General features: G+C 39.8%; 1 protein-coding gene across 1 annotated transcript; it reads left to right on the plus strand.

The window, feature by feature from the left end:
- Window positions 1-8384: 8384 nt before the first annotated feature.
- LOC142839955 (uncharacterized) lies at window positions 8385-53380 on the plus strand. Its single transcript, XM_075956391.1, is given in 6 exon segments — window positions 8385-8418; window positions 8606-8666; window positions 9987-11404; window positions 14037-14046; window positions 52079-53352; window positions 53355-53380. Coding segments are annotated over 6 exon segments (2823 nt in total).
- The last annotated feature ends 18709 nt before the right edge of the window (window positions 53381-72089 follow it).

Genomic DNA, 72089 nt, shown 5'->3' on the forward strand with positions numbered 1-72089 from the left:
GTGATCTGCAGACATTTCTCAGGATTGCATTGTGTTGGTCAGGTAGATAGAGCATAATTCACATCTTGGACCATAATCCATGTAGGAGAAAATAAATTTTAAATCATATTTCTTTCTTTTCATAAACAAGTTTATTCATGACACAGTTTTTAAAAAAACCCCATCCCCCCCCCTTTTTTTTTGGTTTTTTGAGACAGGGTTTCTCTGGTTTTGGAGCCTGTACTGGAACTAGCTCTTGTACACCAGGCTGGTCTAAACTCACAGAGATCCACCTGCCTCTGCCTCCCAAGTGCTGGGATTAAAGGCGTGTGCCACCACCACCCAGCCTAAACCCCATTCCTTTTTAATGAGTTTAAAAAAATAAACAAAATTCAGCTTCCTCCTCCTTGAACAACAACAACAACAACAAAAATTCACTGCAAAACTTCCCAAAACAAAGTAGTGTATTTCTCCAAGGGAAAGTGTAATTCACACTGAATCCTCTGGAGTGAGTTCTTTCTGCTACAAAAACCTGCAAAGAAAGACACTCAAGACAGAAAAAGAATCAAAAAAGCAAACAATAGTTCACCAGAAAATCTTGAGTAGCAGGAGCCCCTAGGAAAGAAAGGCAGACTTTGACTAGACCTGAAAGGACAGGAGAAGGCAGGCAGGGTCTGCGAAAGGCAGGGAGAAAATGAGGGAAGGAAACAAGCTGAACAGATTGGTGCCCTTCCAGAGCTCTGGTTGAAAAAATGCCCTCCAACCACCCATGCCCACCTACCCTTGAGCAGGCCCAAAGAGAATGAGTTGGATCACGCAAACAGGGAGCAGGTTGCACATTTAAGAAGTGTCTATATTAGAAAAGAGAAAAAAGAGAAAAAAAAATAAAGAAAAAAGATAACAAAAAAATAAAAAAAAATAAGAAAAAAGGAAAATAAAAAAAGGAAAGAAAGAGGAAAAAAAGGAAAAAAGGAAAAGAAAAACAAAACAAAGAAAAAAAAGGAGACAAAAAAAATAAAAAAATAAAAATAAAAGTAAAAACAAAAAGAAAAACAAAAAAGCAAAGAAGAAGTGTCTATATTGAATCTCCAGAGGGAACGTGTCACCACTGCCCCAGTCCCTGGGCCTGGCCTACTACACAGAGTAGGTCCCTCCTCAGTTAGTTATGGGATTCTCCCCCTTCCACAGTATATCTTTTTTAAAAAATATTTTTCCATCTTCTGTCTTTCTTTTCTTTTAACTTTTTTTTTTATCCCAGAATCAAGACTGGGAGCTGCTCTAATTGGCAGTTCATGCACGGTATTGGGCACATTGGAAACCCATCTGTTGTGCTGATGGGAATCACCTTAATCTGTCTCCCTCTAAATGGGGAATCATCTAAAGCTAGGGAATTCCTCGCTGACTCTTTGTCTAAGAATTCTACATAGGCAAACCCTTTGGCAAGACCACTGAATTTGGCACAGACTGTAGTAACATGTTTGGCTGAACCACATCCATGAAAGTGAGCTTCCAGCTCTTCTGCTGTTGCACCATGGTCCACATTGCCAACATAGATGGAACTGGTATCAGCCTCCATCTTCTCCTCAAGAGATGAGATCACTGAGCCAGCATTGCCTGGGGTTGTACTCTTATTTTGGGGTTGTATTCTTATTCATCTTCTTCTCTACCTCATTTTGTAGCTTGTTTAACTTCTCATCCTCTTCCTCTATCTCCCTGACTCCCGGAAGCTTTGATCACATCTACGTCTGGACCCTCAATTATGCTATCCCTGGGGTTCACCTTAAGTAGTACTGGCTCTTCTTCCTGCTTCTGGCTGCCAGGGAGTCCCCAGGTGTGCCCAGAACCTGGAGAGGGGGCACAGGATCAGTGCTCTTTGGGAAGGTTGTTCCCATGGTCCCCTGCACCCCTGGCTCTCTCCCTCTCAGGCTCCCCAAAGTCCCCGGGCCCACTGCTCATGCAAGTATCTCCAACCACCTGCTTCCCCCACTGCCCCTTAAATCATTTTTCTAGGTTGTTTGGGATTGGGCATCAGTGGAGCAGCATTTATCTGAAACCAGAAGAAAACACAAGGGGCTGGGGAGCCATCACAATAGATCTCCTCTGTTTGCAAAGAGAGCAACTATATCATGAGGTTTCTGTCTTTGGAAGACGTATCAATAATTGGAGGTCAGAAACAACAGTTTTGTTGTTTTTTTGGTTTCTTTTTTTTTGTTGGTTTTTCGAGACAGGGTTTCTCTGTGGCTTTGGAGCCTGTTCTGGAACAAGCTCTTTAGACCATGCTGGCCTCAAACTCACAGAGATTCGCCTGTCTCTGCCTCTAGATTGCTGGGATTAAAGGCATGTGCCACCACCGCCCAGCCAGAAACAACAGTTTAAGTGTTACTTTGATATAACTTTTTGAAAGTTGTGCAGTTTGTATTTGTTTAATTTCTTTTTTTTAAAGATTTATTTATTTATTATGCATACAACATTCTGCCTCCATGTATGCCCACATGCCAGAGGAGGGCACCAGATCTCATTATGGATATTTGTGAGCCACCAAGTCGTTGCTGGGAATTGAACTCATGACCTCTGGAAGAGCAGCCAGTGCTCTTAACCTCTGAGCCATCTCTCCAGCCCAGTGTTTATTTAATTTCTGTACACATACAATCAAACGTAGCTGGGTAACATTGTTCAAGATCACACTTTTCCTTGCCTAAGTTTTCTTTGGTCTTTTGATTAAAAGTTGACTATAGATTTCTGCATCTGCTTTTGCCTTTTTATATCCTTCCCCTTAATGCTTTCACAAAAATTGTGCACATTTTTTATTTATGTTTAATTGTGGAAAGTATAGAAGTCATACATGATTTTTTACACTACTTTTTCTGTAATCTGACTATAATCTAAATATATTATTAGTTATCTTTAAAATAATGGACCTTCATCAATTTTATTCAGAAAATTTCTAATTTTATCAGGTCTTTATTGTTTTTTGGAAAGTTTATGTTAAAAGACTGCTTTTATTCATCTTTGATGCCTGCTTCTTTCCATTTCCTGGCATTTCTATGTTTTCCAGTTGTTGATATCTTCATGTTTGAATCTTTGCTACTTAAGTGTTGGTATAATCAATACATAATCCCTTGAGCTTTCTGAGTGTTTCCACTGTGAATATTGGTTTATTATAAGTTGTCCAGTTATAAATTGTTGGGCAAAGCTATTTGTATTCATTTAATGGTAAAAACTTATCATACACAAAATCATAATTTTTATAGATCGTCTTCATAAGAGTCATCTTTTTCTTTTTTATGTTTTGTTTTTCTTGTTTTTATTAATCTGAGAAAGACTTGACTTACTGGATAAAAGCTTTTATGTGTCTGGGCAGGTCGATCCGCACATATTCTTTATGTGGATGACCTGAATTCAAATACCTACATGCTAGTTGATAGGTTAATTGTTGAAGCCCATGTGGGTCCAACACAGATAATTATTTTCCCTAACTGGACTGGAATGGAGTCACGAGGAAAGATCAGACGCAATTTACAGGCTCATCCTTGTAGGGCCAGATCCCTCGAAGATCTCTTTTTGTTTATTATTGAGTGGGAAAACAACATTAGGCTATCTCCTAGGCAACCAGGTGAATGGGCTTTTAGTCAGGTCCTCACCTAAGTGTATGCTAGCTGTCTAGCAGGCCATGAATTAGCATCTCTATAAGACTTCCTCCAAATTACCAAGAAATAGGCACCAAACATTATGACCAGTTTCAGCCAATAACTCTCCTCAGGAAATCTACATTTGTAACAAAAGAAGAGAGGAACTATACATTCTTGCTATTGTTATGCAGAGACAACTTGTCTGCTGAGCTACGTGATCAGCTCTTACCAGGCCTATGGCTTTTATGCTTGGCTGCTACACCATACAGAAATATGGGCCTACAGTTAACAAATCTCTAATATTCCCAATTCAGCAACCTTCCTTTCTGTATGTCACCTGTTTGTGTGTGTATGTATGGATGTGTCTGTGTGTGTGTATGATATTCTCTGTCATGCACAAACACACAAAAATATCAGTAACCTTATTTTCAAAAGTGCTTGGAACTTATAGAGCAGTTGGAGTAAAGCAAGTTGCTTTACATGTACACTGATTCTTTAAAAAGTTGTTCTCTTGAAATTCCATTTAAAAGAATTTCATTTCCTCACTGTGGTGCAGACTTGGATTCAATCACCAATTGTAAGAAACAACATGGTAGTGATCCTAACATACATCATTTTATTATCATAAGAGAATGAGATGCTTTCAGTAATCAAAACTATTTTCTGTAAAGTAAAAACATCAGAAGACATCAAGAGAATATTGTGAATTTTGGTGAAACAGTCAACCCATTTTCTATTATTGGTAAAGGAGAGAACAGGAGCTGGGCATTGGTGGCACACACCTTTAATCCCAGCACTCGGGGCGCAGAGGCAGGCGGATCTCTGCTAGTTGGAGACCAGCCTGGTCTACAACAGTTAGTTCCAGGACAGGCTCCAAACCCCAGAGAAACGCTGGCTAGAAAAACCACAAAAAAAGAAACATATATATGTATATATATATTTGTCTTTGTCATTTGTTTTGACAATAGTGTCATCTATATTGCTGATTTTGTGAACTATATTTTCATCATATCATTCATTGTCTTTGAAAATGATGGACCTTCACCATTTTGTACTCAGAATATTTCTTTCTTTCTTTCTTTCTTTCTTTCTTTCTTTCTTTCTTTCTTTCTTTCTTTATTATGTATACATTATTCTGTATGTGTGCATGTCTGCAGGCCAGAAGAGGGAACCAGACCTCTTTACAGATAGTTGTGAGCCACCATGTGGTTGCCGGGAATTGAACTCAGGACCGTTGGAAGAGCAGGCAGTGCTCTTAACCACTGAGCCATCTCTCCAGCCACTCAGAATATTTCTTATACTCTTTGGTGATAAACAGTTTTACATTTCTCTTCTTGATCTCATATGCTTGCTTCTAATTATTTAATTTTATTTTTTCATTTATATTTTAATAATAAAGCTTGCCTGATGATCATAATGTAAAACAGATGCCATGGCCAGCCTTACACCACAGGCAAGTCTGACACACACCTTTAATCCCAGTAGTCACACTAGTTTGTTGTAGAGTCAAATGCTGGTGTCTCACATCTTTAATCCCATCACTAAGGAGTTGCAGATAGGAAGTGACATGTCTGGACAGAGAGAGGAATATAAGGTGGTACGAGAGAGGAGCTGAGGGTTGAGTCTTTGTAGAAACAGCATTCAGTCTGAGGACTTACAGAGACAGGATACCCCATTTAATCAGTCTAGCAAAATTCACCTAGGGGTTCCCTTGGAGGGGATGCCGAGGCTTAGGAAAAGTTAGATTAAGAGAAATGAAGACAGGATCATAGGTTAGACCTAGAGGAGAAAGGTCAATAGAAAACAGCCTGAGTTTATTTCTCAGCCAGCATATATACTAAATATAGCCAAATGGCAGATCAAAAAGCAGTACACCCAGCTCCCCATCTCCCTGCACTGTGCTTGGAGGCAGCTCAAACCTGTGCATTATCTGATTCAGCTAAGCAGCTTCTAATCACTAACAAGGAGTACCCTTGGCTGGCCTGCACGAGCCCAAATCTTAATAGAAAAAATGCACTCTTTCAGCTGTGCAAAATGCTTTTTCTCTTGGCTAACGCAGATGTTATTCACATCCCTCAAGTTTACTGGAAGAAGTACAGCAGGCATGCTTGAACTCAAAAGGCTTCCTTAAGTCTGAAATGACTCAGAATGATCATTATGATTATTAATATTATGGCAAAAGAGATATTTGTTGTTAATCTCTCCCAAGAAATTACTGCAAGCACTTTGCCAGTGTTTACTTGCTGTCCATTATGATTCAATTTTAACATTAGTAAAACAGTCTATGATTTAACTTTGGTCAATTCTTGCTAGTAGATGAATTTTAAATTTTCTTTTTAATATCAACTCAGATTTTTTCCACATAAATTTATAGCTTTTTGTTGTTTATGTGTGAAAAATATTGATTTTAAAATAATATCTTTCGGGGGCTGGAGAGATGGCTCAGCGGTTAAGAGCACCGACTGCTCTTCCAGAGGTCCCGAGTTCGCTTCCTAGCACCCATATGGTAGCTCACAACTGTCTATAATTCTAGTTCCAGGGGACCCAACACCCATGGCAAATCACCAATGCACATAAATAAATAAATATAAAGAAAAAATAAAATAATATTTTTCCTCTGCAGTAAAATTCCTATAGGGGAATGCATAGAGGTTAAAATGCCTAAAATGAAGATCGTGAGGTGGTGGCTCATGCCTTTAATCCAAGCACTTGGATGGCAGAGGCAGGTGGAGTTTGAGGCCAGCCTGGTCTACAAGAGCTACTTCCAGTACATGTTCCAAGGCTACAGAGAAACACTGTATCAAGAAAAATGTCTTGAATGTAACCAAACTTCAGATCCAAACCATCCATATGTGCATCCTATAATTTTATTTCCACTAATCCAATTTTTTTCCCTGCTTTAGATGATAATTCTCTTTGACTATTTAAATCTTTGTCACCCTTTATAGTTTGGTTCTAATTACTGTTTTGAAATTTTTACCCAAATAGTGGACTATACATGGTAAATGCCTTGCAGCAATTTCAGAAAAGTATTAAGATTCCACAAATAATCTCTCCTAATTTTTAAATTTAGGGCTCAAATTTGTGTAAAAGCATTTTACATGCTAAATAATTAATAGAATCTCCTTTTTGTATATTTTCAGAATATTTTGTAAATTTTTAATCCCCAAGGAGACAAAGTTTGCGTTACTTCAGCAAACATTTTCTCTAAAGTATGTTCAGTTGAATAATCTAATAAAATTCTGTATAATGTTGAAAACAAAGCTAACTTGAGTATAATTCCAATTATATTAAGTAAGAAACTACTAACCTGCAGTACTTTATATCCTAATTTGTTTATGATAAAACTTTTGAGGACTAGAAATTTTCATTGCATGTTTAAGTGAATGGTATTAGGTAAAATATCTTGAGTAAGAATATAACATCATAGACAGTATGTTGTAACAAAAATAATGTCAAGTTTGTATCAAAAGGAAGCATCCATATCTATATCAATGTAAAATGTATAAATAAGTATTTACTTTTAAAATCAGGAAAAATTTTCACTTCTCTTAATATCTATTTTTGTGTCTATTGTACATGTCATGGAATATGTATGTCTGTATATGTCTATATAAGTAATGTTTAAGTTTTCCACGATGAACAATGTATTTTCCTGCAGTAATTTTTAAATTTCCAGGAAGAAGATGGGGCCCCACAACAAGTCAAATTGCTTGATATCATTACATCAGGATGATAAAAGCACTACCATAAGATCAGTTTTGAGTACCAGATGCTCAAGATGGTTCCATCTTAGCTGAAATGATACCGTTTTTACAATGTTCTGGATTGACCTTCTTATAGGAAGCTCAGAAAAACCTTACCAAATACTCAGACTATTTGCAATTATACCAGACAGTAATCTTGGAACTTAACCATCATTTTACTTTCACAGGATCCTAAAGAAAGAACATCGCCCCCATGACAGCTAGAAGTAATTCTAAAAGACTTCCTCTCCTCTCCCAACAAAGTTTGTCCACAGGGTTAGGGACATCATTTAGGGGTTGGTTATAATTGGTATAGGATTTTGGGTTGGAGGGGAAATTTTATTTTTTTGGTTTTTCAAGACAGGGTTTCTCTGTGATTTTGGAGCCTGTCCTGGAACTAGCTCTTGTAGACCAGGCTGGTCTTGAACTCACAGAGATCCGCCTGCCTCTGCATCCTGAGTGCTGGGATTAATCATTCCGGTTTTCAATGGAAACAGGGTCTTAATGGGTATTTCCACCTCTCCTAGATCTGATTGCTTAGACTTGACTGGCATTCAACTCAGAGACAAATATTGCCACGTCTGTTTTCTGAGTGTTGTGGTTAAAGGCACAATACTTCAATACACCCACTTTGTCCATCTTTTCTTCCTTTCTGTAGTCAGTAGTTTTTTTGTACAATATTCTCATGCGTACAATGTACCGTTGATCTTTTCTGTTTTTCTCTCTCTATGAATAGATATTTCTCTTGTAAGGTGGTACAAAGGGTACAGAAATAAAAGAATTGACTCTCCTTTTAAATTTCATTCTAAAGTGACTGTCTATGTCATGGAATAAGAGTGGATAACACCAGCATCATACAACTGTACTTTCAAAGAAGTATGCATTCCGATGTTGCCACTGTCATGCTTACATTGTACACATGTGTGGTATATTTTTGAAGGCAGTGACCTATGATGATGTGCATATCAACTTCAGTAAGGAAGAGTGGGATTTGCTGGGTGCTTCCCAGAAGAATCTCTACAAAGATGTGATGCTCGAGACCTACAGGAACCTCACTACTATCGGTAAAAATAAATTTCTTTCATGTTTCAAAATATGGAGACAACTCTTCCTTGGTTTATGTTGTTGTTCTGTAATTTGATTTAGAAAGGACAATGAGGTGAACAACACAGTCATAGTTCTTAGGATAATAAGCTAATTATTTCACAATGTTAAATAATATAACATACATATTCTGGTACTATATTTTAGGATACATTTGGGAAGACCATAACACTGAAAAACATCATCAATGGTGTAGAAGGCATGTAAGGTAATTTTCTTATACAAGTTTATAACAATGTGCCTCTGATGAGTTTGTAATGTGTTATGACACTTTTAAACAAAACAACAGTGTAAATAAGCACAGCTTTAAATGCATTGATGGTTAATAAATTCTCACAAATCCATATAGCTCAATTTCCTGTATATGAATTGCATTTGCAAGGCATTCATTTAAGAAAAATTCTGGGAAGCAATGACTAAACAGATATTAGCATTAATCATGAGAGCTAGATTATACATCTGCCAGTCCATTTGTTTCTTGTTACTCATGACAGAAAATGTATACACATTTCAGTGATGATGAATATAGCTGCAAACCTTTCTACTAAATCAATAGCCCATGGTAAGTAAGTCTTGTATTACTCATATAGTTTTTGTGACTGTGTTAAGTTTAATGAAAGCAGCTGTTGGAGTCAAGGATCAAGGGGCAGGTGTTGTGGAGAAACCTTAATACCTATACCACAAGCCTCTGAGGAACAGAAAGTCAAACTGTGAGGATTCAATGTGGAAATCTTTTATTGATTATTCTTCCTTTCCTATATATATCATATGTTACTTTTGACACAAAAGTATGAGCATAGGGATATGCAAAGATTTAGCATACCTCTCCTTAAGAACAATTAAGAAGATAAAATGTAGTTCCTATGTAGAGTATACTTGTTGAATTTGATACAAGAATACAAAGTTAATTCATTTTCTACCATCATTGTTAATACTTAAACATACATTATGAAAAAACCACGATGAGTTCTAGGTCTGTGCAAATACTTTTAGGTGTCTTAGTTCACTTAGCAAATGTATAATGATTCACGATATAGTAAAATTTATAAATGTAGTAAAGTTGGTAAAGCACTCAGTGTATGCAGTTCTATTCAAAAATGTAAAAAATTTAATAGAAAAATATAGGTATAGATGAAAAGGTAAACCATGGCACAAAGGAAATTATCATCACAAATATTTTTTGAGATGCAAAATGACCCCTAATGGGTGAACAAAACATGATTTAAAACAAAGATATAAAACCATAATGTTTGATTCCTTTTTACAATTGGAAAAAATATGAAGTTAATTCCTATAGATATGAGGTCTCACAGTCCATTGAATGTGGTGAAACTTTTACATGCGTAAATTATCCTTGCAGGATTGAAAGAAATCAAACTGGAGCGGCGTTTTCCGTATATTCTCACTGTGCTAAAGCCTTGTGTTATAACACTCATCTTCTAAGGAATGAAAAAACACATACCGGTGAAAAATGCTCGAAAATTAAGCAATGTGATAAAACCTTTCTTCCTCACAATCATCTTCAAAGGCATAAAAGAACACATACTGGAGAGAAACCCTATGAATATAATCAGTGTGGTAAAGACTTTACTCAATACAGTGTTCTTCAAACTCATAAAGGAACACATACTGGAGAGAAACCCTATGAATGTAATCAGTGTGCTAAGGCCTTTGCTGAGAACAGTGCTCTTCAAAAACATAAAAGAACACATACTGGAGAGAAACCCTATGAATGTAATCAGTGTGGTAAGGCCTTTGCACATCATAGTCATCTTCAATTGCATAAGAGAAAACATACTGGAGAGAAACCCCATGAATGTAATCAGTGTGGTAAGGCCTTTGCACAGCGTAGTCATCTTCAAGTGCATAAAAGAACACATACTGGAGAGAAAACCCATGAATGTAATCAGTGTGGTAAGGCCTTTGCACATCATAGTCATCTTCAATTGCATAAGAGAACACATACTGGAGAGAAACCCTATGAATGTAATCAGTGTTGCAAGGCCTTTGCACGTCATAGTTGCCTTAAATTGCATAAAAGAACACATACTGGAGAGAAAACCCATGAATGTAATCAGTGCGGTAAGGCATTTACACGTCATAGTTCCCTTCAATTGCATAAAAGAACACATACTGGAGAGAAACCCTATGAATGTAATCAGTGTGGTAAGGCCTTTGCAAGTCATAGTCATCTTCAAGTGCATAAAAGAACACATACTGGGGAGAAACCCTATGAATGTAATCACTGTGCTAAGGCCTTTGCTGAGAACAGTGCTCTTCAAAAACATAAAAGAACACATACTGGAGAGAAACCCTATGAATGTAATCAGTGTGGTAAGGCCTTTGCACGTCATAGTTCCCTTAAATTGCATAAAAGAACACATACTGGAGAGAAACCCTATGAATGTAATCAGTGTGGTAAGGCCTTTGCAAGTCATAGTCATCTTCAATTGCATAAAAGAACACATACTGGAGAGAAACCCTATGAATGTAATCAGTGTGGTAAGGCCTTTGCACAACGTAGTCATCTTCAAGTGCATAAAAGAACACATACTGGAGAGAAACCCTATGAATGTAATCAGTGTGGTAAGGCCTTTGCACAACGTAGTCATCTTCAAGTGCATAAAAGAACACATACTGGAGAGAAACCCTATGAATGTAATCAGTGTTTTAAGGCCTTTACTGACAACAGTGCTTTTCAAAAACATAAAAGAACACATACTGGAGAGAAACCCTATGAATGTAATCAGTGTGGTAAGGCCTTTGCACATTATAGTCATCTTCAATTGCATAAAAGAACACATACTGGAGAGAAACCCTATGAATGTAATCAGTGTGGTAAGGCCTTTGCAAGTCATAGTCATCTTCAAGTGCATAAAAGAACACATACTGGAGAGAAACCCTATGAATGTAATCAGTGTGGTAAGGCCTTTGAATATGAAAACAGTCTTCAGAGTCATAAAAGAATGCATGCTAGAAAGAAACCTTAGGAGTGAAATCAGTGTGGTAAGGCCTTTACAGAACAGAACTCCTGTACTCTTGAAAGGCATAATATAGCACCTACTGTAGAGATATTAATGAATGGAATTTGTGGTAGGTGGAGGAAGGTCATTGGTTAATCAAGAAACTGCCTTGGCCCATTTGATAGGCCAGCCCTTAGGTGGCTGAAGTAGACAGAACAGAATGCCGGGAGGGAGAGGGAAGTGAAGCAGATGTCATTTCCTCTCCTGTCCGGGGGAATATGCGATGCAGCCTGCCACCAGTGCAGACATGCTGAATCTTTCCTGGTAAGCGCACCTCTTGCTGCTACACAGATTAGAAATGGGCTAAATTAATATGTGAGAATTAGCCTAGAAGAGGGTAGATGTAATGGGCCAAGCAGTGTTTTAATTTATCTCTGAGAGTTCAAGGACAGCCTGGTCTACAGAGTTATTCCAGGACAAAGATATACAGAGAATATAAAATAAAAGTAAAAATAAACGAAATAGAGGTTAAAGTAAAACCGCACAAAGATAGAAAATACACAGAGAATCATGATACTGTATGCTATTGTCTTCTCTGAATTGATTTAATGGTGAGGAAAGAGCAACATCTGCTAAAAGATATTTGTTTATAAATGCTCCTGAACTAATCCAAGAAAGATATTTTGAAAATACCTTGACTTCAGAATTTGGATCTAAGGATATAATACTTTGGAAAAGAGATTCTTCTTTTGTTTTCACAGGATAAGACCCTATGGATTGCTTCTATTGTAATATGGTACAATAGACCACGCCCTCCTGAAAGGTTGCTGTGAACACCTTCAGAAAATTACTTATCTGCTAACTGAGACAAATCTAGCACACAGGTTATACCCTCAAAGACCTGATTAACAGCGCCCCTATACAGCAGGAAGCAGTTTGGAGAGAAATAACTACGTCCATCTTCCCAAATATTGTTTATAAATGTTCTTTTACATTTAAAGGGTGATATAATATAGATATAAATAATTTGTTTTTTTATTATTTATTTATTTATTTATTATGTATACAATATTCTGTCTGTGTGTATGCCTGCAGTCCAATCTACCTCCCTCCCTCTCCCTGCTTGAGAGAGTTATTTCCAGGTTCTAGTTATTACAAACAGTGCTGCTATAAACATAGTCGAACAAATGCTTTTGTAGCATGACTGGGCATCTCTTGGATATATTCCCAAGAGTGGTATTGCTGGATCCTGTGGTAGGTTGATTCTGAATTTCCTGAAAAACCACCACACTGATTTCCAAATCGGTTGCACAAGTTTGCATTCCCACCAGCAGTGGATGAGTGAGCGTTCCCCTTACTCCACATCCTTTCAAGCAAAGGCTATCATTGGTGTTTTTTATTTTAGCCATTCTGACAGGTGTAAGATGGTATCTCAACGTTGTTTTGATTTAAATTTCCGTGATCACTAAGGAAGTTGAACATGACCTTAAGTGTCTTTTGGCCATTTGAACTTCTTCTGTTGAGAATTCTCTGTTCAGTTCAGCTCCCCATCCATTTTTAAATTGGGTTAATTAGAATTTTAGTGTCTAGTTTTTTTTTTATTTGTTTGTTTGTTTTGTTTTGTTTTTCGAGACAGGGTTTCTTGTGGCTTTGGAGCCTGTCTTGGAACTAGCTCTGTAGACCAGGCTGGTCTTGAACTCACAGAGATCCGCCTGCCTCTGCCTCCCGAGTGCTGGGATTAAAGGCATATGCCACCATCGCCCGGCTAGTGTCTAGTTTCTTGAGTTCATTATATATTTTGGAGATAAGTCATTGTCTGATGAACATCTTCTCCCATTCAGTAGGATGACTTTTTGTCTTAATGAGAGTATCATCTGCTTTACAGAAGCTTCTCAGTTTCTGGAGGTTCCATTTATTCATTGTTGCTCTCATTGTCTGTGCTACTGGGGGTTCTAATATTTTTATGACCAGATGATATTTTTAGGAATGTATTTTTTATTGATTTTTTTGGCTTCTACATTGCTCTTTACTCCCCTTCCTGTCTTTTCCCTACTCCCTTTAACACTCCCCCATTGTCCCTATGCTGCCAATTTAGTCAGGAGATCCTGTCTTTCTCTACATCCCATGTACATTATATCTATGTAAGTCCCTGCTAATGTCCTCATTGTTGTCTAAGTTCTCTGGGATTGTGGTTTGTAGGCTAGCTTTCTTTGCTTTACGTTTAAAAACCACCGATGAGTGAGGATATGTGTCAGTTTTCTTTCTGTGTCTTGGTTACCTCACTCAAAATAATGTTTTCTAGCTATATCCATTTTCCTGCAGTATTCAACCTGCCATTATTTTTTTTGCTGTGTAGTACTCCATTTTGTAAATGTACCACATTTTCCTTATCCATTCTTCGCTCAAAGAACATTTAGGTTGTTTCCAGGTTCTGGCTATGACAAACAAAGCTGCTATGAAAATAGTTGAGCACATGTCCTTGTGCATTTTTGAGCATCCTTTGTTTATATACCCAAAAGTGGTATTATTGGGTCTTGAGGAAAGTTCTTTCCTAATTTTCTGTGAAATCGCAACACTGATATCCAAAGAGGTTGTACCCCTTGAATTCCCACCAGCAATGCAGAAGTGTTTCCTTTTCCCCACAATCTCTCCAGCATAAGTTGTGATCAGTGTTTCTGATCTTGGCCATTCTTACTGGTGTAAGACAGAATCTCAGAGTTGTTTTGCAATTCTCTGATGTCTAAAGATGTTGAACATTTCCTTAAGTATCTTTCAGCCCTTTTAGATTCCTCTGTTGAGAGTTCTCTATTTGGGTCTGTGCTCCATTTTTTAAAATTAGATTATTTGTTTTTTTGATGACCAATTTCGTGAGTTCTTTGTCTACTTTGGAAATCAGACCTGTGATGTGAGGTTTGTGATGATCTTTATCCATTCTGTAGACTGTTGTTTTGTCCTGTTGACCATCTCCTTTGCTTTACAGAAGATTTTCAGTTTCAGGAGGTCTAATTTATTAATTGTTTCTTTCAGTGTCTGTGATGCTGGGATTATATTTAGGAAGTGGTCTCCTGTGTCCTTGTGTTCATGTGTACTTCCCACTTTCTCTTCTATAAATTTCAGTGAGGCTGGCTCCATGTTGAGGTCTATGATCCATTTAGAGTTGAGTTTTGTGCATGGTGATAGATATGGGTCTATTTTTATTCTTCTACATGTTGATATCCAGTCATTCCAGCATCATTTGTTAAATATGCTTTCTTTTTTCCATTTGATAGTTTTTGCTTTGTCAGAAATCAGGTGTTCAAAGGTGTATGGATTATTATCTGGTTCTTTGATTTGGTTCATTCATCTTCTGTCTGTTCTTTTGCCAATACCAGGCTGTTTTCAGTATTGTAGCTCTGTAGTAAAGTTTGAAGTCAGGAATTGTGATGCCTTCCCAAGTTCTTTTTTTTTTTTTTTAAATTATTTATTATGTTAACACATGTTCTGTCTGCATGTACACCTACAGGCCAGAAGAGGGCACCAGATCTCATTTCAGATGGTTGTGAGCCACCAAGTGGTTGCTGGGAATTGAACTCAGGACCTCTGGAAGAGCAGTCAGTGCTCTTAACCCCTGAGCCATCACTACAGGCCCAAAGTTCTTTTATTGTACAGGATTGTTTTGTCTATCCTGGGATATTTTCTTTTCCATATGAAGTTGAGTACTGTTCTTTCAAGGTCTGTGAAGAATTTTTCTGAGATTTTGATGGGCAGTGCATTGAATCTGTAGAGTGCTTTTGTAGTAAGATTGCCATTTTTACTATGTTTATTCTGCCTAGCAAAAAGTATTGGAGATCTTTCCACTTTCTGTTTTCTTCTTAATTTCTTTCTTCAAAGTTCTTGTTATACAAGCCTTCCACTTGTTTGGTTAGAGTTACTTTGAAATATTTTATGCTACTTTTGGTTATTGTGAAGGGTGTTGTTCCTCTGATTTCTTTTCCAGCCCTTTTATTATCTTTGTATAGGAGGGATATTGTTTTTTTTCCTGATCCAGTATTGTGCTACATTACTGAAAGTGTTTATGAGTTGTAGAAGTTCCTTGGTAGAATTTTGGGATCGCTTATGTAAACTATCATGCCATCAACAAACAGTGAGCATTTGGCTTTTTCTTTTCTGATTTGTAGTCTCTTGATCTCCTTTTGATGTCTTATTGCCCTACCAAGGGCCTCAAGACCTATATTGAATAGATTTGAAGAGAGTGGACAATCTTGTCTTGTTCTTGATTTCAGTGGAATCGCTGGGTGTTTCTCTACAGTTAGTTTGATGTTGGCTGTTGGCTTGCTGAGTATTGCATTTATTATGTTTAGGTATATTCCTTTTATCATGAAGGGATGTTGTATTTTATCTAATGCTTTTTCGTTATCTAATAAAATGATCATGTGGTTTTTATTTTTCAGTTTGTTTATATGGTAGATTATGCTGACTGATTTTTGTATGTTGAACCATTCTTGCATCTCTTGGATGTAGCCAACTTGATCATGGTGGACGAATGATCTGATGTGTTCTTGGAAATGATTTGCCAGTATTTTTTTTTTGTATTTTTGTATTTTGCTCATGAGTTAGATTGGTCTGTAATTTTCTTTATAATGTTTTTCTGTGGTTTGAGTATCAGGGTAATTGTAGCCTCAAAAAAGGGGTTTGCCATTGTTCCTTCTGTTTCTATCATGTGAATAACTCGAGGAGTATTGGTATTAGTTCTTCTTTGAAAGTCTTGTATAATTCTGAGCTGAAACCATCTGGTCCTGGGCTTTTTTTGGTTGGGAGTCTTTCGGTGGCTGTTTCTATTTATTCAGCAGTTATAGGTGTGTTTAATTTGTTTATCTGGTCTTGATTTAATTTTGGTAAGTGATATTTATCCAGAAAGTTGTCTATTTCTTTAAGTTTTCCAATTTTGTGGAGTTTTTGAAATATGACCTGATGATTCTTTGTATTTCCTCCATGTCTGTTGTTATGCCCCCCTTTTCATTTCTGATTTTATTCATTTGCATATTTTCTCTCTGCCTTTTGCTTAATTTGGATAAAGTTTTGTCTATTTTGCTGATTTTCTATAAGAACCTATTCTTTGTTTCAGTGATTCTTTGTATTGTTTTTTTCTGTTTCTATTTTGTTGATTTCAGCGCTTAATTTGATTTTTCCTGGAGTCTTGAATCTGGTGAATTTACTACTTTTTGTTCAAAAGTTTTCAAAGGTTTTAATTCACTAATGTGGGATTTTTCTGTCTTCTATATGTAGGCATTTAGTGCTATGAACTTTTCTCTTAACAATACTTTCATTGTGTCCCATAAATTTGGATATGTTGTGTGGTCATTTTCATTGAATTTTACAGATTCTTTAATTTTTTTTTTTTACTTTACCCATTGATGATTCAGGTTAGCATTGTTTAATTTCCATGTTTGTGGATTTGATAAAATTAGTATTGCTGTTTACTTCTAGTTTTTAACCATGATGATCTGATAAAATACATAGGGGTATTCCGATTTTTTTTTTATATTTGTTGAGGTTTGTTTTGTTACTGAGTATGTGGTTGATTTTTGAGTAAGTTCCATCAGGTATGGAGAAGAATATATATTGTTTTCTGTTCGAAAGGAATATTCTATAAAACTCTTAAGTACATTTGAGTCATAACATCTGTTAGATACCTTATTTCTCTGTTAATTTTTTGTGTGAATGACCTGTCCAGTGGTGAGAGGGGAACATTGAAGTTTACACTATTAGTATGTGGGGTTTTATGTATGTTAAAGTCCAGATAGTCAACCATAGATATCTTGTCTGGCTCAACCGCCCTTGTCCTAAGTTGACCAATGCCCTTATCTCTAAATTGAACTCCCCTGTCCTAGCTTTCAGTTATGTTGCTCAAAAATTCAAGCCATGTAAATTGCGTTATTGCTGCTGCTAACTTAATGCTGCTAGGTGGGGGTCTTTCATCAGTTGGGCACATGTGCTGACTATAGGCATCCTGTTTCCCTAAGCAAACGGGATGTTCTCATGATAGCAGGTCAGCTGCGGGTTCTGGGAGGGGGTACCAGAGGGTCTTTCATTACCCCCTTTTTCTTTTTCATGGATTTAATCATAAATCCATATGTTCAAAAACCTCTACGTCATTCTGCTTTAATATCTGATATTGCTGGGAGAGTACCATGGTTTGGATAACTGAAAGTCTGTCTTTTATAAATTGCACCAGGCGATTTAAAATGGAAGAGTCGATTGTAAAGATAAGAAGTAAAATAAATAGGGGCCCAGCTATGGTTTTTTAACCATGGCGATTTATTAAACCATCCTTTAAACTATCCTTGTTGAGAAGATAGTGGAACATCTCTAGGGTGTGCAGAATATCTCTTAGCAAAGTTATCTGAATGAGGCTTGAAAGTAACTACATGATAGACATTGTGAACCACTGTATACCAGAGAATAGCACCCAACACTCTGGCAATAATAGTCTATTGACTACAAAGAGCTTAACTCAGCCTTAAGAAACACATGGATGCCTTCTCATAAGAGACAAGTTCCAGTATTATGAAGACAAATCTCTTTTACTGTAGACACCGGGAGTGTTGATCCTCAACTCCAGAGAATGTGCCGGAGAGGTCAGTTTCGGTCCAGCTGGCAACACATGGCATTTACGGGTTTCCATTGCATCCTGTAACATCAGCTTTATCCAAATGTACAGGGTTGTGTCCATTGTGAGAACTTTAACAAACAATGAGAGAAAATGCAATACAGGATGACAAATGTTCAAAATAAACAAAAAGCCCTAAAGCCAGAGGACAGCCAATGAGGACATAAATACCCAGGCTTTAGGAAAAAAAAAACCTGTCAAGAGATAAGGAGGCTTTAGGTGTGTTTGCTTCTCTCTGCAGTTATCTGCACAAAATGGTCTGATCTGGAAAAGTCTCAAACTGTACAAAATAATTCCTGTCAATAGGTCCCAGACACACAGAGGAGGAACAGAACAGAATTGCCTTTTGCTTCCGCTGTCTGATATTGTGCTTTAAAAGACATTAAAAAAATGAGCAGAGCCCTGTGGGTTTCTGACTTTAGGAAAGAAGAGCCTTAAAGGTGATGTAAGCCCATCTTATAGCAGATGTGTCTGCCCTGTGCAAGCCTTGAGCTCAGGATGTCATCATCGATGTCAGCCATTGTCAGCAGATACATGAGCGGCAGCTAACTAGCCAGGCAACAGAACTAGTGGCAACGATGCCGGGGTGTTTTGAACCCAGAACAGGACAGGAGGGAGGGAGGTCTGTCCAGTCATTTTTGCTGGTCTCCAGGGCCAATTATGTCAATTTGTTCTTTTAGAATTTTATTTATCCTATCTATCTGACCTGAGCTTTGGGGTTGGTAAGCTTAATTTCCAATTGATCCCCAATATCTTGGCCACACCCTAACTTACCTGGGCAACAAAGGCAGGTCTATTATGGGACACGATCATCTTGGGCATCCCCAATCTTAGGATGATTTTTTTTTATGATCTTCTTAGCCATTATATTGGGTGTCTCAATCTTGGTCAATGTATGATGGCTATCTTCTTTGGCAAATGTGTGGCCTCCTGGAGGCTCAAAATTTCTGCAGATGTATATTGCTTTGTGTATATAGGTGAGGGTAAAAGCATACCTGCTGTTAGTATAGACGTTCCCTCTGCCATCTGTAGAGCTTGTATCAAAGCCACAAGTTCAGCGTTCTGGTCGGGCCGCCATCCCTGAAGGGAGGGTACTGGCCTAGATCATTTCCTTCCTGTCCAACAATGCTGCCCCTGTCTTCTGCTTACCTTCAGTCTTGTGTGTCTGCTCAGCTTGGACCACCAGCCTTGTGCCCCAGGCAAGCTTCACCCTCATTTTCAGCTCTGCCTGGCACAGCTTAGTCTGCCATTTTGCCATTCACCTGTCCTTTATGCAGATGCTGGCAGGATCCATAGTCCATCGACGTCAGCCCAGCACAGGAGCAGTAGTCTGGCACAGGAGAGCATCTGTGGTAGCATTGTTACTGCTGTATCGCGGTCTGACATGTGTGAGGGGAGCAAGACTGTAGAGTGAGCAGTCAGGGCTCATGCAGGCTTTAGAGCAAGCACAGCATCAAGGCAGTTGCTAGGAGGTGAGGATTTCTTCAGCGGTGACGGCAGGGAGAGGTGGTCATCCTGGTGAGGAGGGCATGGTAGAAGCAGAGGCAGACAAGCAGCCTGCGTCTCCTGCAGAACTGAAAACAGCATCGAAAGCAAAAGTCCCTCGTTTGCTCAACAAAAGGCTTTGGTCATACATTCACAAGTGACCAGGGAGGAACAAGTCATTTATTTGTCTTTTTACTCAGTTCCAGTGTCCCTCTTTATTTGTCTTTGATCTTCTGTTGCCCAGGCTCCTTATCTGTCTGAGTCCTGTCTTTCTTTCTCTGTCCCCTGTTTAACATTTTTTCCTCCAAATTTTACTAAGTACAATCTTTTAACCCATCTACTTGCTGTATCTTTTTTTATATCTGATGTTGCCTGTCCTATGTAGGCCATGGCTACTGCTGTCTGCTGACCTTCAGAGGTTGGGTAAAATGCCTGTAAACTTTATTAATCATTTAAGGAACACAGATTTTAACTGGCCCCTGGAGAACCTCTCTTACCTTGGCCGAATTAGTGGGGTGCCTTGCAGCCCCCCCCCCCTGAGATTTGCCATGAGCCCAACATTTTGACTGTCAGTTTCTCCCTTTAAGAATTAATTAGACATTATCATGTAGAAGAATGAAAATAGATCCATATTCATCTCTATGTACAAAACTGAAATCCAAACAAATTAAAGACATTAGCATAAGGGCAACAATATAAATTGAATTTTGAACATAGCCTCAGTAGCGAGCAGGGCAGTTCAGCAGCACAGCCTAGAGAAGTGAAGGAGGGGCAGGCTGTCAGCGTTCCTTTTGGATTTTCACAGAGTTAGGGTCAAAGAGATGGTTACTTACTGCCCATGGTACCAGATTTAGATTTGAGTACAAACAGATGTACAAAACAGAACATATTAAGCACAAAAATACACAGACAATATAGATGCGTGGCGCGGCTTCGGCGTAAAACCAAAAGCAAGTGTTCAGACGGAGACAGCGAGAGTCCGGATCTCTCGTCTCCCAGAAGAATCACATGCCCTTCAGACAGCGGGGGTGCCCCCCCGAACAGTCCTATCTTGGTAGGATTCATAGAATATGGACGGGCCACAAATTTGGCCCCAGACACTTCTGGGACGTCTCCCAGAGTTGCAGTCGGGAGTACGAGCTCCTCAGCTCCTCCGCGAACTTGCCAAATACAGATTCTAGCTAGCTAACTAGTACAGATACGGTCGCAGGCGCAAACACAGAAACACAGAAGCACAGATATTCACAGAGAACGATTGCTGGCCAGCTTACCTCCCGTTGGTGGGTCAATGATCCCTGGGCGGGGGTCTCCTATTCCCGGCCAATGCACCAAGATGAAAGACCCCCAAGGTGGGCTGCCTTTCAGTCTGGGGAGACCCTCCCAAAGAACAGCGAGGCCACTTGTGTGGATGCAAACAGCAAGAGGTTTATTAAGTAAACATAGGTACCTGCGGGCAGCAAGTCTTTCGGAGGACTTGCGCGCCTTCAGGTTGGAGCAGTGGGTTTTTTATAGGGTAGGGAAGCAGAAGCGCGATTACAGAAGCGAGAGGCATAGTTACAGGGTTCTGATTGGGCAATTTGAATAAGGCTTGGGTTCAAACTGAGTACAGTTCTGTGGTTTCCAAGAAATCAGATATGCATGCTGACTTAGCCCATCTAGGGTACAAACTGTTCTTATGGACCCCAAGTCCCCTGCTGGCAGTCCAGATGGTCGACCATAGATATCTTGTCTGGCTCAACGGCCCTTGCCCCTAACTTGACCAACGCCCTTATCTCTAAATTGAACTCCCCTGTCCTAGCTTTCAGTTATGTTGCTCAAAAATTCAAGCCTTGTAAAATAGCGTTATTGCTGCTGCTAACTTAATGCTGCTAGGTGGGGGTCTTTCATCAGTTGGGCACATGTGCTGACTATAGGCATCCTGTTTCCCTAAGCAAACGGGATGTTCTCATGAGAGCAGGCCAGCTGTGGATTCTGGGAGGGGGTGTCCAGTGGGTCTTTCAGTCAAATGGAAGAATCTATCAGATGGCACCTCCATGGTCCAGATCCTGTACTGGTGTGGGGAAGAGGGGCTGTTTGTGTTTTCCCACAGGATGCAGACAATCCAATATGGGTACCTGAGCAGCTGCTGCATGCTGTGGATTTTCCTGTCCAGAAGCCTGAAGACAGGACAGAGCCAAGAGATCAAAGAGATTTTGGCTTGTCAACTGAAGAGTTTCTGGTTTCCCGAGGAGCTGGCTGCGGTGGTCTGAGTGCCAAGGATTGTTCCTCTACTCGTCTACCCATCTACCCATCCCATGGTATCGGCAGCCACAGCTGTTGCTGCCACAGCAGCTAAAGCTGCTGGATTTTTTAGTCAGTCAGTTGCTTCCTGCTAGCACAAAGGATACCTTCTCAGGGCAGGTTGCAAATGCCATAGCCATTCAAATTGAGCTAAATTTACAAATGAATATTGCAGTTAATTTTGCTCTTGGTTGTGGTTAAAGACCACTGCTAGTGGTTACAGTCATAAGCTTATTGCTTTTATTCATGGACCCTGAGGTGTACAATTTACAAATTGGCTCTTAAAAATATTCTAGTTAGCTATACCAGGGTTATTTTCACCAGCGCTGAGATCTTACTTAAAGGGCTCCAATTTGGGCAGAATTATTAAGGATTGAGCAGGCACAGTCTCCTTAAGGGACGCTTACATGTGCTGGAGCATCATCTTCATGGTTGTGATGCCAGAGCCAAAGGCAAGCTCAGGTCAATGTTGCCACGTGACAAGTCCTCTTAGCTATTTCCCCGGAGAATCTTTCAGCACAAATCTGGCTGAACTCGGTGATGGATGACTAATGAGCCAAAGACGGGAAAGGCTTTTGGGGGGCTGCCTCAACCTAAGACAGGAAATGTGTTTTGACCTGGATGCTTTCCCATGACTGGTAAGGGGTATTGCCTGAAGTCCAATGCCACCCAAGACAGGCCTAGCCATAATTTATACAAAAGGGGGACCTGTAATACCCTGGTCTCCCTTATTCCTGTGGTGCATTTGCAGGGACAGTTTATGATCAACTAACTAAGCTTCCTGTGTGTTTCTGTGCTAACCCTGCCCCATCTGGTGGTTAGCTGCAGGGCATTCACTCCATTGTTAATATGGTAATTTCCCACCTGCCTGGGGGGAAATCCTTGTGCTGCAGTTAGGTAGATAAGGACTTCCCAAAGGCTGAATAAAGTGGCATGCAGCTGATCTCCTTTTGAATGACCCTGGTCTCTCTGTGTCTTCTTTTCAACCTCCAGGCCTTTGCCCGACTAGCATTTGGTACAGTGGTGAGGGAACTGTACCAAGGGTGTAATACCAAATCGGGTGTTACACAGGCCAATTACAATACTGCTCTTTTCTGCCTCTAATCTTTACTTATAACCCCCTTTTCTTGAAACTCTCAGGCTGTGACCAGGCTTATAGAATCTCTTCTGGTTATTCATAACCCCACTTGGGATGATTGCCAACAGCTCTTACAGGTGCTCCTAACCACAGAGGAAAAAAAAATATCCCAGGAGCTGACAGCAGGCCAACCCAATCACCGGACAAGATAGAGGATGGGACTTCAATACTCCAGCTGGTAGGGAGCAGCTCCGTCTTATTGCCAGAGTCCAATTGGCAGGTCTAAAGAAAGGGGGGGGGGTTGCAAAGCACCCCACTAATTTGCTAATTTGGCTAAGGTAAGAGCAATAGTACAAAGGTCTGATAGTACTCCTAGAGGATTTTTAGAAAGACTATTGGAGGGGTACAGGGTGTAAACCCCTTTTGATCCCATGGCAACAGATTGCCAAGCCAATGCAGTGATGTCTTTTATAGGCCAGTCAGCATCAAATATTCGTAGCAAGTTGCAGAGAATGGAGGGACTGCAGAGATACTCCCTCCAGGACTTAGTAAAGAAAAAAATTAGACAGATAAGGAGGCAACAGAAGATGACACCTGCAGAGACTGCACACCTCAGACAGAGCAGCCCCTGAGTGGTCGAATGTGGACTTCAGTGAGGAAAAATGGCCCTACAGGACTTTGGGCTCGATACACTTCCCAAAGCAGCTGCTGAGCAGAAGTGGGTCGGAGAACGGCACCGAGTACAGCCGGCTACTGAAGCGATGCTCTGCCCACCTGAGAGGCCTACGCAGTATCCACAGTGACAGTACTGAAATCCCCCCCCCTTGTTTACACTGTACACCCTGGTGTCCAGTTCTGGGGTGTATGGGGGAAAAAGGGGGAGGAGTTCCCCCTCGCTATGTCTAAAGCATTTGACTATGGACAAAAGGATGGCTGATTATTCCTGAGTGTCCCACACTATTATTACAAAAAGACCTGTTGGAGACTTTGACTTCCCCTACTGTTCTCCAGGGCTATAAAGAATAGCAGGCTGCTCTCTGCCTTTGCCATGCCCACCTGAGCATGGCAAAGCTGAGGAAGGCTTTGCAGCCACTGCCAGCTGAATCCTCCTCCCAGCTGCCTTGGTCACAGCCCAAGCCTGGGAACTCTGCTTACAGCCACCGGCCCGGCAGGTAGCAACTGACTGAAATGAGGAGGGGCTGGGAGATGCTGGAGCCCAATTCCAAATGGCCTTCCCAAGCTGCTTGCAAGTTTCACAGAGAACAACTGCTCCCAGCTCCCAGACCTCAGCTGTGGGAAGCTTGGGGTACTGCGATGCCCAAGCAGAGCCGGTTTTGGTGACGTATTCTGGTAGGATTTGCTGAAGAAGACAGGGCAGCAATGGTGAATGAGCTGAGCAGCCTACTTAAAGGGACGTCGGCCGGAAGGCAGAGAAGCTTTTTCTTACCAGGACTAAGAAGATCAAAGAGGTAATCTTCTCGAGGTTTGGCCTGCTCAAGGTAATCGAGGTTGATGGTAAAGCTGCCTTGTTGCTCAGAAAAGTCAGGGCATAGGTAAGACTGGGGAAAATGACACTGTGCATACAGACCCCAGAGTTCAGGACAGGTAAAAAGGATAAGTAAAGACCCTTACCAAATTAGCCTTTGGAATCTGGCACTAGAGACTGGGTACAGCTCCTTCCCCTAGCCCTGTTCTGTGTACGAAACACCCCGTCTCAGCTTGGACTAACCCCCTATGAGATCCAATATTGGGGACCTCCCTCTTAGTTTCCTCAGGCCCCTCATGACCCATTTGCTCACAAACCCCATCCGCAGGCGCGGTTGAAGGCTCTCCAGATCTCCGAGCCCAGGCATAGAGACCCCTGGCCACCCTGACACCTGGAAATCTCGCATTCATTCCAGAATTGACACCTGAAGTATATTTGGAGGGACATGAGGAAAGCTACAGCACCCCACAGCCAGAACAGCAGCTGCCCGCTCATGCCTGCAATCCGTGCCTCCTCAAGCCCTTGCTTTGATACCCCTGCCCTTACCCCTAATTTCTGTCAACTAGTGGCAGAGCTAGCCTCCTGGGCTATCTGAGATTCATATCCCCCACAGCTGCCCCTGGAGGCTGGCAGACTTACCCCTGGAGAAAATATTTGGGCACGGGGGTCCAGAACATAGATACTTCCCCAAAACAATGCTCCATGTGGAGCACAGGGACCTGTGACATCTCCCCCACTTGTCTCCCAGGGGCGAGCAGCAGGACTGTCTCCATGGGTGTGGGGAAGGACTTGGGGCATGAGATAGTATTTAAAACCAAGTACTATCTGACCAGAGCCTGCTGCTGCCGGCCAGACTAGACCCTCCCTAAAGGGGCCCTAGCTATTCCTGCTGCTGTCCGCTGGACTAAGCTATTTTCCCTGCTTCTTTGCTGGCACCTCCCACCACCAGCCCGAGCACCCGGAAATCTCACACCCGTTCGAGGTTGGCGATTCTATGTACGTTCGAAGACACTAGTCTCAGAATCTTGGACTTCGCTGGAAGGGTCCCTACACCTACTGCCCTCAAAGTGGACAGTATTACAGCCTGCCTGCCTCTCACATCAAGCCTGCACCTCCACAGAACGACCCAGGACTACTTAACCTGGACCCTGATTAACTTTGAGACTGGGCCACCCTTAAGGCTAGCCACTGCAGTTCATCCCCTGGATGCCTGGTTCCCCCAGCTAACTTTTGACCTGTGTGTTTTAGCAAATTACTCTTGGGAGGATACTAAGCAAACCCCAGAAACTTTTATCCTGCATACAAATATTCTGAATGATATATTTGTCTGGGGGGGGGGAAGCAAACTCTGCAGTATGTGGGAGGGGGGCTAAAATATTTTATTATGCTGCCTGGGGATGTAAAACCAATGTCAATATCTCCTGGTTGAGGGTTAACAAAAAGGACTTAGTCTCTTTCACCCGTACCACACTAGAAAAAACAATCACTTTCACTGAGAAAAAAAAAGAGCTAACCAGATAATAGGCAATACTTTATAGTTGTATGATTCAGAAAAAAAAGACATAGGGATTCTGTTCACCCTATGAGTTGTTGTAACACCTCCAATGACCATAGTACTAGGGCCCAACCCGGTATTGCCTGACCAGGGCCAGCTAGCCCCTGCCGAAGTAGCCCCCCTTGCCAGGGCCTTAGGCCCCACTCCTAATGCTAAGAACCCTTCTGCAACCCTTGCTCCACTGCTGGCAAGCTCTAATACAGGCCAGTGACTGTATAATCTGATAGTGAGAGCCTTTTCTTTGCTAAATAGTACTGACCCCAGCTTGACACAATCTTGCTGGCTATGCTTGTAAGCAGGACCTCCCTATTATGAGGGAATAGCCTCATCTGGCAGTTTCAACAATATCACCTCTCATACGTCCTATAATTATGAACAAACCTAACTCTCCCAAGTCCTAGGACAAGAGACCTGGTGCCTTCTATTGATCTATGATGGGCCTACAACACTGGTTTGTTAATCTCTGTGTATAGATCCAATTGGTCCTCCAAATTTACTAATATCTCAAGATTGAGATATTTGACCAAATAAGAGGAGGGAATGGAAGACTTTAAGACAATCCTGAAGCCATTTTTGACAATTCTGAATCCTCTCAGCCGCTGTGCCATAGTGGTTCCCCTCCTCCCCTGGGAACCAAGGACCTATCAGCTACACACGCACGTACTCAGTTCCTGAACAATTACCCATATACGTATGTTTTGATTCGGTCCCCTGGGAAACGGGGTCAAAATGACCTGTTACCTCATCTGATCTGGCAACAGCTCTCCAGTCAATTATTGGTAATAGCCCTTTCAAATAAGCCAATCAGAATAGTCAAAGAACAACCCCCCTTGCTTCTGTGGCCCCTTTAAAAGTTGACTTTACCAGCTATTCGGGGTCCCTCGGCTTCCCGAATGTTGGGGGACCCTGTCATGACAGAATTAATAAAATCCTCATGCGTTTCCATCGGCTGTGGTGTGTGAGATGGTCTCTGGGGGCGACTCCTTCTCAGTGTTTGGACGCTAGAGTCTAACAGTAGCAGCCTGTGCTTGCAAGTTTTTCTTAGGTCACAGGAGATTTGAAGGTTTGGGGGTGGAGTGGGACTTGTAGCTTACAGGCTGCAATAGAGAGGGTGGTGGATTTGGAGCACACTACCTGTAGGAATCTTACCAGCTGGCTGACTAGAGAAGCTGATGCAGGTGGGAGAGGGCCCAAGGTTTTGCGTGGAGCCAAGGGCCTGGAGAGTGGGTGCCTAGTGGGGTGTGTGCTCACACACCTCTTGTTCCACTGTTCCACTGTGTGTCCTCTCAGTCTGTGCTTTAGAGTTCTTCTGAGGTCTGCAAATGAGTTTTTAATCTGTTTAGCAGCGTGGCTAGGATTAAAGCTGCATCTTTGTTGGCTGGCTGCACTGCATTCCATAGATTGCTGAGAGTCTAGCTTCACTGAGGAGGTACTGAAGAGAGACAGGTTTATTATCACAACTCTGGAGTTTCTAGGTCCATGAAGACACCAAGAAGCCTGCAGCTGACTGCTTATAAATACAATTTAAATATTTCATGGTAGATCTTCCTTAAAGAACTATAAGGTTTTTGCCTTTAATGCTGAGTCAGGAACCCTCTCTTAAAGGAAACCTTCCTCTGCCTCTAGCAAACAGAGCCCACGTGATACAATGCGCTACCACCAAGAAATTATCCCATTTCTGCTTAACTACATTTTACCTCTGAGATTTTTTCTTTTGCTTTTTATATATCTCTTTCCTTCTGACTCTGTAGCTGACCAGGTGGCTGGGTAGCTTGCTCATGGACTCTTACTCTTCTTCATTTCTCATATTTTTGCAATTTTAGATATCTCTTCCTCTTTATTGTCTCTGCCCACAAGCCCTACATATTTCTTTCTCTTGTCTAGCCATTGGCTATTAAGGTCTATATTTGATTAATCAGGTGTTTTAGACAGGCACATTAACACAGCTTTATAGAGTTAAACAAATGAAAAAAATGAATGCAATACATCTTTGCATCATTAAACAAATATTCCACAGCATAAATGTATTTGACACATCTTAAAATCATATTCCATTACATGAATTAATTCATCACATACTCTAAGCAAGATCTGTGATTTATGTAAAATCTATAGTAACTGGGCTCTACCTACTAAAGATACATATGTCTTATTGTGACTTGAAAATCAGATTCTCGCCAGGCGATGGTGGTACACGCATTTAATCCCAGCACTCGGGAGGCAGAGGCAGGTGGATCTCTGTCAGTTCGAGACCAGCCTGTTATACAGAGGTAGTTCTAGGACAGGCTCCAAAGCCACAGAGAAACCCTGTCTCGAAACACCAAAAAACGAAAACAAAAAGAAAAAAAAAGAAAGAAAGAAAATCAGATTCTCCAGCTGGGCGGTAGTGGCACGTGTCTTTAATTCCAACACTTGGGGGCAGAGGCAGGCAGATCTCTGTGAGTTCAAGGCCAGCCTGGTCTACAAAATCTAGTTCGAGGACAGGCAGCAAAGCAATACAGAGAAACTATGTCTTGAAAAAGGAAAAGGAAAAAAGAAAATCAGAGTCTCTTTCCCAGCCACCCCAAAAGAAACCCTAGGGCTGGATGAGTTCAGAGAGGAATTCTACCAGAACTTCAAAGAAGAGTTAACACCTATACTGCTCAAATTGACTGGGTAGAGTGAGGAATATATCGTGGGAGGGGACAGGAGCCCACAGCATTCAATCTGAGTCTTCATGGAGACACAATCTTGCCCACTTTGGTCTGAGGATTCAGTAGACATAAAAGATCTTTGACTCCTTACTTCTCTGATCTTTCAGAATTTATTCCAAAATCCCAGTGAATTGAATTAATAGTATGTGCTTGCACATTTGAGTATATTTATTTTTGCAAATGCTTTTATGGGCAGCAGTGGCAGATATTTGGAATGAGTTTAAGAGGTAATATTGTGCCGGGCGGTGGTGGCGCACGCCTTTAATCCCAGCACTTGGGAGGCAGAGGCAGGCGGACCTCTGTGAGTTTGAGACCAGCCTGGTTAACTAGAGCTAGTTCCAGGACAGGCTCCAAAACCACAGAGAAACCCCGTCGCGAAAAAAAAAAAAAAGGTAATATTGTTCCAATTCTCCACAGGTCCTTTTTTGGATGTTATTCAGGTTTCTTGTTTTCCTGGGTTGTGGGATTTTTTTTTGTTTGTAGACTATGTAGCAGCTGTGGCCTTCTGTGTAGTCTGTGTGTACAGAGCAAAAGCAGCTTTCACTGAGATTAATAGAAATCATCATAACTGTTTCTCCAGAAGCACTGTATAGAGGGCTGTTAGATTACTTTTCCTTGACATTTTCTGGTTTTGTGTTCTCTATCTTTTGTGTTTGTGAAAATTATGGTGTTGGTAAAGTTAACTTTTAGAATTAGCATCAGGATTGATAGTCGACTTTCCACAGTGTCATCTACTTGAATTTCAACTAAGACCTTATGGTACAGTATGAACATGCCAGAGGCATTTCTTTCCGTCATTTGTCTAATTTACTTTTGTTCCTACATGATTTTGAGGTAAGAATGTCCCTAAATATCTCTGCGTTTACATTGTGATTGTGGTTAGATATGGATTTGCTAACTGAGCATGCTTAACAAAGGGAGAACATTGCATGAGCATGTTCAGACTCCCTACGTAAAATCTCCATGTTTTATTTGTTGAGGAAAAACACTGTTAGGTAAACAATTCTCATGATCTTTGTGGCTCCTGCAGGCAAGATTTTTTTTTTATCATTTCTTCTGTCTTGGCTGTCTAAATAGCTGTTTTGGGTTGTCAAAACTGACTACCTCTAGGATCATCTGATACACAAAGAATTGATTATCTCTGAGAGAGATTTTACTTTAAGGTTTTTGAAATGAGAAAATCCTCAATTAATCTGTATAATTTGAGATGATAGGACCCACCTTAAGCTGATTGGTGTTTGTGCACACTTAACCAGTGAGCCATCTCTCCCACCCATGTCTGTGAACAGTTTTAACACCATCACTCATGAGCAGAGGTAGTGGGATTTTCTACATTTGAGACCAGTCTAGACTATAGAATGTGTTCTGCAAATACACAGAAAAATCCTGTCTTGAAGTCACAAAAAAAAAACAACAAACAAAAAACCAAAAAACTGAATCAAAGACTATGACCCAACTTCATTTATTTATTTATTTATTTATTATTTATTTTTGTTATGTACACAGTATTCTGTCTGCATGTATGTCTGCAGGCCAGAACAGGGCACCAGACCTCATTACAGATTGTTGTGAGCCAACATGTGGTTGCTGGGAATTGAACTCAGGACCTTTGGAAGAGCAGGCAACGCTCTTAACCACTGAGCCATCTCTCCAGCCCAATGACCCAACTTTAATCAGCATCTTACATTCTGGCAGCAGCAGTCATGTATAAAGTATTTTGAAGAAGAAATATCTTTTTTTTTTGCTTCTGTGCTCTGGCACTGGATACCAAACTCATCCTTTTACTAGCATTAGTCATTGTAATTTTGGTGAATACTTAAAACCAGCTGAGTCACAGATCCTTGTGGGCAGAACAACTACTGGATTCTTCTCTTTATCTTAGACAAAAGGCTGAGAAGCAAGCTATTGGATTCTTCAATTGCCATTGGTATGCAGCTGTTCATAAATTACGTGGACCACAGCTTGTGAGACATTCTAATAAGCCTACTTTTTACATCCATGGTGAGAATCATTCTACCTGTCCTGGTCATGTAGAGCATCTTAAATACTGCAGCTGTATATTTTATTCACCTGACTATAGCGGAAGAAGTGCTGGCAAAGAATAGTGCTCATGAAGACATTCTTTCTAGCTCCATTATTCTCTACATATTCAAATTTCCATGAACACTACCCTTTTTATTATTATTCATTTGCCTGGAGTTTGCTTCGAATTTCAGGAATAAAGCCCATAAACAATGGAGTCATCATCCAGCTTTCTGATGGGGGAAAAACCAATCATCTGGATTTAGATCTGGTTCCTGCTTTTCTGTTTCCTGTTGTGTAAAATCCCTGTGAAAGCCATGTAAAAAGTACATTCAGTTCATCTGACCTCAGCATGAGGCACAGAACAAATATTTCATTTTGTAACTTTAAAACACTTTTTAGTTGTTAGTATTCTAGGCATCCTTATATCTGTGGGACAGGAAATTCCTCCATCCGCCTAGCGCAGTGCACCCTACAAGTCACGCAGTGTGCTGGAAAAAAAAGGGAAGTTCCTAGGAGTGCAAGAAGATGACATTGATTGCTTTAGTAGCCAGGGGCAAGTGCTATTAAAATACATGTATTCTCAGATCTGGAGAAGTTCTCTGTTGGGGTGAGTGGAATGGACAGGAGCCAGTATTCTGTCTCTTTAAGCACACTGTACCCCTATTGGTGGTGCTCTAGTGACTCAGGACTCACTAGCCAATCAGCACTCCAAATGACCTGCCAGTCAGAAGCAGTGCAGGTCTCTTCCTGGCAGCCTCCTTCAGTCTTGGCTTTGAAGAGGAGCTGGCGCCAGTGGATTCCTGTTCTAGGGTGCAGTTGCTGTTGCAAGGAGATGATGAGCTGAAAACTTTGGGAAAATGAAGAAGCACAACATGGTGAGTGAGGGAACGCTGTCTCCTGATGGGGAGGAGCAGAGGGCGAGGTGCGGAAAACACTATGTTGTTACCTCCATGGGTCTGGGTGGGAACCCGCCGCCATATTGCCTGTATTGTGAAGTCCCTCATGGTCCCTGCTAACTCCTGGACCTAGGGGCAGGCCTCTGAATAACTTTGCTCTGTGGCTTCATCTGCTTAGAGTATTGGGAGCAGGAAGGTGCGTGTACAAACACTTTCCTAGTCAACTTCAACAGGGTTCCTGCATTCACGGAAACAAGTTGCCAAACTCAGAGAAGCCTCGTTTCTCCAGTATCTTCTCAATATCGAGCACTTTGCATTTAAGCTTTAAATATAATCTGAATTTATATTTAAATTTGTGGACGTTATCAAAGGCATCTCACATGTCGTGTAGCTCTCCACTACTTGTCATAATGTAGAAGAGTAGAATTGGTGATACAATAGATTGACCAACGCTTAAAAAATAATTAAGTCTCACAAAGTAGAATTTATCAGAGGGAGAAATGCGTCTAAACAGCCAAACTGTGAGTCTATGCTAATGAGGGCTGGTAGAGATTAGAATGCCCAGGTATACATTGTTTATCAGGATTGTCCAGATATTTGACTCCAAACCATTTCAAAGAAGCCACCACTGAGTTAAAAATAAAAAGTCACTGCTGGGTGGTTGTGGTGCACACCTTTAATTCCAATACTCTTGAGGCAGAGGCCGGTGGCTTTCTGTGAGCTCAAGGCCAGCCTGATCTATAAGAGCTAGTTCCAGAACAGGCTCCAAAGTCACAGATTAACCCTGTCTTGAAAAATAAAAAAAAAATATCATTAGACCCACCCAAATATCAAAGAATAGACCTGTTAACAAGCTGCTCAAGGAGACATTACACGTCACAACCAACCTTAAGACCTGGCATGCCATAAAGTTCCAGTTTTCTTTTTGAGAGAGGCATAGTTCTGTCAGAAGAGCAATATTACCGGTTACGTATATTTGAAATGTAAAACACTGTTGTGTGAATGACTCGCCTGATCAATCAAGGCTTTCCTTTAGGACCTCAGGCAGGGAGGAGGGACATTCTTGCTGACCTAGTAACAGACTGGGACATAAGCCTGTGAGTTTCCGTAAGGACCTGAAGTATTGATGCTAAAAGAGAGCTCTTTCTAAAACCAGCACTGTGCATTGGAGAGCCCATAATGGTCTGGTGCCCAGGCCTTTTTGGAGGGGTTGACTCAGTTCTTGACAACTCCACCTTTCCCACCATATGGAGCTATGGTTCTCAGTACCAAGGCCATTCTGGACGTAGCAAAGATTTCAAAATACCCTGTATACCCTTTGTGTAGAATTGTTGGACTAGCCTCTCCCTAAATTTGTCTCATTGCATCATAGTTTCTGCTGATTTCATGTAATTATTTCATTTCCCCCTAGGAAGTAACAGACCAGGCTGGCTTTGAACTCACAGAGAGGCACAGGGTTCTTCTCCCTGTGTCTTGGGTTTAAAGGTATAAACCACCACCACCTGGCAAGATGCTATTTTTCTTTTCTCTTTTTTTTTTTTGGTTTTTCAAATTTCCCCGTAGCTTTTAAGCCAGTCCTGGAACAAACTTTTATAGACTAGGCTGGCCTTGAACTCACAGAGATCTGCTGGCTGGGATTAACGGCACGTCCCACCATTGCTCAGCTAAGACGCTATTTTTCTTAGGAAGCTTACTAGGCTGCACATATCTTCCGCAACACCTCTCCACCCTATCTTTTTTATCTTTGACTTGTCCAGTCCAGTCTTTCTCTTCCCTTGTGATCTTCACCTTAGAACCCTGTCAGTGAAGAATGACCTGCTGTAAAAGGTCACGGGCATACTTAAGAAAATATCCTGAGAATATTTTTGCCTATATATTTAGGCTGGCATGTTGCCTGTACCATTATCCTAAGGGATACTTATGACTAACAGCATATAATGAATGCAAAAATCTATCTAACCTCGGTCCCTTGAGCATTGGATAGAGATCAATGCATAACATCATTAAACATACTTTTCTTTATTAATCTCCTAAGTGTGTGATGTGATTTCTCAGAGGGAAGGCATATTAATTCTAGAAGAGCTGCATTTCTGTCCTGATAGAAATATTGCTTCTGATACAACTTCTGTTATGTTGACTCAGGTGGCCTTGGTCCCTGTTTGTTGCTTTCCTAGGCATCCCTGAGTGTCCTCTATATTACACCCTCAAAGTTCTTAAGTGACTGTATCATTTCACAGTATTAAAATTATGTATTTGCTGGGCAGTGATGATGCATGACTTTAATCCAAGCACTCAGGAGGCAGATGCATGCAGATCTCTGTGAGTTTGAAGCCAGGCTGGTCTACAAGAGCCAGTTCCAGGACAGTCACCAAAGCTACAGAGATACCTTGTCTCAAAAAAAAAACCAATAAAATAAAATACAATAATACATTTGAGGCATGTAGTTGACTGCCCAATGCAGTCCCAGGAAAAGGATTTGCATATGGAGCATTTCTTCTGTCCTCAGACCACAATAGGAAGAATAGATTATTGTGTGCACTGCAGGGGGCACAGCATAGGCAATCAGCTGTTGCAGCCACCACTATGAAAAAGGGCCTGACTGTGGTAGCAGGAGTGGTTTGTAATTGCCCAGCATGTGTAAATTAATGTCATGTGAATGAACACAGAGCAGATTGTGTGGGTGTCCAGATTAGGAAGGTTATCTTGACTGAAGGAACATTGAATTTGCAATTAGACAACTATCCTCTGCAGATATGATCGATTTTTTTTATTGGTATTTATTGAGCTCTACAATTTTCTTTTCTTCACTCCCTGCCTCTCCACTCCCCTATTCAACCCTCTCCCATGGTCTGCATGCACCCATATTACTCAGGATATCTTGTCTTTTTATACTTTATACTTCCCATGTAGATTAGAGCTCTGTAAGTCTCTCTTAGCATCCTCATTTTTGTCTAAGATCTGGGATTTGTGGTCTGTAGGCTGGCTTTCTTGGCTTTGTGCTTTAAAACCACTTATGAGTGAGTACATGAGATAATTGTCTTTTTGGGTTTGGGTTACCTCATGCAAAATAATGTTTGCAAGTTCTATCAATTTCCCTGCAAAATTCAAGATGTCATCATTTTTTCTGCTGTGTAGCACTCCATGGTGTAAATGTACCACATTTTTCTTATCCATTCTTCAGTTGAGCAGCATTTAGGTTGTTTCCAGGTTCTGGCTAGGACAAACAAAGCTGCTATGAACATAGTTGAGCACATGTCCTTGTGGCACGATTGAGCATCCTTTGGATATATACCCCAAAATGGTATTACTGGGTCTTGAGAAAGGTAGTTTCCTAATTTTCTGAGAAATCGCCACACTGACATGTAAAGGGGCTGTATCAGCTTGCATTCATACCAGCAATGCAGAAATGTTCCCTTTTCCCCACAACCTCTACAGCGTAAGTTGTCATCAGTATTTTTGATCTTGGCCATATATTCAGGTGTCAGTTATAATCTCAGAGTTGTTTAGATTTGCATTTCTCTGATGACTAATGATATTGAATATTTCCTTAAGTATCTTTCAGCCATTTTAGATTCCTCTGTTGAGTTCTCTGTTTAGGTCTTTACTCCATTTTTATTGAATGATGTGTTCTTTTGATGTCCAATTTCTTGAGTTCCTTGTATATTTTAAAGATTAGACCTCTGTCTGATGTGGGGTTAGTGATGATCTTTTCCTATTCTGTAGGCTGTCATTTTGTCTTGTTGACCATGTCCTTTGCTTTACAGAAGCTTTTCTGTTTCAAGAGGTCCCATTTAATTGTTTCTCTCAGTGTCTGTGCTGCTGGGGTTATATTTAGGAAGTGGTTGCCTGTGCCAATGCCTTCAAGTGTACTTCCCACTTTCTCTTCTATAAGTTTCAGTATGGCTGGCTTCATGTTGAGTTCTTTGATCCATTTGGACTTGAGTTTTGTGCATGGTAATAGATATGGGTCTATTTTCATTTTTCTACATGTTGATATCGAGTTATGCCAGCACCACTTGTTAAATATGCTTTCTTTTTTTTCCATTTGATATTTTTTTGGTTCCCTGTCAAAAATCAGGTGTTCGAAGATGTGTGGATTGATATCCATGTCTTCTATTCAATTCCATTGTTCCTCCTGTTTGTTCTTACGCCAATACCAGGCTGTTTTCAGTACTGTAGCTCTATAGTAATGATTGAAGTCAGGGATTGTGATGCTTCCAGAAGTTCTTTTATTGTATAGGATTGTTTTGGCTTTCCTGTTTTTTTTTGTTTTTTTTTTCATATGAATTTGAATACCATTCTTTTAAAGTCTTTGAAGAATTTTTCTGGGATTTTGATGAGCATTGTATTCAATCTGTAATTTGGTAAGAAATTCAATTTGGTTAGAAATATGATCAATCTTGCTTGACAGAGTTATGTCGACTTGGAGATTTGAGAAACAGGCCGTTTCCTAACTCTATGTGTCAGGTTACAGATCTCAGAAGTCAACATATATATATTGGCACCATCAACCTATCTCTTGTTAATGACATCCCTTTTCCGCGGGAAGGGCGTACGCTTTTTTAAAGTCAATATAGAAAATTTTATTTAATCTTAAAAGTGCACCTTTTTTTGGTCTTTTGAGAAAGGTTTTCCTTGTAGTTTTGGAGCCTGTCCTAGCTCTAGCTCTTGTATACAAGGTTGGCCTCAAACTAACAATGATCTGCCTGCTTCTGCCTCCTGAGTGCTGGGATTAGAGGCCTGAGTCACACTGCCCATTTAAAAGTGCATTATTATCATCACTTTAAAAATCACTTTTTTGTATCAGTTTCAAATACTTTCTTTTTTTTTCTTTTTCTTTCTTTTTTTTTTTTTTTGGATTTTTAAGACAGGGTTTCTCCGTAACTTTTTTTTTATTGGTAAAAGGAGAATAAAAAAAAAAACAAATTTCCACAGCCTCCCATTTCCCTCCCCCTCCTCCCACTCTTCTCCCCCTCCTCCCACCCCTCTCCCCTTCTCCCCACTCCTCTCCCCCTCCCTTTCCAGTCCAAAGAGCAGTCAGGGTTCCCTGCCCTGTGGTAAGTCCTAGGTCCTCCCCCCTCTGTCCATATCTAGGAAGGTGAACATCCAAACTGGCTAGGCTCCCACCAAGCCAGCACATTGCATAGGTTCAAAACCGTGTGCCATTGTCCTTGGCTTCTCATCAGCCCCCATTGTTCGCCATGTTCAGAGAGTCCAGTTTTATCCCATGCTTTTTCGGTCACAGTCCAGCTGGCCTTGGTGAGCTCCCAGTAGATCAGCTCCACTGTCTCAGTGGGTGGGTGCACCCCTCGTAGTCCCGACTTCTTTGCTCATGTTCTCCCTCCTTCTGCTCCTCATTGGGACCTTGGGAGCTCAGTCCTGTGCTCCAGTTTGGGTCCTTGTCTCTATCTCCATCCATCACCAGATGAAGGTTCTTCTTACTTAGCTTCATTAGGTACACCTATTGTAGACTCGTGACCCCTATTTATGGCTAGAAACCATTTATGAGTGAGTACATCCCATGTTCATCTTTTTGGGTCTGGGATACCTCACTCAGGATAGTGTCTTCTATTTCCATCCATTTGCATGCAAAATTCGAGAAGTCATTGTTTTTTACTGCAGCGTAGTACTCTAGTGTGTATATATTCCATACTTTCTTCATCAGTCAGTGTTTCGGTTTCTCAGGAAATTCGGGATCTCCGTAACTTTTGGTTCCTGTCCTGGTACTAGCTCTTGTAGACCAGGCTAGCCTTAGACTCACAGACATCCGCCTGCCTCTGCCTCCTGAATGCTGGGATTAAAGGCCACCACCGCTGGTTCAAATACTTTCTTTAAGTGTATTGCTGCTCTTATCTCTATTGTTTTCTGTTATCCAATGTTTCTTTCTTTCTTTTTTAAATATTTATTTATTATGTATACAATATTCTGTCTGTGTATGTCTGCAGGCCTTATTACAGATGGTTGTGAGACACCATGTGGTTGCTGGGAATTGAACTCAGGACCTTTGGAAGAGAAGGCAATGCTCTTAACCACTGAGCCATCTCTCCAACATCTATGCAATGTTTCTAAGTAATTAATAGTTTCATTTCATTCCTTTCAAGTTAAGTTGATTTCTCCTATACTTTAGGCCTGCCTCATGCTGTGTAATTGAGAATTATTTTGCCGGGCTGTGGTGGCGCAAACCTTTAATCCCAGCCCTCGGGAGGCAGAGGCAGGTGGATCTCTGGTACTTCAAGGCCAGCCTGGTCTACAAGAGCTAGTTCCAGGACAGTCACCAAATATACAGAAAAACCCTGTCTCGAAAAAAAAAATTGAGAATTATTTTGAACACCTAATTCTGCCTCTGCTGCCCAGTTCTGGGACGACAGTCCTGCAACTCCTTCCAGGTTTGTCCTTCACTAGTCAGTTAGAAAGAAAAATAGAGCAGTTAATGAGTGTCTGTTGAACTTTCTGACTTTTACTGTGTACTTAGAAATAAAGAGGGATTGGTATAATAATTGAACTCATTGACCAACTTTGAAGCTGTTGGAGATAGAGTACAGGAACTGAGAGGTTCCCCTGAGGGTAAGAGCTTTCCTCCTTCAATGGAGATTACTTATGTGGAATCAGTTAGTCAGTTGTGATGCTGTATTATTATCCTGATTGACCATTGTTTGCAGTCCACAGACAATGGCAATCTGGGTATGGACTGACCTTATCTTGAAACCTAATGTGTGATATTTCAGTAGTTTCTCCAAAATAGATGATCTGGGTAAAATGTTGTGTCCCTGCTTAACAGGACCATTACTTTTCTGGAATAAGATCTTCATCTTTAGGGAAAATACATGAGAAATATATATTGTGCTCTAATACAAATCCCTAGTCTCTGGAGCACAGGGTCATAAAGCCTGTTTCAACTTTTCAAAATAATTTTTGAAATTAAAAGCACAACATATTCACATTGTCTTTGCTCCCTCCAAGCCCTAACATGATCCTGATTGTTTTCTAATTCATGGTCTGTTTTTGTCTAACAACAGTTATAAAATAAACACAGTTACACAGGAACAGTGATTACTTTATGAATGTGACCTGTGTTTGTCTGCAGGATTTGCCATCTCTGAGGCATTGGGATGGCTGGACTGGAAAGTGAGTGTACAATGGAATGTGCACAGAAAGGACCCTGTGCTTTGGATGAGAAACAGGATGTGGTGTAGGAGAGTAGAATAAGGTGTACTAAATACAGTCTCTCTAAACTAGGTCCCTGTCTGCTGGGCTGGGAGGGCAGAACTGGAAAGACTCTTCTGTCTGAGTCATTTGATCTCTGATAGAGGAGCTGCTCATATTATGAGGCTCAGCTGGGTGTCCCTAGCCTGTGAGGAATTCTGGTAAGGGTTAGAAATCAGGAGTACTAGTGGCAGACAGTTTGTGGGTTCTTTCCATGATTCTCTTCTGCCTCTGCTGTAAGGAGTAGTAAGGAAGATCACAAGCTATACCGTGGTGAGTATTGGGTGTTCAGATCTGTTGAACTGTCATTTCTGCTATGACTTGGACTGATCATGACAAGACTGTAGTTATGTTGGTCCATGTGGTTCATGTTGGCAGTGGCCCTTATCCTCTGAGCCTCCCTGTATATGAATTTGTTGGGGCAGGGGAGACTCTGGAAATTCAGGATATGATGCTGATTGTCTAGAGTACACACATGGACACTGCTCTTGGTGTGCAGTGGGAAGAGAGATTAGAAAACTGAAGATCTAGATTCCAGAAGTTGTCAGTATTGCATTCCAATTTCAGATTTGTGTTATAAAGATTACAAATAGTTTAGGAACTGGTAAGAAATGATGATATTGATCTTTTAGCGATGCATGATTAGAATGCTTTTAATGTAATCCTGCCGTTAGCTGCAAACATGTGATCCAGTGAAGCTTAGTTCCAGGGGACAAAGGAGTTTGTGATCTGCAGACATTTCTCAGGATTGCATTGTGTTGGTCAGGTAGATAGAGCATAATTCACATCTTGGACCATAATCCATGTAGGAGAAAATAAATTTTAAATCATATTTCTTTCTTTTCATAAACAAGTTTATTCATGACACAGTTTTTTAAAAAAACCCCATCCCCCCCTTTTTTTTTTGGTTTTTCGAGACAGGGTTTCTCTGGTTTTGGAGCCTGTACTGGAACTAGCTCTTGTACACCAGGCTGGTCTAAACTCACAGAGATCCACCTGCCTCTGCCTCCCAAGTGCTGGGATTAAAGGCGTGTGCCACCACCACCCAGCCTAAACCCCATTCCTTTTTAGTGAGTTTAAAAAAATAAACAAAATTCAGCTTCCTCCTCCTTGAACAACAACAACAACAACAAAAATACACTGCAAAACTTCCCAAAACAAAGTAGTGTATTTCTCCAAGGGAAAGTGTAATTCACACTGAATCCTCTGGAGTGAGTTCTTTCTGCTACAAAAACCTGCAAAGAAAGACACTGAAGACAGAAAAAGAAACAAAAAAGAAAACAATAGTTCACCAGAAAATCTTGAGGAGCAGGAGCCCCTAGGAAAGAAAGGCAGACTTTGACTAGACCTGAAAGGACAGGAGAAGGCAGGCAGGGTCTGCGAAAGGCAGGGAGAAAATGAGGGAAGGAAACAAGCTGAACAGATTGGTGCCCTTCCAGAGCTCTGGTTGAAAAAATGCCCTCCAACCACCCATGCCCACCTACCTTTGAGCAGGCCCAAAGAGAATGAGGTGGATCACGCAAACAGGGAGTAGGTTGCACATTTAAGAAGTATCTATATTAGAAAAGAGAAAAAAGAAAAAAAAATAAAGAAAAAAGATAACAAAAAAATAAAAAAAATAAGAAAAAAGGAAAATAAAAAAAGGAAAGAAAGAGGAAAAAAAGGAAAAAAGGAAAAGAAAAACAAAAAAAGAAAAAAAAGGAGACGAAAAAAAATAAAAAAATAAAAAAAAAGTAAAAACAAAAAAAAAAGCAAAGAAGAAGTGTCTATATTGAATCTCCAGAGGGAACATGTCACCACTGCCCCAGTCCCTGGGCCTGGCCTACTACACAGAGTAGGTCCCTCCTCAGTTAGTTATGGGATTCTCCCCCTTCCACAGTATATCTTTTTTAAAAAATATTTTTCCATCTTCTGTCTTTCTTTTCTTTTAACTTTTTTTTTTATCCCAGAATCAAGACTGGGAGCTGCTCTAATTGGCAGTTCATGCACGGTATTGGGCACATTGGAAACCCATCTGTTGTGCTGATGGGAATCACCTTAATCTGTCTCCCTCTAAATGGGGAATCATCTAAAGCTAGGGAATTCCTCGCTGACTCTTTGTCTAAGAATTCTACATAGGCAAACCCTTTGGCAAGACCACTGAATTTGGCACAGACTGTAGTAACATGTTTGGCTGAACCACATCCATGAAAGTGAGCTTCCAGCTCTTCTGCTGTTGCACCATGGTCCACATTGCCAACATAGATGGAACTGGTATCAGCCTCCATCTTCTCCTCAAGAGATGAGATCACTGAGCCAGCATTGCCTGGGGTTGTACTCTTATTTTGGGGTTGTATTCTTATTCATCTTCTTCTCTACCTCATTTTGTAGCTTGTTTAACTTCTCATCCTCTTCCTCTATCTCCCTGACTCCCGGAAGCTTTGATCACATCTACGTCTGGACCCTCAATTATGCTATCCCTGGGGTTCACCTTAAGTAGTACTGGCTCTTCTTCCTGCTTCTGGCTGCCAGGGAGTCCCCAGGTGTGCCCAGAACCTGGAGAGGGGGCACAGGATCAGTGCTCTTTGGGAAGGTTGTTCCCATGGTCCCCTGCACCCCTGGCTCTCTCCCTCTCAGGCTCCCCAAAGTCCCCGGGCCCACTGCTCAGGCACGAATCTCCAACCACCTGCTTCCCCCACTGCCCCTTAAATCATTTTTCTAGGTTGTTTGGGATTGGGCATCAGTGGAGCAGCATTTATCTGAAATCAGAAGAAAACACAAGGGGCTGGAGAGCCATCACAAGAGATCTCCTCTGTTTGCAAAGAGATCAACTATATCATGAGGTTTCTGTCTTTGGAAGACATATCAATAATTGGAGGTCAGAAACAACAGTTTTTTTGTTTTCTTTTTTTTTTGTTGGTTTTTCGAGACAGGGTTTCTCTGAGGCTTTGGAGCCTGTTCTGGAACAAGCTCTTTAGACCATGCTGGCCTCAAACTCACAGAGATCCGCCTGTCTCTGCCTCTAGATTGCTGGGATTAAAGGCATGTGCCACCACCGCCCAGCCAGAAACAACAGTTTAAGTGTTACTTTGATATAACTTTTTGAAAGTTGTGCAGTTTGTATTCATTTAATTTCTTTTTTTTTAAAGATTTATTTATTTATTATGCATACAACATTCTGCCTCCATGTATGCCCACATGCCATAGGAGGGCACCAGATCTCATTATGGATATTTGTGAGCCACCAAGTCGTTGCTGGGAATTGAACTCATGACCTCTGGAAGAGCAGCCAGTGCTCTTAACCTCTGAGCCATCTCTCCAGCCCAGTGTTTATTTAATTTCTGTACACATACAATCAAACGTAGCTGGGTAACATTGTTCAAGATCACACTTTTCCTTGCCTAAGTTTTCTTTGGTCTTTTGATTAAAAGTTGACTATAGATTTCTGCATCTCCTTTTGCCTTTTTATATCCTTCCCCTTAATGCTTTCACAAAAATTGTGCACATTTTTTATTTATGTTTAATTGTGGAAAGTATAGAAGTCATACATGATTTTTTACACTACTTTTTCTGTAATCTGACTGTAATCTAAATATATTATTAGTTATCTTTAAAATAATGGACCTTCATCAATTTTATTCAGAAAATTTCTAATTTTATCAGGTCTTTATTGTTTTTTGGAAAGTTTATGTTAAAAGACTGCTTTTATTCATCTTTGATGCCTGCTTCTTTCCATTTCCTGGCATTTCTATGTTTTCCAGTTGTTGCTATCTTCATGTTTGAATCTTTGCTACTTAAGTGTTGGTATAATCAATACATAATCCCTTGAGCTTTCTGAGTGTTTCCACTGTGAATATTGGTTTATTACCAGTTGTCCAGTTATAAATTGTTGGGCAAAGCTATTTGTATTCATTTAATGGTAAAAACTTATCGTACACAAAATCATAATTTTTATAGATCGTCTTCATAAGAGTCATCTTTTTCTTTTTTATGTTTTGTTTTTCTTGTTTTTATTAATCTGAGAAAGACTTGACTTACTGGATAAAAGCTTTTATGTGTCTGGGCAGGTGGATCCACACATATTCTTTATGTGGATGACCTGAATTCAAATACCTACATGCTAGTTGATAGGTTAATTTTTGAAGCCCATGTGGTTCCAACACAGATAATTATTTTCCCTAACTGGACTGGAATGGAGTCACGAGGAAAGATCAGACGCAATTTACAGGGTCATCCTTGTAGGGCAAGATCTCTCGAAGATCTCTTTTTGTTTATTATTGAGTGGGAAAACAACATTAGGCTATCTCCTAGGCAACCAGGTGAATGGGCTTTTAGTCAGGTCCTCACCTAAGTGTATGCTAGCTGTCTAGCAGGCCATGAATTAGCATCTCTATAAGACTTCCTCCAAATTACCAAGAAATAGGCACCAAACATTATGACCAGTTTCAGCCAATACCTCTCCTCAGGAAATCTACATTTGTAACAAAAGAAGAGAGGAACTATACATTCTTGCTATTGTTATGCAGAGACAACTTGTCTGCTGAGCTATGTGATCAGCTCATACCAGGCCTATGGCTTTTATGCTTGGCTGCTACACCATACAGAAATATGGGCCTACAGTTAACAAATCTGTAATATTTCCAATTCAGCAACCTTCCTTTCTGTATGTCACCTGTTTGCGTGTATATGTATGTATGTGTCTGTGTGTGTGTATGATATTCTCGTCATGCACAAAAACACAAAAATATCAGTAACCTTATTTTCAAAAGTGCTTGGAACTTATAGAGCAGATGGAGTAAAGCAAGTTGCTTTACATGTACACTGATTCTATAAAAAGTTGTTCTCTTGAAATTCCATTTAAAAAAATTTCATTTCCTCACTGTGGTGCAGACTTGGATTCAATCACCAATTGTAAGAAACAACATGGTAGTGATCCTAACAGACATCATTTTATTATCATAAGAGAATGAGATGCTTTCAGTAATCAAAACTATTTTCTGTAAAGTAAAAACATCAGAAGACATCAAGAGAATATTGTAAATTTTGGTGAAACAGTCAACCCATTTTCTATTATTGGTAAAGGAGAGAACAGGAGCTGGGCAGTGGTGGCACACACCTTTAATCCCAGCACTCGGGGGGCAGAGGCAGGCGGATCTCTGCTAGTTCGAGACCAGCCTGGTCTACAAGAGCTAGTTCCAGGACAGGCTCCAAACCCCAGAGAAACGCTGGCTCGAAAAACCACAAAAAAAAGAAACATATATATGTATATGTATATATATTTGTCTTTGTCATTTGTTTTGTCAATAGTGTCATCTATATTGCTGATTTTGTGAACTATAATTTCATCATATCATTCATTGTCTTTGAAAATGATGGACCTTCACCATTTTGTACACAGACTATTTCTTATACTCTTTGGTGATAAACAGTTCTACATTTCTCTTCTTGATCTCATATGCTTGCTTCTAATTATTTAATTTTATTTTTTCATTTATATTTTACTGATAAAGCTTGCCTGATGATCATAATGTAAAACAGATGCCATGGCCAGCCTTACACCACAGGCAAGTCTGACACACACCTTTAATCCCAGTAGTCACACTAGTTTGTTGTAGAGTCAAATGCTGGTGTCTCATATCTTTAATCCTATCACTAAGGAGTTGCAGATAGGAAGTGACATGTCTGGACAGAGAGAGGAATATAAGGTGGTACGAGAGAGGAGCTGAGGGTTGAGTCTTTGTAGAAACAGCATTCAGTCTGAGGACTTACAGAGACAGGATACCCCATTTAATCAGTCTAGCAAAATTCACCTAGGGCTTCCCTTGGATGGGATGCTGAGGCTTAGGAAAAGTTAGATTAAGAGAAATGAAGACAGGATTATAGGTTAGACCTAGAGGAGAAAGGTCAATAGAAAACAGCCTGAGTTTATTTCTCAGCCAGCATATATACTAAATATAGCCAAATGGCAGATCAAAAAGCAGTACAGCCAGCTCCCCACCTCCCTGCACTGTGCTTGGAGGCAGCTCAAACCTGTGCATTATCTGATTCAGCTAAGCAGCTTCTAATCACTAACAAGGAGTACCCTTGGCTGGCCTGCACGAGCCCAAATCTTAATAGAAAAAATGCACTCTTTCAGCTGTGCAAAATGCTTTTTCTCTTGGCTAACGCAGATGTTATTCACAGCCCTAAGTTTACTGGAAGAAGTACAGCAGGCATGCTTGAACTCAAAAGGCTTCCTTAAGTCTGAAATGACTCAGGATGATCATTATGATTATTAATATTGGCAAAAGAGATATTTGTTGTTAATCTCTCCCAAGAAATTACTGCAAGCACTTTGCCAGTGTTTACTTGCTGTCCATTATGATTCAATTTTAACATTAGTAAAACAGTCTATGATTTAACTTTGGTCAATTCTTGCTAATAGATGAATTTTAAATTTTCTTTTTAATATCAACTCAGATTTTTTCCACATAAATTTATAGCTTTTTGTCTGTTTATGTGCGAAAAATATTGATTTTAAAATTATATCTTTCGGGGGCTGGAGAGATGGCTCAGCGGTTAAGAGCACCGACTGCTCTTCCAGAGGTCCCGAGTTCGATTCCTAGCACCCATATGGTAGCTCACAACTGTCTATAATTCTAGTTCCAGGGGACCCAACACCCATGGCAAATCACCAATGCACATAAATAAATAAATATAAAGAAAAAATAAAATAAAATAATATTTTTCCTCTGCAGTAAAATTCCTATAGGGGAATGCGTAGAGGTTAAAATGTCTAAAATGAAGATCGTGAGGTGGTGGCTCATGCCTTTAATCCCAGCACTTGGATGGCAGAGGCAGGTGGAGTTTGAGGCCAGCCTGGTCTACAAGAGCTAGTTCCAGTACATGTTCCAAGGCTACAGAGAAACCCTGTATCAAGAAAAATATCTTGAATGTAACCAAACTTCAGATCCAAACCATCCATATGTGCGTCCTATAATTTTATTTCCACTAATCCAATTTTTTTCTCTGCTTTAGATGATAATTCTCTTTGACTATTTAAATCTTTGTCACCCTTTATAGTTTGGTTCTAATTACTGTTTTGAAATTTTTACCCAAATAGTGGACTATAGATGGTAAATGCCTTGCAGCAATTTCAGAAAATTATTAAGATTCCACAAATAATCTCTCCTAATTTTTAAATTTAGGGCTCAAATTTTTGTAAAAGCATTTTACATGCTAAATAATTAATAGAATCTCCTTTTTGTATATTTTCAGAATATTTTGTAAATTTTTAATCCCCAAGGAGACAAAGTTTGCGTTACTTCAGCAAACATTTTCTCTAAAGTATGTTCAGTTGAATAATCTAATAAAATTCTGTATAATGTTGAAAACAAAGCTAACTTGAGTATAATTTCAATTATATTAAGTAAGAACCTACTAACCTGCAGTACTTTATATCCTAATTTGTTTATGATAAAACTTTTGAGGACTAGAAATTTTCATTGCATGTTTAAGTGAATGGTATTAGGTAAAATATCTTGAGTAAGAATATAACATCATAGACAGTATGTTGTAACAAAAATAATGTCAAGTTTGTATCAAAAGGAAGCATCCATATCTATATCAATGTTAAATGTATAAATAAGTAGTTACTTTTAAAATCAGGAAAAATTTTCACTTCTCTTAATATCTATTTTTGTGTCTATTGTACATGTCATGGAATATGTATGTCTGTATATGTCTATATAAGTAATGTTTAAGTTTTCCACGATGAACAATGTATTTTCCTGCAGTAATTTTTAAATTTCCAGGAAGAAGATGGGGCCCCACAACAAGTCAAATTGCTTGATATCATTACATCAGGATGATAATAGCACTACCATAAGATCTGTTTTGAGTACCAGATGCTCAAGATGGTTCCATCTTAGCTGAAATGGTACCCTTTTTACAATGTTCTGGATTGACCTTCTTATAGGAAGCTCAGAAAAACCTTACCAAATAGTCAGACTATTTGCAATTATACCAGACAGTAATCTTGGAACTTAACCATCATTTTACTTTCACAGGATCCTAAAGAAAGAACATCGCCCCCATGACAGCTAGAAGTAATTCTAAAAGACTTCCTCTCCTCTCCCAACAAAGTTTGTCCTCAGGGTTAGGGACATCATTGAAGGGTTGGTTATAATTGGTATAGGATTTTGGGTTGGAGGGGAAATTTTATTTTTTTGGTTTTTCAAGACAGGGTTTCTCTGTGATTTTGGAGCCTATCCTGGAACTAGCTCTTGTAGACCAGGCTGGTGTCAAACTCACAGAGATCCACCTGCCTCTGCCTCCCAAGTGCTGGGAATAAAGGCGTGTGCCACCACTGCCCGACTAGAAGGGACATTTTAAAGGCTCGGGGATCTCTTTAAAAAAAATGGGAAAATTGGATGAAATAATAGAGTAGTCTGAGCTTACACACACTAATAATAGGGAGTAATAGAGTGAATGCTTGTGAGGTATAATTTATAGGCAATTGCATTTGTATAGATTTTTTTTTTGACTTTTCAAGACAGGGTTTTTCCGTGGCTTTTGGTTCCTGTCCTGGAACTAGCTCTTCTAGAGCAGGCTGGCCTCGAACTCACAGAGATCATCCTGACTGTGCCTCCTGAATGCTGGGATTAAGGGAGTGCAACACCACCGCCCAGCCATTTGTATAGATCCTTATATTGATATAATGTTAAGTCATATTGAATATTATATGCATTCATGCTTCTACCTCTCCTTAAAATATTTTATACATTGATACATATTTATCATATTGCAATGCACACTTCTACCACTGATCCAGATAACTATACATTGTTTACATTTTGAGGTCATTGTCCTCATTTGTTGCAATATTGTATAATATTCTCCTATGAAATCTTAGTCTTTAATTATAGGTATTAAAAATAGCAGAACAATAGTCATCTAGGCGGGCGGTGGTGGCGCACGCCTTTAATCCCAGCACTCGGGAGGCAGAGGCAGGCGGATCTCTGTGAGTTCTAGACCAGCCTTGTCTACAGAGCTAGTTCCAGGACAGACTCCAAAACCACAGAGAAACCCTGTCTCGAAAAACCAAAAAAAAAAAAAATAGTCATCTATGTTTGTCATACTTATAGTTAGAATAATCAGGTTCTTTAGATAAGTAGAGATTATATTCTGCATAGATAGGCAATCTTCAACCACTTCAAAGAACTGTAGAATATGGCATTTAACTAACTTAGAGTTCTTTTGAAGTGAGGCACTATTGCTCCTGGTAGCATGGATCTATTCCCCCAGAGAAATTTGAGCACCGAAAGCACTCCACTTGGAGCTTGTTTTTTTGTTGGCAAAACTGTCTTTTGGGCAAAAACATGCTCATGCCTCAACTACTGAAAAGATAGATGATGTCTGAATATGGATAAACAGGTCTGTTAAATCTTGACAAGACAGGGTAAGATGGTTTTGAAAAATTTCCTCTCTCTGAAAATGATCTTTCAGTTATTCTAGGTCTTTGCAAAAGTTGGTCCCTTCAACTTTGCAAATGAGACTTTGCATGATTGCCCAGGTAGCCAGTTATCTCTGTAATTTGTTGCACATTTTGTTTTTTTTAAAGATTTATTTATTTATTATGTATACAACATTCCTTCCGTGTATGCTTGCCAGAAGAGGGAATCAGATCTCACCATAGATGACTCTGAGCCACCATGTGGTTGCTGGGAATTGAACTCAGGACCTCTGGAAGAGCTGTCAGTGCTGTTAACCTCTGAGCCATCTCTCCAGCCCTGTTGCACATTTTGAAAAGTTGCTTGATTGCACTTCCTACTTACTCAAGTAATATTTCCCTTCTCAGATTCAATGGGGTTGAAAACTAGATAGTTGTAGTTACTTTCCTCTCATGACTTGTCCAAATTATTTATTAAACAAGAATTAAACTAGTTAGGATGGGAAAATTGTTGAATATATTGTTCTTATTGTATATAATTTTGTATTGGGCTTAGAACTCTCTTATTTATACAAAAGGGGGAGATGCTGTAGAAAGAATTACAGGCAGTGGTTTCCCGCCCATTGGGGCGTGGCATCTTATTCTATACTTGCCAATGTAGAGCATGAGTTTGGCCTCTTTTCTGGCTGTGTGATTCAGATTCTGATCTCTGTTCAAGCATAAGATTCTGATTTGAATCCATCCCTAAATAAGTATACATTTATTTCTCAATTCTGAGCTGGTGTTGTATTTCTTTAAAGCATCCTTCTTCAAGCAACATTAAATGGGAATCATTGAAATGACTAAATGCATTTTTTTCCATTGTTGACCATGAACTAGTAGTAACCGGGTTCACAATGTACCTGACTGAATGAACAACCTCCCAGAAAAGATCATGTATTTGAACAAGTTTCTCTCCATAGTGGTTTTCTTTCAATTTTCTGTGGATCCTTAGTAGGAGAAGAAGCCCTTCTATATGAAATTCCTCATTGTATCCAATGAATCTCAATACCCTCAAGTATTTTCCTGACATTTAAATCTATTGTGTTAACTGGGCGATGGTGGCGCACACCTTTAATCCCAGGACTCGGGAGGCAGAGGCAGGCAGATCTCTGTGAGTTTGAGACCAGCCTGGTCTACCTAGCTAGCTCCAGGACAGGCTCCAAAGCCACAGAGAAACTCTGTCTGGAAAAACCAAAAAATAAATAAAATAAAATAAATCTACTGTGTTGTGCTTGACATTAATCAGCCAGCTTCCTACTTATACTGAAATGCTTTTAACATCATTATAGGCTCGATCTCTAAATCACATAAAATATAGCAGAAACAGTTGTTATTCAGTCCTCAGGTAACCTGCTGTTTTAATTGTTTCGTTTGCTTATCTGAGTAACTGTGTGGCTCTCAATTCCTGTAACTAAAGGGAGGCATCATTCCTGGCTCTATTTGTTTTTATGTTATTGGATGATGGTGCTAGAATGTAGGTATTTTTTTATGTCAAGTATATGCTGCTATGCTGAGCTTCATAATTTCTTGAATTTTAAAAATTGACAGAGGGCATCACTCTGATTGCCAAGATGCCATGTGTTCATAGCATTAATACTGCCTGAGTATTCTGAGTCATTAACTGGAGTGAAAACAATTCTTTGTGGAAAGTTCAATAAAAGTCTTGCAGTTCTTTTTATCCCATTGTTTGTTTCATTCCAGTTTGCAATGGAAACAGGGCCTCAATGTTTATTTCCACCTCTCCTGGACCTGATTGCTTAGACTTGACTGGCATTCAACTCAGAGAAAATATTGCCACCTCTGTTTTCTGAGTGTTGTGGTTAAAGGCACAATACTTCAATACACCCAGTTTGTCCATCTTTTCTTCCTTTCTGTAGTCAGTAGTTTTTTTTGTACAATATTCTCATGCATACAATGTACCGTTGATCTTTTCTGTTTTTCTCTCCCTATGAATAGATATTTCTCTTATAAGGTGGTACAAAGGGTACAGAAATAAAAGAATTGACTCTCCTTTTAAATTTCATTCTAAAGTGACTGTCTATGTCATGGAATAAGAGTGGATAACACCAGCATCATACAACTGTACTTTCAAAGAAGTATGCATTCCAATGTTGCCACTGTCATGCTTACATTGTACACAAGTGTGGTATATTTTTGAAGGCAGTGACCTATGATGATGTGCATATCAACTTCAGTAAGGAAGAGTGGGATTTGCTGGATGCTTCCCAGAAGAATCTCTACAAAGATGTGATGCTCGAGACCTACAGGAACCTCACTACTATCGGTAAAAATAAATTTCTTTCATGTTTCAAAATATGGAGACAACTCTTCCTTGGTTTATGTTGTTGTTCTGTAATTTGATTTAGAAAGAAGGAGAATTAGGTGAATAACACAGTCATAGTTCTTAGGATAATAAGCTAATTATTTCACAATGTTAAATAATATAACATACATATTCTGGTACTATATTTTAGGATACATTTGGGAAGACCATAACACTGAAAAACATCGTCAATGGTGTAGAAGGCATGTAAGGTAATTTTCTTATGCAAGTTTATAACAATGTGCCTCTGATGAGTTTGTAATGTGTTATGACACTTTTAAACAAAGCAACAGTGTAAATAAGCACAGCTTTAAATGAATTGATGGTTAATAAATTCTCACAAATCCATATAGCTCAATTTCCTATATATGAATTGCATTTGCAAGGCATGCATTTAAGAAAAATTCTGGGAAGCAATGACTAAACAGATATTAGCATTAAACATGAGAGCTATATTATACATCTGCCAGTCCATTTGTTTCTTGTTACTCATGACAGAAAATGTATACACATTTCAGTGATGATGAATATAGCTGCAAACCTTTCTACTAAATCAATAGCCCATGGTAAGTACGTCTTGTATTACTCATATAGTTTTTGTGACTGTGTTAAGTTTAATGAATGCAGCTGTTGGAGTCAAGGATCAAGCGGGCAGGTGTTGTGGAGAAACCTTAATATCTATACCACAAGTCTCTGAGGAACAGAAAGTCAAACCGTGAGGATTCAATGTGGAAATCTTTTATTGACTATTCTTCCTTTCCTATATATATCATATGTTACTCTTGACACAAGAGTATGAGCATAGGGATATGCAAATATTTAGCATTCCTCTCCTTAAGAACAATTAAGAAGATAAAATGTAGTTCCTATGTAGAATATACTTGTTGAATTTGATACAAGAATACAAAGTTAATTCATTTTCTACCATCATTGTTAATACTTAAACATACATTATGAAAAAACCACGATGAGTTCTAGGTCTGTGCAAATACTTTTAGGTGTCTTAGTTCACTTAGCAAATGTATAATGATTCACGATATAGTAAAATTTATAAATGTAGTAAAGTTGGTAAAGCACTCAGTGTATGCAGATCTCTTCAAAAATGTAAAAAATTTAATAGAAAAATATAGGTATAGATGAAAAGGTAAACCATGGCACAAAGGAAATTATCATCACAAATATTTTTTGAGATGCAAAATGACCCCTAATGGGTGAACAAAACATGATTTAAAACAAAGATATAGAACCATAATGTTTGATTCCTTTTTACAATTGGGAAAAATATGAAGTTAATTCCTATAGATATGAGGTGTCACAGTCCATTGAATGTGGTGAAACTTTTACATGCGTAAATTATCCTTGCAGGATTGAAAGAAATCAAACTGGAGCGGCGTTTTCCGTATATTCTCACTGTGCTAAAGCCTTGTGTTATAACACTCATCTTCTAAGGAATGAAAAAACACGTACCGGAGAAAAATGCTTGAAAATTAACCAATGTGATAAAACCTTTCTTCCTCACAATCATCTTCAAAGGCATAAAAGAACACATACTGGAGAGAAACCCTATGAATATAATCAGTGTGGTAAAGACTTTACTCAATACAGTGTTCTTCAAACTCATAAAGGAACACATACTGGAGAGAAACCCTATGAATGTAATCAGTGTGCTAAGGCCTTTGCTGAGAACAGTGCTCTTCAAAAACATAAAAGAACACATACTGCAGAGAAACCCTATGAATGTAATCAGTGTGGTAAGGCCTTTGCACATCATAGTCATCTTCAATTGCATAAGAGAACACATACTGGAGAGAAACCCTATGAATGTAATCAGTGTGGTAAGGCCTTTGCACAGCGTAGTTATCTTCAAGTGCATAAAAGAACACATACTGGAGAGAAACCCTATGTATGTAATCAGTGTTCTAAGGCCTTTGCTGACAACAGTGCTTTTCAAAAACATAAAAGAACACATACTGGAGAGAAACCCTATGAATGTAATCAGTGTGCTAAGGCCTTTGCTGAGAACAGTGCTCTTCAAAAACATAAAAGAACACATACTGGAGAGAAACCCTATGAATGTAATCAGTGTGCTAAGGCCTTTGCTGACAACAGTGCTCTTCAAAAACATGAAAGAACACATACTGGAGAGAAACCCTATGAATGTAATCAGTGTGGTAAGGCCTTTGCACATCATAGTTATCTTCAATTGCATAAGAGAAAGCATACTGGAGAGAAACCCTATGAATGTAATCAGTGTGGTAAGGCCTTTGCACAACGTAGTCATCTTCAAGTGCATAAGAGAACACCTACTGGAGAGAAACCCCATGAATGTAATCAGTGTGGTAAGGCCTTTGCACAACGTAGTCATCTTCAAGTGCATAAAAGAACACATACTGGAGAGAAACCCTATGTATGTAATCAGTGTTCTAAGGCCTTTGCTGACATCACTGCTTTTCAAAAACATAAAAGAACACATATTGGAGAGAAACCCTATGAATGTCATCAGTGTGGTAAGGCCTTTGCACATCATAGTCATCTTCAATTGAATAAGAGAACACATACTGGAGAGAAACCCCATGAATGTAATCAGTGTGGTAAGGCCTTTGCACGTCATAGTTCCCTTAAATTGCATAAAAGAACACATACTGGAGAGAAACCCTATGAATGTAATCAGTGTGCTAAGGCCTTTGCTGACAACAGTGCTCTTCAAAAACATAAAAGAACACATACTGGAGAGAAACCCTATGAATGTAATCAGTGTGCTAAGGCCTTTGCTGACAACAGTGCTTTTCAAAAACATAAAAGAACACATACTGGAGAGAAACCCTAAGAATGTAATCAGTGTGGTAAGGCCTTTGCAAGTCATAGTCATCTTCAATTGCATAAGAGAACACATACTGGAGAGAAACCCTATGAATGTAATCAGTGTGGTAAGGCCCTTGCACGTCATAGTCATCTTCAATTGCATAAAAGAACACATACTGGAGAGAAACCCTATGAATGTAATCAGTGTGGTAAGGCATTTACCCAACTTCGTGGTCTTCAAATACATAAAACAATACACACTGGAGAGAATCCCTATGAATGCAATCAGTGTGGCAAGGCCTTTGCACATCATAGTCAACTTCAAAGGCATAAAAGATCACATACTGGATAGAAACCCTATGAATCCAATCAGTGTGTTAAGACATTTGAATATGAAAACAGCCTTCACATTCATAAAAGAATGCATGCTAGAAAGAAACCTTAGGAGTGAAATCAGTGTGGTAAGGCCTTTACAGAATAGAACTCCTGTACTCTTGAAAGGCATAATATAGCACCTACTGTAAAGATATTAATGAATTTGTGGTAGGTGGAGGAAGGTCATTGGTTAATCTAGAAACTGCCTTGCCCATTTGATAGGCCAGCCCTTAGGTGGCTGAAGTAGACAGAACAGAATGCCGGGAGGGAGAGGGAAGTGAAGCAGACGTCATTTCCTCTCCTGTCCAGGGAAAATGCGATGCAGCCTGCCACTAGGGCAGACATGCTGAATCTTTCCTGGTAAGTGCACCTCTTGCTGCTACACAGATTAGAAATGGGCTAAATTAATACGTGAGAATTAGTTTGGAAGAGGCTAGATATAATGGGCCAAGCCGTGTTTTAATTTATACCATTTGTGTGTTGTTATTTTGGGGCATAAGCTAGCTAGGCAGCCGGGAGCTGGGTTTCAGAAAGCGGCCCGAAGGTCCTTCAACAGAATGGTGCCCATGTGGACAACTGCTTCCACAAAAAGCGTGGGAAAGCTTGGGAAAGAATAGAGTAAAGCATGTTTTCTTGGTAGCAGCAATTTCTCATTCTGCTTTGCTTTCTAGAGGCAAGCAAGCATTCTCATCTAAGAGAGGCTTCCTGACTGAGTTTGGCTGCAAAACCCTGCATCTCTTAAGAGGTCCTGCCAAGAAACACTTAAATGGTGTTGATAAAAGCCAACTGAATGCTTGTTTGTTTTCAGCAGTAGCAGGGAAAAAGTGCCATTTTAAAATGCCCCCTTCTGGGTTGTCCTGCCAGTTGACTGAGTGTGGTCTGGGAGCAGAATGCTCCAGCTTGCTTGCTGGCAGGGACCTTGAAACGCCATAGACTTATGGCAATAAACATGGCTACAGCTGGTACCTTCACCGTGAAGCTGAAAGCTAAGGCTGGATCTAGCCGCCAATGCCACGGCTTTAATCCTGCCCAATTTGCTCATATAGTAAAGCAAAAAAAATGCAGGATATGCAGGATATGCAAAACAACTGTATGCAAAAAATAATTTCTGGAGTCATCACATTCCCTGACTTAAATCTATTACAGAGCTACAGTACTGAAAAGAGCCTGGTATTGGCACAAAAACATACAGGAGGACCAATGGAACTGATTCTAAGAATCGGATATCAATCCACTCACCTACTACACCTGAATTTTGTCAAAGAACCAAAAAAATATATGATGGAAAAAGAAAGCATATTCAACATGATGCTGGCATAACTGAATATCAATGTGGGGAATAATGAAAGTAGATCCACATCTATCATCATGAATAAAACTCAAGTCCAAATGGATCAAAGACCATAGCAGAAAGCCAAACACACTAAGCCACATAAAAGACATAGGAAGTATACTTGAACACACTGGCAAAAGAGACCACTTTCAAATTATAACCCCAGCAGCACAGACACTGAGAGAAATAATTAATAAATGAGACCTTTGGTAACAAAAGTTTCTGTGAACCAAAGACATGATCAGAAATACAAAAAAGGCAGCCTATAGTATGGGAAAAGATCTTCACCTACCCCACATTGGACAGAGGACTGATCTTTAAAACATATAAAGAAATAAAAGAAATTGTCATCAAAAGAATAAATTATCCAATATTAAATGGAGTACAGACATAAACAACTTTCAACTTATAAATCTAAAATTACTGAGAGACACTTAGTGATATTTCCAAACTCCTTAGCGATTAGAGAAATGAAAATCAGAACAACTCTGAAATTCCCTCATATCTGTAATAATAGCCAAAATCAAAAACATTGGTGACAACTTAATGTGGAGAGGATGTGGGGTTAAGGGAACACTCCTCCATTGCTGATGGGGGTGCAAACTGAGTCAGCCACTTTGATATGGTGTTTTCTCAGAAAATTAGAAAGCCAACTGCCTGGTTGTGAGGCATGCCTTTAATCCCTGCACTTGGGAGGCAGAGACAGGCCCCTCTGACTTCAAGGCCAGCCTGGTCTACAAGAGCTAGTTCCAGGACAGGCTCCAAATTTACAGAGAAACTGTGTCTTGGAAAACCAAAAATTATAAAGTAAGAAAATTAGGATACAATCTATCTTAAAACCCAGCAATACCACTTTTGATATGTACCTAATGGATACTCAGGCATACTACAAGGACTAGTGGTCAACTATGTTCACAGCAATATTATTTGTTCACAGCCAGAACCTAAAAACATCCCTTCCCACTGAAGAATGGACAAAGAAATTAACATGGATAAAGACAATTACATCTTCAAATTTATGGGCAAATTTTTGGATCTAGAAAAGATAAGAGTGAGTTAACCCAAACCCAGAAACAAAAATATAAATGTACTCACTCCTAAGTGGCGTTTAAATATAAAACAGAGGACAACCAGTCTACAATTCTCAAAGAACATAGACAACAAAATGGAAACAAAGAGATATACATAAATCTATTCTATATAGACTTAGACAAAGACAAGATCTTAGTAAATTGGAAACGTGTGGATCATGGGAAAGGGAAAGGGGACTGGAAGGGAGAGTAGTTGAATAAAAGATAGTTAAAAATCCTTGGTAAACAGCAGTTCATGGGTGAATTATACAAAGTACAAAATGAATAGCTGAAATATGCTTAATTTTGTAGCTGAATAAAATAATTCCTCTTTCCAAGGCTAACTGATTTGTGACATTTAAGTAAAAGCAATCCACACATATTTTCCAAAAGAAAATTGAAGGTGTATGCCATATCTCCCCATGTTTCCAAACCTATGATCACACACACATGAGAGAGAGAAGTGTTTGATTTTACTTAATATAGCTGCATTCATTCTAAATTCACCATTAAACACTGAGTTCATGTTTTTATTATGAATTTTGAAGGTTGTACAAGTCAGAGTGACAGACCCTGAACTATGTGAGTACTAATTGAATCGTTAACTTTTGAAAATACCAAGTTAGAGTATAAGAATATCTTGGGCTTTTATAGGTCAGATGAGCACCTACAGGGCAATGGATTTTTTTTTAAAAAAATATTTTTATGGTTTATTTAACTTTATTTTTATGTGTGAAGGTGTCAGATCCCCTGCAACTGGATCTTCAGACAGTTGTGAGCTACCATGTGGGTGCTGGGAATTGAACCCAGGTCCTCTGGAAGAGCAGTCAGTGCTCTTAACCACTGAGCCATATCTCCAGCCCCAGGGCAACGGATGTTGTATCCAATGAATCTAGCAGCCAGAATCAAGAGCTGAATTGAAGAAAGTGACCACACAGGTTACAGATTGATTTATAATGTACGAGACCATGCCCAAGTGGAGTGGTATCTTACAGGCTATTGACTGAAGAAGCTCTCCCAGCACCTAACCCTTTTGCTTAAATAAGAAATTCCAAACTTGGCAGGGTGGTGGTGGCGCACGCCTTTAATCCCAGCACTTGGGAGGCAGAGGCAGGGGGATCTCTGTGAGTTCAAGGTCAGCCTGGTCTACAAGAGCTATTTCCAGGACAGGCTCCAAAACCACAGAGAAACCCTGTCTCGAAAAACCAAAAAAAAAAAAAAAAATAGAAAGAAAGAAAAAAAGAAATTCCAAACTCAATACAAAACTACGTATACGAGAAACAGACGTCAAATATAAAGTTAGAGTTATAAGCATAATCAATATTAAGGAAGGAATATATACTAATGTTTTTTGTCTTTTTTAAAGATTTATTTATTTATTATGTATACAGCATTCTGCCTCTGCCCACATGCCAGATGAGGGCACCAGATGTCAGTACAGATGGTTGTAAGCCACCATATGGTTGCTGGGAATTGAACTCAGGACCTCTGGAAGAGCAGCCAGTGCTCTCAACCTCTGAGCCATCTCTCCAGCCCTATACTAATGTTTTGATAAGCATTCTATCCTAAGGAATTCATGTCTTGTAGAAATGGCTTGGCTAGATCACAAGAGGATGATTAGTAAGTATGATTATCTTATCTTCAACCCCATCAAAGGCCTGAGAAGAGCATTAATATTACTTGAGTAGGCAGGTAGTGAAGTCCAGCAGCCCGCAAAAAGTGTAGTAGATGACAGAGATAACTGACTGCCTGAGCAATCAACTAAAGTCTCATTACAATGTTGAAGATTAAGACTTCTTATCAGAATATAAAAAATCTTTAATCCGCTATGCAGTAAGGCAGGAAAATGATATCAAAATATAAACCATGTATAAGTATCTTGATCAGAGGTAGAATGATATAATGCAATATGATAAATATCTCATAAAATTGTGTCAATAAACAAAATGTTTAAAACAGAGGTACAATCATGCATAGATACAATCTGACAAAATAACTTTGCATAGGTGTTACAAACATTCTAAACAAAAATAGAAATATTCTATATGATATGTATAATTTGAATTTGTATCAAAGTCTATACCAATGTAAATTATCCATAAATAATAGTTCACAAGTATTCCTTCTATTACAAACTATTATTAGTAGTGTGAGTAAGTAATCTACCTATTATCCCATTCAATTTTCCATCTTTTTTTGAGATCTCTGGATATACATAATTTCACCCAACCCTATATGAGTAATAATCAACTCTTAAATGTTGTCCCTGACCATGAAGACAAACTTTGTTGGGAGAGGGGATGGCATCTTCTAGAATTTCTTCCAGATGTCATGGGTGCGATGTTCTTTCTATGTGATATTATAAAAGTAAAATGATTTCTAAGTATTTGATAGGGTTGTTCTGAAGTTCTAATTTGGAATTGTGGCCAAAATGTTGTAAGAAGGTGCACCATATCTGCAGCTTGTACCCATAAGTCGGTCTCATAGTGCTATTAGCATCATGCTTTCATATCAATTAGGTAGAGACATTGTGGAGCTCCAATGTCTTCTTCTTGGAAGCTGTTCGTTGTTGAAAATGTAAGTATTTTCATGTAGACATATTTTTAGTGAAATATAAGATATAGACAAAATGGGCATGAAGGAAAGTAAAATGTTCCTTTAAAATCTATCTTCTTTCTGTCCCATAGCAAAAGGCTGTTGATATGAGACAGAAGTTTAGAGTTATTCTTTTAACGTTCTGCTTGGATTTAGAGAAGGATTGACACTGTCTAATTCTAAAACCATTTCTGATTCTGAAGTAGAGATGTAAATACAAAGGAGACATCTAAAGCTGTAGCCCATACAAAGCACCTAACAGATTATCTCTCTGGGGTGGGCTCACTCACAGGCTTATAGGTCAGTAGCTGCCCCCTTCCTGAGACAGAAAGCATGTGGTGTGTGCAAACAGAACCAGAAGAGACAGATCACCTGCAAGTGTAGGAAAAATGAAAATATTCCAGATAGTGAGAACAGTGCAAGCCATGGCTTAGAGCTGCAGCAAAGTCAGCAGGACCTTTAGAGCCATTCATCCCTGTGCCAGTAGAGCAGCAACAGCGCACATCTGCCCTAAGCCAGAAACTCTGGAAGGAAAACACACTGTGTTTTGAGAGTCTTCCAAATAATTCCAGTATGTGAGTAAGTTTTAGGACCTCTGATCCAGGCTACCAGCTCTCAAATGCTGTTTGCAGGGCTCTTCTTGGGCATAGGACCAGAGGTGAAGTGGATGAAAGTTCAGATAAGTTTGTAAGTGCATAATCTACATTGCTTTTGGAGAGTCACCAATAAACATTAGCCATTTAGAGGTTTCAAGAAGTCCTACACTAAAGACCTTTATTTCTCATTCACCTTTGGATCTCTGTGATTCTGCCTATTCATACTTCCATAAATACCCTCTTAGGGATATTATCCTCACTATTCACATGGATGCGATGTAACCTACAGAAAATTAGAAGACTGTCCCAAAGTCACAGAACCTGTATCCATGTTGGAAAAGACCTTAACAATTTTTCTGTTCTCAATACCCTGCATCCTCTGTCCTTTCCACTCTACTGTGTATCCAGGCATAACACTGTGTTATGTAGTGCCAATATCTAGGTGGAGACCTCCAAATGCCGCGCGCCGTGCCCCTGTGTCTGCGCTCTGTGCGCTGGCACCCAGTTCGTGAGCTTCGGGCAAGGGGACTGGAGGTTAAAATACACAGACACACCAGACAGAGAGACAGTGACACAGGTCATCCTTGAATTCCCCAAGAATGCCCCCTTTATTGTGTTCAGGGGCAGATTATATGGAGAGAGCCACGCCCCAGCCAAACCCACCAAAAACCACTCTCCTGCCATCAGGAACTCCTGAAGGTCTCATGCTCGGAGCAGCTGTAGGCACTCAGATCAGGGGATTACAAGAAATTTAGGATCTGAGGTCTCACAGAGCTGGAATGTGGAGGCGCCGTGGGGCGGAGAAGTTGGCTCTGAACCCGACGGGATGGCGTAGATTCCATCCAGGCCGATTGCCCCGGGCTGGGACAGAGGTCCAGGCCAACAGGCCTTGTGGCATTTGTGCTGAGCTTCTGTGCCCTGAGGCCCACGCTGGAAGTGGGCCTAGTGTTCTTGCCTCATCGGTCCTCGAGACTGGTCCCGGGGTTTGCATGTGTTGCAGCCCCTCAGCGGCCGCTGCTTGGAGCTGCCGCAGCTCACAGTCCACTGCAACATTTCAGAAGGTCTCAGGGATTCAAACCATATGAATATCGAATAAATCCTTAGGCTCTTTTTGTCTGTGGAGACAAAAACAGAACCTCTTTTCCAAAACATCAAATTCTTAAGCCCATATTTTAAAGTCAAGATACTTTTCTTAGCAGTTCCTAGAATCAAATGTCTTTCTCCAGTCCAGAACACAAAAGACAACACAATCAACATATCATACATCTGTACACATTTATCTTTTTAAGCTATATACATTATCTATTCCCAATACATACATACCCTCTGGCTGGGGAAAACCCTGTTTGCTTACCTCTCTTTCTTGGTTGGTTCCACTTGCTGCCAAAATGAGTGAAGGATGTCAAGATTAACCCATATACCCCAATCCACCCTCACCTTCTGAGGGTGACCTCTCAGCGTTCCCTAGTTCCCGATATCTTGCCTAGGACCTCCAATTGATGAAATCTCGGTGGAAGACCTCCAATTGCCGCGCACCCAGTAACTGAGCTAGTTCCGGGACAGGCACCAAAGCTACAGAGAAACCCTGTCTCGAAGAAAAGAAAAAGACTTCACTCTTGGTTAGGTTCATTCATTCACAGCTATAATACCAGCATTTGTGAAGTTAAGGCAGATTGATGGTTAAATTAATGTCATCTTGGGCTACATAGTATGACCAGTACCAAGAAAATAAATAGATACTAGACTTTAGTATTGCCCTTCTTAATGTTTCCTCAGTGGGGCGCTGGGAATACCATTTTAAGTACTATTTAAGAGTGCATCATTTCCTGGCTGACAGTCACAAATGGCTCCTCACTGCTTTCAAGATGAAAAAGATGCTCATCAGCAGGACCTCACAGCTGCCTGCATGCCTGCCTAGATCCCAGATTTCTCCTACACTTTCACAGTCACACACAATTGACAAATGTGTGTTTCGATCTTCCTTAAACTCTCTACCTCACAAACACTTGTGTTCTTCTTGTGAGGCAGTTATTTTCAGCACTCATTCAAGAGCAGTTGAACCCTCTTTTCCTTTAGGCTCAAAGCCATTTTCTCCTCTCATTATCTCCCTCCTGTGTCCTTGGTTTCTAATATTTTGTTTTGCTCATTCCTTCTTTATTTCCTTCTTTTTTTATTTTTCCATTCAAATATTTACACATCCTCCCTTTTCCCAATCCATTCCCACCTCCCAATCTACCTCCTCCCTCCCTCTCCCTGCTTGAGATAGGGCAGGGAACCCTGTCGTGTGGGAAGTCCAAGGCCCTCTCCCCCCCTCCCCCCCCCCCGACATCCAGGCCTAGGGAGCTGTGCATCCAAATAGACTAGGGTCCCAAAAAGCCAGAATATGCCATAAAACAAGTCCCAGTGCCTTTAACAATGGCTTCTCTGTCAGCCCCCATTGTCAGCCACATTCAGAGAGTCCGGTTTGATCACGTGCTCATTCATACCCGGTCCACCTGGATTTGGTGAGCTCCCATTAGAACAGGCACACTGTCTCAGTGGGTGGACCAAACCCTCGAGGTCCTGACTTCTTTGCTCATGTTCTCCCTCCTTCTGCCCTTCAACTGGATCTTGGGAGCTCAGTCCGTTGTTCTGATGAGGGTCTCTGTCTCTATCTCCATCCATCGTGGCCGAAGGAAGATTCTATGGTGATATTCGAGATCAGTATGATAGTCTGATCTCACATCAGTGTGATAGTGGGGCAAGGACAGTTCAGGCACCTTTGCCTCTGCTGTCCAAGGACCTAGCTGGGGACATCCCCATGAACACCTGGGATCTCCTCTAGAGGCAAGTCTCTTGCCAACCCTAAAATGCATTCCTTAATGTAGTTATCTTCTTCCCTGCTCCTATATCAGCCCTTCCTCCATCTCCACCCTCCCCCTCCCCCAAGCTCTTGCCAGTCATTCCCTTCTCTCTTCTCTCTTCCCCTTTCCCCTTCCCCCAACTTCACCCCCACCCCTACCCCCAGCCACATGCTCACAACTATTGCCTGGAAATCTTTTTTGCTTCCAATTTCCAGGAGGACTTATATATGGTTTTCTTTGGGTTCACCTTGTTATTTGGCTTCTCTAGGCTTGTGAACTATAGGCTTAATATCCTTTGTTTATGGCTAGAGTCCACAAATGAGTGAGTACGTACCAAATTCATTTTTTTGGGTCTGGGTTATCTCACCCAAGATAGTGTTTTCTATTTCCATCCATTTGCATGCAAAATTCAAGATGTCATTTTTTTTACGACTAAGTAGTACTCATATATATATATATATATATATATATATATATATATATATATATATATATATATATATATACATATATACATATATATATATGTATCACATTTTATCCATTCTTCCATTGAGGGGCATCTAGGTTATTTCCAGGTCCTAGTTATTACAAACAGTGCTGCTATAAACATAGTAGAACAAATGCTTTTGTAGCATGATTGGGCATCTCTTGGATATATTCCCAAGAGTGGTATTGCTGGATCCTGAGGTAGGTTGATTCTGAATTTCCTGAGAAACCACCACACTGATTTCCAAAATGGTTGCACAAGTTTGCATTCCCACCAGCAGTGGATGAGTGAGCGTTCCCCTTACTCCACATCCTTTCAAGCAAAGGCTATCATTGGTGTTTTTCATTTTAGCCATTCTGACAGGTGTAAGATAGTATCTCAAAGTTTTTTGATTTGCATTTCCGTGATCACTAAGGAAGTTGAACATGACCTTAAGTGTCTTTTGGCCATTTGAACTTCTTCTGTTGAGAATTCTCTGTTCAATTCAGCTCCCCATTTTTAAATTGGGTTAATTAGAATTTTAGTGTCTACTTTTTTTTTTGTTTTTCGAGACAGGATTTCTCTGTGGCTTTGGAGCCTGTCCTGGAACTAGCTCTGTAGACCAGGCTGGTCTTGAACTCACAGAGATCCGGCTGCCTCTGCCTCCCATGTGCTGGGATTAAAGGCATAGGCCACCATCGCCCGGCTAGTGTCTAGTTTCTTGTGTTCATTATAAATTTTGGAGATCAGTCCTTTGTCTAATATGGGGTTGGTGAAATCTTCTCCCATTCAGTAGGATGCCTTTTTGTCTTAATGATAGTATCATCTGCTTTACAGAAGCTTCTCAGTTTCTGGAGGTCCCATTTATTCATTGTTGCTCTCATTGTCTGTGCTAATGGGTTTTCTAATATTTTTATGACCAAATGACATTTTTAGGAATGTATTTTTTTATTGAATTTTTTGAGTTCTACATTGCTCTTTACTCTCCTTTCTGTCTTTTTCCTACCCCCTTTAACACTCCCCCATTGTCCCGATGCTGCCAATTTAATTAGGAGAACCTGTCTTTCTCTATTTCCCATGTACATTATATCTATGTAAGTCCCTCCTAATGTCCTCATTGTTGTCTAAGTTCTCTGGGATTGTGTTTTGTAGGCTAGTTTTCTTTGCTTTATTTTTAAAAACCACCTATAAGTGAGTATATGTGTCAGTTTTCTTTCTGTGTCTTGATAACCTCACTCAAAATAATGTTTTCTAGCTATATCCATTTTCCTGCAATATTCAAGCTGTCATTATTTTTTTTTTGCTGTGTAATACTCCATTGTGTAAATATACCACATTTTCCTTATCCATTCTTTGGTCAAAGAACATTTAGGTTGTTTCCAGGTTCTGGCTATGACAAACAAAGCTGCTATGAACATATTTGAGCACATGTCCTTGTGCATTTTTGAGCATCCTTTGGTTATATACCCAAAAGTGGTATTATTGGGTCTTGAGGAAAGTTGTTTCCTACTTTTCTGTGAAATCGCAACACTGATATCCAAAGAGGTTGTACCCCTTGAATTCACACCAGCAATGCAGAAGTGTTCCTTTTCCCCACAATCTCTCCAGCATAAGTTGTGATCAGTGTTTCTGATCTTGGCCATTCTTACAGGTGTAAGACAGAATCTCAGAGTTGTTTTGCAATTCTCTGATGACTAAAGATGTTGACCATTTCCTTAAGTGTCTTTCAGCCCTTTTAGATTCCTCTGTTGCGAGTTCTCTGTTTAGGTATGTGCTCCATTTTTTCAAATTAGATTATTTGTTCTTTTGATGACCCATTTCTTGAATTCTTTGTCTACTTTGGAGATCAGACCTCTGATGTGGGGTTAGTGATGATCTTTTCCGATTCTGTAGGCTGTTGTTTTGTCCTGTTGACCATCTCCTTTGCTTTACAGAAGATTTTCAGTTTCAGGAGGTCTAATTTATTAATTGTTTCTTTCAGTGTCTGTGATGCTGGTGTTATATTTAGGAAGTGGTCTCCTGTGCCCTTGTGTTCATGTGTACTTCCCACTTTCTCTTCTATAAATTTCAATGAGGCTGGCTCCATGTTGAGGTCTTTGATCCATTTGGAGTTGAGTTTTGTGCATGGTGATAGATATGGGTCTATTTTTATTCTTCTACATGTTGATATCCAGTCATTCCAGCGTCATTTGTTAAATATGTTTTTTTTCATTTGATATGTTTTGCTTTGTCAGAAATCAGGTGTTCAAAGGTGTATGGATTAATATCTGGTTCTTTGATTTGGTTCATTCATCTTCTGTCTGTTCTTTTGCCAATATCAGGCTGTTTTCAGTATTGTAGCTCTGTAGTAAAGTTTGAAGTCAGGAATTGTCATGCCTCCAGATGTTCTTTTATTGTACAGGATTGTTTTGGCTATCCTGGGATATTTTCTTTTCCATGTGAAGTTGAGTACCGTTCTTTCGAGGTCTGTGAAGAATTTTTCTGGGATTTTGATGGGCAGTGCATTGAATCTGTAGAGTGCTTTTGTAGTAAGATTGCCATTTTTACTATGTTTATTTTGCCTAGCAAAAAGTATGGGAGATCTTTCCACTTTCTGTTTTCTTCTTAATTTCTTTCTTCAAAGATTCAAAGTTCTTGTTATACAAGTCTTCCACTTGTTTGGTTAGAGTTACTTCGAAATATTTTATTCTACTCTTGGTTATTGTGAGGGTGTTGTTTCTCTGATTTCTTTTCCAGCCCTTTTATCATCTTTGTATAGGAGGGATATTGTTTTTTTTTTTCTGATCCGGGATCATGCTACATTACTGAAAATGTTTATGAGTTGTAGAAGTTCCTTGGTAGAATTTTGGGATCGCTTTTGTAAACTATCATGCCATCAACAAACAGTGAGCACTTGGCTTTTTCTTTTCTGATTTGTAGTCCCTTGATCTCCTTATGGTGTCTTATTGCCCTACCTTAAACCTCAAGAACTATATTGAATATATATGAAGAGAGTGGACAATCTTGTCTTGTTCTTGATTTCAGTGGAATTGCTGGGTGTTTCTCTACATTTAGTTTGATGTTGGCTGTTGGCTTGCTGAGTATTGCATTTATTATGTTTAGGTATATTCCTTTTATCATGAAGGGGTGTTGTATTTTATCTAATGCTTTTTCGTTATCTAATGAGATGATCATGTGGTTTTTATTTTTCAGTTAGTTTATATGGTGGATTATGCTGACAGATTTTTGTATGTTGAACCATTCTTGCATCTCTTGCATGTAGCCAACTTGATCACGGTGGATGAATGATCTGATGTGTTCTTGGACTTGATTTGCCAGTTTTTTGTTTTTTTTTTTTTATTTGTATTTTTGGACCAATGTTCACGAGTGAGATTGGTCTGTAATTTTTTTATAATGTCTTTCTGTGGTTTGAGTGTCAGGGTAATTGTAGCCTCAAAAAAGGGGTTTGGCATTGTTCCTTCTGTTTCTATTATGTGAAATAACTCAAGGAGTATTTGTATTAGTTCTTCTGTGAAAGTCTTGTAGAATTCTGAGCTGAAACCATCTGGTCCTGGGCTTTTTTTGGTTGGGAGTCTTTTGATGGCTGTTTCTAATTATTCAGCAGTTATAGGAGTGTTTAATTTGTTTATCTGGTCTTGATTTAATTTTGGTAAGTGATATTTATCCAGAAAATTGTCCATTCATTTAAGTTTTCCAATTTTGTGGAGTTTTCAAAATATGACCTGATGATTCTCTGTATTTCCTCCATATCTATTGTTATGATCCCCTTTTCATTTCTGATTTTGTTCATTTGCATATTTTCTCTCTGCCTTTTGGTTAATTTGGATAAAGTTTTGTCTATTTTGCTGATTTTCTATAAGAACCTACTCTTTGTTTCAGTGATTCTTTGTATTGTTTTTTCTGTTTCTATTTTGTTTATTTCAGCTCTTAATTTGATTTTTCCTGCTGTCTTAATTTATTAGGTGAGTTTACTACTTTTTGTTCAAAAGTTTTCAAAGGTTTTGTTAATTCACTAATGTGGGATTTTTCTGTCCTCTATATGTAGGCATTTAGTGCTATGAACTTTTCTCTTAACACTACTTTCATTGTGTCCCATAAATTTGGATATGTTGTGTGGTCATTTTCATTGAATTTTAGAAATTCTTTTATTTCTTCTTTTTTTTCTTCCTTGACCCATTGATGATTCTGGTTATCATTGTTTAATTTCCATGTTTGTGAATTTGATGAAATTAGTATTGCTGTTGACTTCTAGTTTTTAACCATGATGATCTGATAAAGTACATAGGGGTATTCTGATTTTTTTTTGTATTTGATGAGGTTTGTTTTGTTAATGAGTATGTGGTTGATTTTTGAGTAAGTTCCAGCAGGTATGGAGAAGAAAATATATTCTTTTCTGTTTAAAAGGAATATTCTATAAAAGTCTGTTAAGTACATTTGAGTCATAACATATGTTAGATACCTTATTTCTCTGTTACTTTTTTGTCTGAATGACCTATCCAGTGGTGAGAGGGGAACATTGAAGTTTCCACTATTAGTATGTGGGGTTTTATGTATGTTTTAAGCTTTAGAAGTGTTTCTTTTACATATGAGCGTGGCCTTATATTTGGGACATTGATGTTCAGTAATGAGATTTCTCTTGATAGATTTTTCTTATGACTAATATGAAATGACCTTCTTGTCTCTTCTGATCAATTTTAGCTTGAAGTTTATCTTGTTATATATTAGGATATCTACAGCCACTTGTTTCTTAGGTCAATTTGATTGAATACTTTTTCCAATCCTTTACTCTGAGACAATGTCTGTCTTTGAGGTTGAGATGTGTTTCTTTTATGCAGGAGGAGAATGGATTCTGAATTTGTATCCAATGTGTTTGCCTGTGTCTTTATATAGGTGTGTTGATTCCATTTATATTAAGAGTTATTAATGACCAGTGATTGCTATCTCCTATTAATTTAGTATTCATTGTTGGTGATGTTAATTCGTGCCTTTTTCCCTTCTTTTGGATTTACTGCTATGAGACCATCAATTTTCTGTGCTTTTGTTGGTTAACCTAACTTTCTTCAGTTTTCCTTTTAGTATTTTGTGTATGGCTGAGTTTGTGGCTAGGTACTGGTTAAATCTAGTTTTGTCCTGGAATATCTTGTTTTGTCCTTCTATGGTGATTGAAAGTTTTACTGGGTATAGTAGTCTGGGCTGGCATCTGTGGTCTCTTAATGTCTGCATAAATCTTGACAGTGACCTTCTGGCTTTTATTGTTTTCAATGAGAAGTCAGGTGTAATTCTGATAGGTCTGCCTTAAGTGGTACTTGGCCTTTTTCCTTTACAGCTCTTTTTTTTTTAAAAAAAAACTATTTATTTATTTATTATGTATACAATATTCTGCCTGTATGCCTGAAGGCCAGAAGAGGGTGCCAGACCTCTTTACAGATGGTTGTGAACCACCATGTATTTGCTAGGAATTGAACTCAGGACCTTTGGAAGAGCAGGCAATGCTCTTAACCACTGAGCCATCTCTCCACCCCATCCTTTACAGCTCTAAATATTCTTTCTTTACTCTGTATGTTTAGTGTTTTGATTATTATGTGGTGAGAGGACCCAAAAAGATGAATATGGTATGTACTACCTCATTAGTGGATTCTAGTCATGAACAAAAGTCATTGAGCCTATAGTTCATGATCCTAGAGAAGCTAAATAACACGGTGAACCCAAAGAAAAACATATAGATTTTCCTAATAATTGGAAGCAGACAAGATCACGAGGCAAAAGTTGGGAGCATGGGGAAGGGGTTGGAGTTGAGGGAAGGGGAGAGGGGAAGAAAGAAGGGAGAAGGGGAGTATGGAGAGATTTTGGAGGACTGGGAGGGTTTAGATGGAGGAAGGGTGGATATGGGAGCAGGGAAGAAGATATCTTAATTAAGGGAGCCATTTTAGGGTTGGCAAGAGACTTGGCTCTAGAGGGCTTCCCAGGTGTCCAAGGGAATGTCCGTAGCTACATCCTTGATCAGTAGAGGAAAGGGTGCCTGAACTGGCCTTGTCCTAAGCCACACTGATGAATATCTTGAATATCATCATAGAACCTTCATCGGGTGATGGATGGAGATAGAGACAGAGACCCACATTGGAGCACTGGACTGAGCCGCCAAAGCACAGATGAAGAGCAGAAGGAGGGAGAATATAAGAAAGGAAGGCAGGACCATGAGGGGTGCGTCCACCCACGGAGACTCTGGAACCGATCGAGTGGGAGCTCACCAAGGCCAGCTGGACTGGGTCTGGACAAGCATGTTATCAAACCAGACTCTCTGGATGTGGCTGACAATGAGGGTGGACTGAGAAGCCAATGATGACACTGGATTTTGATTCTACTGCATGTACTGGCTTTTTGGGAGCCTAGTCTGTTTTGATGCACACCTTCCTAGAATGGAGAGGGGGGCCTTGGTCTTCCCACAAGAAAGGGCTTCCTGACTTCTCTTAGGACTGGAGAGAGAGGGGGAAAGGGAGTGGGAGGGAAATGGGAGGATGGGAGGAGGTAGAAAATTTAAATCAATCAATCAATAAATTTAAAAAAAATAAAAAATACAATGCTCTATCAATCTTTAAAAAAAAAACACAACAAAATTTAGTTAGTTACTTAAGAACAGCACATCCCCATACAGGTTTGTTTTGGGCAGACTATCAAGGAACATAGAGCTTGCAGACAGCAGTGAGCCATGAGGTTACAGAACAAAGCTTGTGTCAGGCATTTGCTGATCTAAAATGCAAGCTGGAGAAGCCCCTCCTCCCAGAGTCAGAGCTCAGCCTAATCAGAGTAGGGTTGGCAGAAGCCAGAGAAGCTGGAAGCTGCAGAGGAGTTTCAGCCAAAAGCCACAAGCAGCAGTAAGTCAGCCACTTAGTAGGAAGGACTAAGCCACTTGGGAATAGGAGGAAGGAAATTGTGAAGTTGTCTTCTAGGAGGCCAACACAATGGTGTGCAGCTGTGTGCCAGAGGGGAGGTGGTTAAGTTGCAGAGAGGTAGTTCAGCTGTGTGTGGTGGGGGAAGGCTGCAGGAGAGACCCAGCAATAGTGAGGATTCCGGCCATATGGTCACCAATTTGTTGTTGTACAAAGAGTTCCTAAATAGTCCAGAATAGAGATAACAAAGGTTTACTTATCTGGAAATAAACTAATGGAAAGAATACTAGTCCAGAGCCTTCTGTGAGCAATGGGAATGGGAACCAAATCCAACAGCCAAGAGGCTTTGTCTGTATTTATCGTACATGAGATGATGCCCAAGGTGGGCAGGTATCTTAAAGGCTATTGACTGCAGGAGTTCCCCAGCACAGGCTACCTGTGTTGCACATATTTTTTGCACCACAGTAGATGGCAGTAGCATCTCTACCCATCCAAGAAATCTCCTGAAGCCCACAGTCTTCCTTCTTCCTCACCCTTTTCTAGGATGGCGAATAGTATAGGTAAATCCCATATTCTATCCCACATATGTCCTTCTCCCAACTATTTTATTCATCCCTGTCAATATTCATGATTTATTTTTGACCCTCTCTGTCTATATTTCCACATGGCTGTGCTTGCATCACCATCTCCATCACTTACTCATGGAGCCCATCTGTTTGGAACAAGGTGTCCCCTGCCTTCTTAAAAAGAATATCATCATTTCTCTGGTCCAAGGTCATATTTATTTAGAAATATCTAACATTACTAAAAGGGTGAAAAGAAGAGTAGTTATCTGTAACCACATTGCCCAGAAAGGAAGCAACTATTAGTATCTCAGCACAATTTTCCAGAATTTTCTAGACTTAACATATATCCATAGGATAATAATTAAAAAAATAAGATTAGGACCGAAGTTAATACAATGTTTTATGGTCTGCATATTTCCCCTCCCATTGATTACATCATGATAATTTCCAAGAATCCAATATTTCTTTAAAAATGTTTTCTATCTGTTGCATTTCAACATTGTACTCCACAGAAATTTATTTAAAAATTTCTGTTCTACTTGAGCATCAAGTTTGCAATTTTTAATTGATTTTTGTTTTCTGTTTTTAAGATTTATTTATTTATTTATTGTGTATGCAGTGTTCTGTCTGTCTCCTTGCTAGCCATATGAGGGCACCAGTCTTATTACAGATAGTTGTGAGCCACCATGTCTCCGCTGGGAATTGAACTCAGGACTTCCGGAAGAGCAGTCAGTGCTCTTAACCTCTGAACCATCTCTCCAGTTCCCCAGACTGATGTTTTGCATTTAATCCAGTGACTGTACCTCAAGCAACTGCTGTCTCAACCCATGATTGCAACTCCACATTTACCAGCAGCAGTTCGGCCCTTGGTCTCCAGCCTCACACTCATAGAGACATGAGATAGGGGATGCTATGAAAGCGAGTAAGGAACTACATATCTAAGTCTCTATCCTTCTATAGAACACAGGACTTAAAAGTTGAGGTGAAGTATTCAAAGACATTGAATAGCAACCTAATATGTTCTCATTGCATGCTCCTTCCAAAATGTGCTGTCCTTCTACTCAGCCCCGCTTAAGATCACTTACTACTCTTAGCTTCTCCCTACAACGTCTTGTGCATTGATTGCTGTAAAGCCCCTTGACCCCAGGTTAATCCCCTTTAATCAAAACCTGTATCATGTTTGCATCATTTTACAAAGTAGTAGAAAAATCTAGCACACCTTTACACAGTGAAAATAATATTCCACAACAGCAGACCACTGTTAGAGCTCAGGCCTAGCTCACTATGGTGTGGATGATGTGTAAACGGAGAGTGCACTTGTGTTTCCTGACCACCCAAACCTGAATAATCACACAAAACATTGTTAATTACAACACTATTTTGCCAACAGCTCAGGTTTATTCCAACCTAGTACTTGCATCTTAAATGAACCCATTTCCATTATTTTATATTTTACCATGAGGCTCATGGTTTGATATGTCACATCCTGAGTATCGGTAAGGTTGAAAGACACATTTGGTTATTTATTGCATTGACTATGAAAGAGTGGGGAGAAACTGGGAGCTAGGGAGTCAGGCAGACAGCAGTGAGGCCCTGCTGATGAGCATCTTCATCATCTCGAGAGGAATGCGGAGCCATTTATGGATGTCAGGCAGCAGATTGATGCAATCTTAATTGGTAACTAAAATGGCACTCCTGATGCTGGACTGAGGAGACACTGAAGAGGGCAATACTAATGAGTAGTATCTATTTATTTACTTGGTACTGGGTCATACAGTGTAGCACAGGCTTTCATCAAGTTTATCAACATCTTGCCTCAGCCTCATAAACACTGGTATTATAGGTGTGTTTGAAGGCACCTAGCCATGGCTACATGAAAATGTTTCAAAAAACTAAACCAAAACCAAAGAGAGAGGACAAAAAACCTGAAGTTGTGTGGGGATGAGAAGACAGGTGAGCCTGCCTTGTAAGCTTAAGGAAATCAATTTGAGGCCCAGAATCCATGCTG

The sequence above is a fragment of the Microtus pennsylvanicus genome, chromosome 22 (genome assembly GCF_037038515.1).
Source record: "Microtus pennsylvanicus isolate mMicPen1 chromosome 22, mMicPen1.hap1, whole genome shotgun sequence".
NCBI lineage: Eukaryota > Metazoa > Chordata > Mammalia > Rodentia > Cricetidae > Microtus > Microtus pennsylvanicus.